The sequence below is a fragment of the Vanessa tameamea genome, chromosome 18 (assembly GCF_037043105.1).
Source record: "Vanessa tameamea isolate UH-Manoa-2023 chromosome 18, ilVanTame1 primary haplotype, whole genome shotgun sequence".
NCBI classification, from domain to species: Eukaryota; Metazoa; Arthropoda; class Insecta; order Lepidoptera; family Nymphalidae; genus Vanessa; species Vanessa tameamea.
In genome coordinates, this window is record NC_087326.1 from 84,989 (window position 1) to 145,936 (window position 60,948).

General features: G+C 34.3%; 1 non-coding gene across 1 annotated transcript; it reads right to left on the minus strand.

Moving 5' to 3' along the window:
- Positions 1-45,477: 45,477 nt before the first annotated feature.
- On the minus strand, positions 45,478-45,549 carry Trnae-uuc (transfer RNA glutamic acid (anticodon UUC)). Its single transcript has one exon. It is a non-coding gene; the product is annotated as a tRNA-Glu (tRNA).
- Positions 45,550-60,948: the final 15,399 nt, after the last annotated feature.

Sequence of the window (60,948 nt, forward strand, 5' to 3'; positions counted from 1 at the left end):
GTTTCAAATGACATACTTTAATTATAATTCTGCGTTGCAGTATGAAGAATAACTGAGCCAGTGTAATAACAAGCACAAGAGACTTAATTAAATGCATGTCCCGGTTAGCTTAGCTATTTGTGTGGGAGTAAGCGTCGCATAATTAGTATGAGGCTTGGCTAATGGTTTTTACAGCGGTAATGTTTGTGGAGACAGCTTACTTGCACTCGAAGTAACCTCAGTGCCTCTTGCGAGCCCGCCTGGGTGGAACCACCCACCCGTTATAAATTCCATCGTCACACGGCAAAACTTTGTATTGTCGGATTCCGCTTTGAAGAATAAGCGAGTCAATATAGTACAGTGCAAATGTATTAAATTCAGACGGGTTATGTGCTAGCCTGCCGTATGAAAACGATAGTTGTTGTACAACTGGCAGGAAATAAGTTTCTTTAGGTGTATATTATATAATAGACACAGTGATATTAATTAGCAACGTTTGACAGTCATTGAATGACAAGAAATAAACACTGTTAGCAAAATCGCGTGTGAAATAAAACATTTACAAAGAATTTAGTTTAAATATAACCTTATACGAAAGGGAGAGACAAGTCGTCTGGATGGCGTAACGTTTTTTCTTACGTGACGATTTCTGCTCTTTCATGCCAATGTAAGCCGCGTCTGAAATACATAACATTCCACTTATATCTCCTATTCTGTTGAACCTAATGTAGCACCTACTTTGCATATAAATGAATTATTTTCTTATAATAAGTATAGATTTGTAAAAAAATCACAGCTACTGAACAAATCGTGACTGCGTCAAGATTGCAAAAATACTATCAGAATTTTTCCACTGAATTGCAATTCCGATTCAATTAAAATCAAAATATTCTCTATTCAGATATGCTCATCAATTTTTAATCGTCACCTTACAGTGTTGAATTAAATCTAAAGCCATCATCGGTCAGGAAAGTGGAACCGGCAAGAAATTCCTAGTCACTCTTTTCACGAGTAAGCGCTACGAATATTTTAGTACTTGTACTCGAAACTCCAAGTGTTTTAACTGCAAACAGTACAAGGATATTTTGATTTGGAATCAGAGATGATAATTGTGTTAGGGCTTTGTGCAAGCCCGTCTGGGTAGGTACCACCCACTCATCAGATATTCTACCGCCAAATAACAGTACTCTGTATTGTTGTGTTCCGGTTGGAAGGGTGAGTGAGCCAGTGTAAACACAGGCACAAGGGACATAACATCTTATTCCCAAGGTTGGTGGCGTATAAGTAATGTAATGAATGGTTAATATTTCTTACAGCGCCTTTGTCTATGGGCGGTGGTGACCACTTACCATCAGGTGGCCCATTTGCTCGTCCGCCAACCAATGCCATAAAAAAAATAAAAAAATGTGCTATGTGTTCGTTTCAGCACTTTGCTTTAACCTGAGTAGTTTTATTGGTATAATATAGCTATTTTATCTCTTTCCTTCACTTAACTAATATTAACTTACTATTAAGCATAGCGTATTAAATCTGTAAACAAATCATCTACGTTTTACAGATTGACAATTGACTCCTACGACCTTTTCTGCTTACAGTAGCAATATATCATACAGATAAAATAAAATTTCATTAAAATAACAGAAACCAAAACGTAAAGTTACAAACGTAATATTTTACACGTATACGTATACGTTCAGGAGAACTCCGACCCGAGCCTCCGCTCCGGCCGTACATTCGCATTAATTTAAACTTCTGTTTGTACCAAGTGTTTGCCGACGACTCGTTCAGCTCCTTCAATTTAAGCGCTTAGCCTAAATTCGCACGGATTTTTCTACCTTTCTAATGTTAGCTATTGCAAACATCAGTAAGTTATTATATTGTACGAGTGTATATTTCAGTTTCGTCGTCTTCGTTCGAGACATGTAAGAGTTGATACTGCCAATTGCCCCCTATTTTTTTTTTGCCAGACTCTGTGCTTGAACCCAGGACAGCACTCATTTTGTCATATTTAGTCCAAGACTATTGTAGTCACGAGCATTAAGATATCTGAGATTGAATTGATGGTTTAAGGAGAAGGTTTACACTTCTAGCAGTATCAGGCTTTATAATATTTGACCTCAAATCATCAGATACTCTGAGTGTCTGCAGTCATATTATAAATGAAAGCGAATATTGTGTCGGCAAGAAGTGGCAGCCGGTGTCACACAAAATAATATTTTATAGAAGTAAGTTTACGCGTTCGTTTCCTTTGTGTGATATCGTTAACGTTGTGACATTTTAACTTAACGTATCTCGGAGCTAAGCACAGTCACTAAGTACGAGGTGGCCCCTCACAGGCCACTCTATTCATTAGCGTAAACAACTTATTTCCCATCTATCAATTTTTTATTATATCATTTATTTATTACGAATTTTATATATCAAGGTCAAGAAGATATATTTTTATGACATAGGTAAGCAGACGGACAAGTGGCCACCCGATGGCAAGTGGTCACCACCGGCCAAAGACAATGCTGTAAGACACATGTACAACTCCTTACATCGCCCATGCTCCCCAATCTTGGGAACTAAGATGTTATGTCTGTTGTCACTCTCGCTCACTCACCCTTCAAACCGGAACACAACAATACTGAGTTCTGCAGTTCGGCGGTAGAACATCGAACGAGTGGGTGGTACCTACCCAGACGGGAAAATCCACCTTTTGTTTTCTTTACAAAATTTCTGTCCCTAGCTTAGAAGAACTCAACGCAAATATAAATGAATATGCTTCATAGTATGAATACATAGTTGTTCACAGTTCAAGGAATTAAAAATAAAATATGACTATAAACCAAACAAGAAATTGCAACATTCGAATGCAGCCAAAGTAAAACATCTTAGCAAAACTGTCTCGTTCCTCATTGTTTCCATAATACAATCAAAATACGTAAAACTTCAATAGTGTACAATTTCGAAATATCTCTTTCGTTGGCGTCTGAGGCGGCCGGGTGTCGGTTCGCGGGAGATCTCAGTAGGTATCGCGCCCGCTAGATATCTCGGTCGACGGCCATTGTGGCCTCGCAGCTGCTTGGAAGGCGTTCCATTATTCAGAGCGACTTGCACGCTGTAGGCTGTAGCATTCTATTTTAATATATTCCTACATTGTAGTGCATTTTAAAAGAGGTTTTATATTTCTTATAAGGTATCGTTATTACTGAAACTTTTCTATTTATATCCCACTTCATTACTAAAACCATATGCTCATGAGTTGAACCGTCTGAATATTACTTTCGATCGAATTGCAGCGACAAAAATAGACATTATAAAAGTTTGTCATCATTGAACTATTATTGATTTGATTTCATATTTGTTTTTTTAATATACGTCATTTTTTGTGTTTTTTTGAAATCGAATCGTGTCAAACCGTTCTAAGAAATTGATAGGCGTCTCTTTATTACCTCACTCCCATAATATGATGGGAAGTTAAATCCTCGACAAGACATGTCGAGAACTCTGCAAAAAACCCGGTATTATTTTACTGTCCCGAACCCGATCTGAATCCTTATAAACTCTTCACCAGATCAACGAGGTATACAAATCAATAGAATATAAGCTTAGTATTAGTTGTATGTGTATGGAAAGGGAATGTATGAAAATTTAAGAGTGGGAATCGAACCGAAACTGCGAGGAGGTAGAAAATCTGCGCAGTCAGCGAGCCCCGCCAACACACGAGCACCGTGCAAACTCGCCAGATATTTCGGTCAACAGCCGCCCACCGTGATTCTCGCTATCGCAGCGTCTAAATCTTTCAGTATTCAAAGCGACTTGTACGTTGTAAACTTTGCATTTATGTATGTACCTTTAGAGAAAATTTAAATGTTACAGTTTCAAGTTTCTCTAGCTCTCAGAATATTAAAAGGATTTTTTTTATTATAATTTTGTACTTGCTCATTTACAACGCAGTCAATCTGCTTAACCTATATATAATAATTAATATATATAGTAAGTATAATTAATATATATATATAAAAAAATAATAATTAAAGGAATTAAATTAATTTAGGGCTAAATTTGTATTTACTATTGAACAGATGTATCAATTAAAATTTACCAATATATGCGACATATCGAGGGAGAAATATTATTGCAAATAATAACTTATGCGCCTGATCGATGTAATAAAATTAGAATAAAAATTTTACTTTTAAATCCTTGTATTGTACTGTGTAATAAAAATGTTAATTTGATGGAAAAAGGGCAACATTTCACATCAACCAGATGATAACTCGATCCGTCCGCTGATAAAAAAACCATCAATCAATCCGACCCTCTGTTGCTCACTTTGAATTTAACATCATATACGTAGCTTTCATGTTAATTTTAATTTATTACAATTTATAGTTTGGTGAAATTAATCACTTTCGTACAAACTCAAAAATAATAATCTAACACTAGTGTTTCTAGTAGCTGGGTCATAACGCTGCGCATCTCGAGGTCGACACCCCAGGTCCAATAAGCCAAAAATACTCAGTAGCCTGAATTGAAGTCCTCCTAGGGTTCGTGCAAGCTTGCGTTTCATTTTCATTGCATTTGCGCACCCCATTCTTTCGCCAAACACTAATACTGTATACTTGTATCGCGGGATTCCGGTTTAAATTGTATTCGGGCAAGGAATACATGGCGCACACGTGGTTTATAACACTTTAGTGTCAATGGGAGATGGTGTAAGGAATGGTGAATATTAATACATTGTTTATATGTAGTGAGTGGCTTCACCGACTCACAGTCTTTTCAAACCAGACCGGAACCGGACCGGACCTTATTGGATTTATTTTGTTATTTGTTAAACCAAATAAAAATATATTTATATTATAATTACCCATTGAGAAATAATTCACGCGATATCTATTATGTCTACGTACCCACCTACTGAGCTGTCGATCAAAATCACATATCTTATAATTTAAAAAAAATAGACATTTTCAAACTCAAATAAAAGCAAAGCATATTCCTCCAGCCTTAGTGTCATAATAAAAACTGTTTAGGCGGACAAGATCTTACAGAAAATGACCAAAAATGTATTTGCCCGCTCTTTCATATTCTGACCAAAAAGGATGACATCCTTTATTAACAAGGAACTGGGTTATAATACTCTAAATACTTTAGGCATCGTCCTGATAGTTATGTATTCTTGGATTATACGTCCCTACGATAGATTCCATGATTTGATTCCGTGAGATGCCTGCACTCCGGATCATAGGAATAAGCGATATACGCTATGTCGCTATTGTGTTCGATCAAGTTGGTCGCGTTACCGACGAAACGCGATCTATTATTATTTTCAGTGTAACGATCGCTATCTTCGATAAGTCTAAAAAAAAATAAAATACGGTTTTTTTATAATAAATAAGATTGTGTATCGATAGGGTTAAAGATTATAAAACAATTATTGTTGCATAACTTATGTATTACTTGTATGATTCAGTGATACTGAGCATGGCGGACATGTCAATAATAATGTTCGATAATAATATTTTTGAGTGTTCTTAAAATATTTATGTTAATGTTTACCCAAATATATATCACTTTTTTTTAAATATCAAACTACTGTTTTTAAGAATAATTTATATTATAATATAATGCATTGTTTTGCACTTAAATATGTTTTTGTTCCAAACAGAAATATTGCTGCAAGAAAACTCAATTATGATTATAAATGCCGATTATGAACCGATCAAACAAACGCATTCAATTGTTTTCCATCTTACAAAGCCAATGAAATAGTGCTCTCGGTAAATGTTTTAAGGCTTTAATTTGTGGCGTTCGGTTTGAGCACTTTAAAAGTGCACAGTCAACTCTATTAATATTCAACACCGAGCCCCGCAATTAGAGTACCAGAGAGGGCGAGGGGAGAGGGATTAGTCGGAGGAAGGAGGTGGAGGTGATCCAAATTGATACTCGTGTGTGAACACAGAATACTGCCAATACTACGGGTACCTTTGATAGTTGTAATTTTAGTCCGCGTTCGTGATGATAGATCGATGCGGTTCGTCCGGTATTATCATTTCCAATAGAAATGTTTACATTACGTAACGCGACGCGCTGAGACCTAATTTAATAATTTCAATATATTTTAAGTTATATTTATGAAAGGATCATACATTATTAAGAAACTTGCTAGTATGCCAATTACATAGAAATAGAGTCACCTAAAAATATTTAATTTAACGACAATTTCATTCGCTCCGAGGTAGAAAATATTTTATTTTACTAAATTCACTTAAGACCTACCAAAAAAGGAGAAATAGTTTTCGCCGCAATTCAACACGAAATGTAAATAGTCCAAACTAAATAACGTAAACGTTTTCCCAACTTAACGTCCCCAGTGCGCCGCAGATGGGCTCCGAGATAGCCAACTAATAGTCCCCCGGCTCTGGGCTAATATTCAGACCGCTCGGCGGCAGGAATTCCAATTTAATCACATACACTGTTGCGATTAATTCGTCTCATGGAAACAAATACACCAACAATACTTATTACTCAGTACAAATCAATTATTTAAATAATTGAATGCTTAAATTGTTTACATAAAATTCGTACTAAGGCCTCAATTTATATATATTTGATAGAACGTTGTCATAACAAAAATTTTATATAACTTTAAGTTTATCGATTTATACTGTTTTAAAGGTTCTCTGCTTGTGAAGGGAAATTATTTTCATGTCAGATACACATATATGACGTGTGTCATACAAAAAAAAATTGGCCGCCACGCGACGCCTGACGTGGAAGAGCACTATTTCGAAATAGTGATTTTTTCCGAGCAAATTTGAGTTTTTTGTAATAAATATGCATTTTAAAACACAGTAACAAATATGGTCGTGTTTGCGATTCTGCGCACATTTTGGATGTTCCCAAACCTCACGACGTTATCTGTTACTCTGTTGGCAGCGCTCGCTTGGATAGCGCCCTAACTTACGATTTTCTCTGGGATTATATCGGCATAAGTCATATGTAGCCTCTGTCCGACTTGAAACTATTAACTATTATTATATGAAAGTTCCATATCAATAACATTCGTTGGTTTTGCGTAAGCCAAAAACAAAAAGAAACAACACTTAACTATATAAAAAAGACTGCCCGTCCAACTCCGTACGGGTAGAATTCGGACAAGGTCCAAAAATCCATTCTTGGTGAGCGTCTACGTAGCGAAAAGAGTAACTAGGCTAAATTACAAATTAGTCGGACCAGTAGTTTCCACATAAATGTTGCTCATATATTTGTCGACGCGGGGTTACAAGGTCGACCGTCAACGTAAGACTATTAATTATTTAAATTAAAAAATTAAAGTATTGACTTATATTATTATTTGTACAAGATTTGAAACTTAGACAATAATTTATCACAACTTAATGGGTGACATTGATTATCTGATAAAGTTTTATTTATAACTTTAAAAAAGATAAGTAGGTAATTGTTTGTTGTCTTTATTAATTTTATTACAATTATTTTTTAAAACTACTGTAATTATTTTTATGAAAGTAATGTTTAAAAACGACTTCTTAATTGTCAGAAATAATAAACGATTACCTTTTGGTTGTACAGACATTTACTTTGATTTGATTTATAGAAGCACTTAACTCGAATATTGTCAATATTGAAGTTTGTATGTAGTTTTAATTGAAGTAACTTAACAAAATATTAAAATAAATTATTTGTAAAAGTCAATATTGTTATTTATATGTTAGCGTTTATTTATATAAACGCCGCAGGTGCCATTACGTGCCTATGACTCGGTAAAAAAGGAACTGTGTGAGCAACATAGCGTTATTATAAGAAACGTGTGATTTGCGAGGAGAAATAATAAAAAATATTGTTGGTACTAATTTGATTCCGTTATCGTCGTTTGTATTTGAAATTTAAATTAATTAGTCTACAGTGCATGTTGCTGTTGATTTGTTTTTGTTTTGTTTTGTATTTGCGATTAAGTGCAATAAGCCTAATGAAACGGAAAATAGGTATGTTGGCGTAGCTGACGTCACCATTAATAACTGACGGGATAAATGATTCTTATGTATGGATTTGTATGAATATCGAAGGCTGTCATCAGTCTATAAGTCTCGGTATTATTCAAGTCATTCGACGTACCGGCGGTATTAATTAGCACCACTATGTTCTTAGACTGGGAGATGATGATGTACAAATCGTTTGGCGAAAAAAAAAAATTACTCCTTTGCAGTGGTATGGCGGCCATTGTGAACTGTCGGAAAAGTATGGCAAGGTGATTTCCGTGAATGGCGACTCGACGATGATTAGCTATGCAACAATTAGCCTGGTACAAATGGTTGAATTGTTTTATTTAAATTAATGTATTCGCGTCGGTATGGCGGGCTGTAAGTCACACCTGAGAAGTATGGCGTTACGCTACCGCCTACTTCTTTTTTTTTTTCGACTATCTGAAAATACAAGCATTTTTGTGGGACAAATCGTTCGATACTCGTTATTTATCCGACGCGTTCGATTAGCGCCCACGCGATTGGGCCGCCGGTGCGAGCGCTATGACCATCATTTTCCTTTTTGCCTTTACGTAATTAGACCCCTGAAGAACCGCCAAACTGGCACAAATGACCTAGTATTTTGTGTCATCATCTCCGGGTCTATCTATATTTCTCGTTACCAAAGTCCTTAAAAGACGTCATGAAACTTGTAGTAAGACGCTCATACCCGTAGCTATACGTTCAAATCTTTGTTGTTTTATTGCATAGCTCCTCGCGCACGAAACTGTTTACACATTAATAGGAGAATTACCACCTTCCATGTTTGCTTTTGATTTGAAGGACTTTAAACTTGTAATTGACACGCCACCGCGACACGCGACACGCGAGCCGACTGCAGTCTGTATCGAGATTGCAAATGTCTGCTTGTTAGCTTTGAATTCATTTCCACAAATTGTTCGTCAGACGCGTTGGAACGTTTCCGAAATCAATTAAGAGGACTACAAGAGCTAAGTGCCCTTGAGAATCGCACGCACACACTTACAAAATCGACAAAAACGGCAAGCCCGTGAACTAAGGGTTAAGCGAGGTAACGAGGTTACGCCCAAATATTCTAATAGATGGCGCCAAACCGAGCGAAGTAAGATCAATCATAAATCTCATAAAAAATAGATAGGACAACAGAATTGTTTTTATTTCTTTCGATGTTAGTTAACAAATTATTATAAAAAAAACTGATTCAATTAAACTTACAATATTTTTATTTATATTTTGTACACAATATAATAGACAGTTAGTTTTAACCTTTTATTTGTATTATTATACCTACCACAATTAGTTCTTATACTAAATATTAAAACATACCAATTTTTAATATTTTATAAAAGTTTGATAATCTATTTATATAATAAAATCGTAAGTGTTCGAAACCTGTAGTATAGTAACCGTGGGGTAACATATAGCGTAGTGTTTGTTCGTTTTATTAATATCGGTTCACAAAGAAAAAAAAAATATTTAATTAAAAAAAAAAAATCTAAATATTTACAAGAAAAAAATGTCGTCAAGTCGATTTGGTTGAATCATTGGTTAACTAGGTTAATCATACTAGGTTTAATTATAAATCTCATAAAAATAGATAGGATATTAGAATTATTTTATTTTTTTTATTTTATTTATTTATTTAATCGATACACCACAGTATTTGAAAAATAGCACTTAAAACAAGAATACAATAAAATGACAGATACAATTTCTAACACTTAATAGGTATATATTATATATTTGTATTGCTTTGGACTGTTATTCGAAAATGATTAAAAAATAAAACTGATTTAATTAAACTTAAAATATTTGGATTTGGTACTACAAAAAAAAAACATTTAGTGTTAATTTTTTTATTAAAATATTTTATTTAATTTCACTTGTATGTATGAATGTATGTACGTATGTCCTGAAATCTTGCAATCAATATTACACCTACTTCCATTGAAGCTATGGAGCGGAAAGTTGGCACACATATTTAGTCTCGATGACAATCCACGATTCATGAATTGCTTCTATTTTCAATCCAATATGGAGGACGTTACTAAAAATTACAATTTTTAAATTACGTACAAATGACACTTCTAAATATTCTAGTTCTCTGGTTCACAACAATTACATTATTTTTTTTACTTTACTTATTTTTTATTATTAAAATTAGTTTATACATAATTTTAATTCCTATTATAAACAAAATCGATAAAATTAAACTCTTACGCAATATAAATAGCTTCCGTGTTATTGTTTTCGACTTTCTTTATTCTGTAAAAAATAAATATATGTTAGTAATTATATTTTAATTTATTATAAACGTATGTATTTAAAAAATATGTATCTAAATATGCCCCATAGTACTTTTAATGAAAAATATCAAATTGCTTCAAGTTCATGGGGATCGAACGCAGTCACTCTCAATTGATTTTTTCCTTACTTTCACCAAATACTCTATCATAATATTTAAAGAACAGCTCGAAAAATCTGATTCTATGCGAACTGATTGCACATTTTTTCTAATAGATGTTTTCAATATTCATAATTTATAAAAAAAAAATATGTTTACTAAAAAAATACTCTTACCTTTTAATATCGTTCATATGTATGTTCGGCGCTTAATTTATATAAACGTTTTTTAGTTTTCCTCACGCGTTTCACTTCATTTCCCATATTTACACAATTAAAATATGACAAATAATATAATAAAAAAACAAATGCCTAATTACTACTACATTATTTTAATTTAATATATTTATCTACAAGAAAGAATAATATTTATTATAAGAAAACATGAAACAATGAATTTACAATTAAAATTACAAAAAAATATCTCGTAACGTAATGATGCTCGTAACGAAAAGATCGACACGTCTATATAGCATCAGGCCTCGGCCGGCAATGTCTGTACACGGCGTTTACGCACACATGCGTACGCATTTTGTTCGAAAATAAGAATATCTGATTTAAAAAAAATCTATTGATTTTATTAAAAAAGTGACGCAGAGGTTAAGTAATATATTGCTTGTAGAATAATCTGACAAAAAACCAGAATTATTGAATGTATATAAGTATAGTTATTCTTTATTAAAAGATTTTTTTAGAGGTAACTTTGTGATTTTTTTCTATCGTACCAAATTAATTACATCATGTTTTCAAAATAACAAATAACTAGCATGTATCCTGAAGATTATCATATATTTTTTTCATTTGGTTTACTGCATTGGATCATATACTTTTTTGCATTATAAAACTTGCATTTAGCTCATGTAGTCCCCTTAACTCCTGCTAATAGATTTTGAACGACGAGATTGACTTTTTTAATTTCACCATATAATAATTATATTTTAGTTATTTGAAACAGCCTGGAGGCGATCATTTCATTCCCAAGGTGTGCAGTCAACTAAAAAGTCATTAGTGTTGTAATATCCTTTAGCACACAAACGCTCTTTAACGATTCTTTTGAATTTTATAATTGAATAATTTTGAACGTTTTCTGGGATCCTGTTGTAAAAATGTATCCATTGCCCCAAAAAAGAGTTACTAACCCTGTGTAATCGGGTACTTGGAGTAACAAGTTTATTCTTGTTCCTAGTGTAAATAGATTGTACGTCACAATTTCTGGGAAAATCAATTATGTTTTTGCATACCTACATAACATTATCAAAAACAAATTGAGAAGCGACTGTCATTATTTTAATTTTTTTAAATTTACCTCTTAACGAATCTTTTGGGCCCAGGTTATAAATTGCACGAATAGCCCTCTTCTGCAGTACAAAAATGGTATTAATGTCAGCTGCATTACCCCAGAGTAGGATGTATCGCATCCGACATAGTTGGTAGTTCGTATTATTATTATTAGCATTATTCAAAACAGATCTTATGGAAGTCATAAGTTGAAGAACTTAGCAGGGCTTTGTTCAAGATTTTTTTAGTTAGGTACAGACGGTCATAACTTTTTCTATCGCTACACAGCAATATTTGGTATTGGGCTTACGCAGTAGCAATGTAGAGAATGGCTATTATATCTTTCAGTCTTTCAATGGACAGTGGTGACCACTTACCATCAGATGTCTTATTTGAGAACAGAAACATAATTCATGGTGCTTTATAATATGATCATTTTATTAATAAAAATGTAACGTACCCCTGTCAAAAAGAATGGATACTATAAAGTTTCAAAATCAAGGTGAATGAGATTAATAAATGAAATCATCTATTTCAATATAGTTGTTCTGAAATCAAAATGAAATAAAACATAAACTCCACTCAGGTGGCCTCCTGAAGACACTTTTCAACCATAATTTCACGAGATTATATAAAAATTTAAAATTCGAAAGTCGATTCTACCGAGAAAAATACTCAGTTACTGTTAGCCATCACTCGTATACACGTGATAATCACATAATTATAATAGATCTATACCTTTGTGAAAATAAATGAATACTGTATTATATTGTAGAGAGAGCTGAATATACCTTATTATAAATATTTACGTCACGGACTTTATATGATGACATTGGTAACTGTGCGATAAACCCGCGGTATTTCACTATAGAATTGAATATCCTGTCCCGGGAAGTGGGTGTTCACGGTTCGTGAATAACCTTTGATGTAAGTTGTAAACTTTGCGTCACAAGTGTATCGTAACTTCTCGTGTTTATACAATGTTTGTCAGCGTTTCTATCAAAATGATCGATTTAATTGTAGATATACATTTAATTGTTTTAAATATATGGTACCGTAGTTATACCTTAATGGGAATATTACATTATAACGCCCCGAAGGAAGTCTCTTGACTCAATATGATATACGAATCCTGAAAAGTTTATTATTGAAGAATGAGTACTTTTTTAATATGTATACCGTAACCCATAAGTACATACTCGTATCATAAGACACAATATTGAGAAAATAATAAAAATATACTAATCGAACAGTACCCGTCTAACTTCCAATCAATCAATTACAACGCTGGAGGCAAAGGGTAAGAGAGATCATTATGGACATGGTGGCGGCATACCACCCAGACCTGCCTCGGAATCCAAAATCCTACTAAGGCCAAAACTGGCACGTAACAGGGTGAAGACGAACAAAATTTGTAATTCTAAAATGTTGATAATGAAATATAAACACGACTTAGTTCAAACCCTTCTAGGAAGGTACAACCACTCATCAGTTATTCTACCGCCAATAAGAAATACTTATAAATATTGTGTTCCTTGTTTGAAGGGTGAGTGAGTCAGTGTAACTGCAGGCACAAGGAACATAACATGATAGCTCCCGAGGTACGTGCCGCATTGGCGACGTACGTAGCAGTTAATATATCTTCCAGCGGCAATATCTGTGCGCGGTAGTTGCCCAGTTTTCAGCCTAATAACTATATAAAAACGTTGAATACCATAACGCTTCAGCTCAAATGGAATTGTTTTTATGCTTAACAATCGAATGCCCTAGAAATACAATATCGCATGCCGCTCTATTTCAGAATTTCTAAGTCCGATAAAATGTGGAACGACTAAGGCACATCAGTAACTTAACACAGAAAATACCTAAATGTGTTATTTATTGGGATAAAGATACTTTACATAAAATAGAACAAATTTATTGCTTACATACCTACATTACATACATAGCCTGTAAATGTCCCACTGCTGGGCTAAAGCCTCCTCCCCCTTCGAAAGGAAGGTATGGAGCATATTCTACCACGCTCCAATGCGGGTTGGTGGAATACACATGTGGCAGAATTTCGTTGAAATTAAACACATGCGGGTTTGCTCACGATGTTTTCCTTCACCGCCGAGCACGAGATGAATTATAAACACAAATTAAGCACATGAAAATTCAGTGGTGCTTGCCTGGGTTTGAACGCGCAATCATCGGTTAAGATGCACGCGTTCTAACCACTAGGCCATCTCGGCTCAATAAATCTATACCTGTGTGAATCTCGGCTCATTTATTGATTACGTTTTCTTATTTTTTGAATCATAAAAGTGGTGACTGTTACTTATCTTTAAAAGATTTATACAACAAAATACGACCGGATAGACTGTCGTAGTTGTGATGTTTAGTTAGTAAGGGCTCAATATAATTGAAGAAGCCCTATGTATTATTTCCATTTCCAAAGTTCAATAACCGAGGTTGTCACGTGGAACAAACGAACGACATCGTTTTTTTTATGTTCGAAATTCAAAACAGATTTAGAAATATCAAAATTTATATTCGAATATGACAATTAAAATTTACTGTTTCTCGTTTTAGTAAACACTTCCAATACACATATTTCAGAACTGAAATAACTTCGGAAGAAATCGTTGCGTTTACCTTTGGGAATGTCAATAATGTACTACAACAGTGTAGTCTTGATACTCGTACAGCGGGACGGTATTTCGTCAAAACAAGGAAAATGAGTGTCACGAATAAGAAGGTTCCTTTGAAACTCTGAATAGACGCGAAAGCCGATGTAACGTAATTTTCGTTGCTCTTCCACTTGAGAATTACCTTTTGTTCAGTACACGGGTGTTCATTAAAGCCGATATTAATATTTTAGCAGTTGTAATTAATTCTATAGATTAAACATATATGTTTCTTAAAATAATTTAATTTGTTTAATAGTAGTAGAGCTGTACCAGAAGGTTCTAGGTTCAACCTTTTGGCCGTGTCAAAAAGAAATCAATGGGATTCGTGTTCAGAAATTCTCAATAATAGCTCGAAGTTTGAAGTTGGCAATAATTAAATAAATATTGGACAACATCACATACATCAGAAGTAACGACAGTACCACAAACACCCAGACCCAAGACAACATAGAAAACTAATGAACATTTTATACATCGATTCGGCCGGTAATCGAACCCGGGACCTCGGAGTGGCGTACCCATGAAAACCGGTGTACACACTACTCGACCACGGAGGTCGTCAAACTAAACTATATTTGAAGGTTGTTACTCTGACATTTGTTTATTTAAAAATAATGCCGTCAAATGTTTTTTCCAAGACACCTGCGATGTAGTAGTACGTAGTAACGCAGGGGAGGGGGTAAGTCGTTCCAATATAATATAATATATTGAAGTAGGCATAATACTACTGAGTTTCATGCCGGTTCCTCTCGGTAGAATCTGCATTCCGAACCGGTGCTCGTAAAAGCCAACTAGTATATAGTATATTTTGATTTTGATGTTATAAGATTAGATCTAATGAATTAACTTCATTGATTACAGATTGAAGTCTCCAATGTATCGACCAAACGACTCACGATTGTACTTCGGAGGATATCGCATCGCACCCGCGTTAGCAATACGTGTCAATTTAATTCCGTTAGTCTTTTATCCTTTTCCTTATTTTCAATTACATTCAAGTGTCTACAAATACTATGAAACAAAGTAGCTTCTGTCTCTGTCTGTATCTCCACTCGTTACAAGCCGCGCTAATTGGATTTTGATTCGGTTTTCACGAATAGAGAGAGCGAGAGACGAGGTGGGTTTGTACAAACGAATGCTAATGTATGTATATATATACTATATCATAAAAATGTACTAAAAAATATGATTTGTATTTTTATCGATTACATATTCGTTAGAAACAATAATAAGTTATTTGAATAGGATTTTTCTTCTGTTCATTGATTGATTATACTTATTGAGATAAATATTTTAGTTATCTTGCTCAATATATTGTAGATTTAAATAGTTGTTTACACTACATCATACAAATCATCATAATACTTTTAGATATCACCGATTCCAAATAATATGGATCCATAAAAATTCAAGGCGGCTAAAACGGAGAGGAACATATTATTGTAACAGTCGGTTGATTGTAACAATAATATGATTACTTTAGCAGTTTAAATTATGTTTGTTTTTAGCTATTATTAAATGTACTTTAAAATGGTTATTATATGAATGCTTCGAATAGAAGAATACTTATAATTCTTTAAAAATATTATATGCCCTTTTTCATTGTTTTCGCACGAGACGGAACTAAGAAAAATAATTTATTTTAGTAAGTAATTATTATATTTTTTTGTATTGTCTTTCGCGATTGTATTTAATTGATAAATTTATTGTATTGAAAAGAGGTACATCCTCTTTTTCTTTGTATCTACATATATTCCCAATTGTAATTGAAGCGGCGGAAAAAGTAACTACTGAGTTTCCTGCCGGTTCTTCTTAGTAGAATATATATTCCACACCGGTAACTTTACATTAAATATAATATATTTTAACGTTGGTTTTAATTAAATATACGTAGCATAACCGAGAATCGTCATTCTCATAAAGTATAGTGCCACTAGCATAATTCTTAATCAAAACTAAATTAAAAACCTAGTATCATAATAAATGTTTCATTTTCCGAGTCGCTTTTCTATAAATTGTTCTCCATCGTTAATAGTTGTTACCTAGCATTTAATGCACGGACAAGGAAAATCTGGTTGAAAATCTAATTGACTGATTTGGTACATATGGCAGACGCTTTAATATTATTTTTAAGTTTATTCAGGACACGTATACATTTCTTACAAAACGATAATCTTAAATGTTATACATAAGAGTTAAATAGTTTACAGCGAGAACTAAAAACTGTAACATTTACTATTATAAAAAATCGTCCATTAGCGATTTAAAGGTAAGCATGTTTAGTATTCCCCGGAAGCGTTACACTTAGCTGTCCCGCTCGTCCCGCGCGTCCCGCTCTTCTGCGGGGAACGTTAAAAGCAATCGTCTGTCGTAAGAATCGCAACATTGCATCTCGAGACGAATCTTAGTACATCGTGTGTATACGAATCTTTTCAAATCCACTTTTTATGTTCGTGCACCCGACAGAGGGAAGGATACGCGGGATCGGACCTAATTAAACTAGTTCCGATTTCGTTTCCTCTTGTGACGCAAAGTAGAAAATTAGAAGGACTACACCATTACACTTAGTTGGTGAAAGTTAAAGCAAAATCATGTGTGCCATTATTGTATTATAGTCCTTTTCGCAGACCAGTTTCCGCAATTTCGTGATCGTAACAAACAAAAACAATTATTGCTTATACAATAGCTATACTGCTCTGCTGTGACGTCGATTTGGGTACCAGCGCGATGCATTGACCAATTGAGTCGAGAAACTATTACCGACGTGAAGCCGCCCCAGCTTCTCGCTCGCTAATTACGACACGTTTTTAATCGCTTACGTGTTCCCATTGCCAACATTCATTCATTATTCCTTCTGATTTTTTACACGCGCACGCTTTCCGTGCTGTGTTTATGTATATTTTGTTTTTGAGAATAAATATGATAATTACTGTTATAGAAATGTGAATAAGTGTTATTTATTGACCATACCGAAATATATATTTATTATCGTTTATTTTATTATTATTTGCCAATGCAATATACCTATAAGGATAATACAATACAAAGACTATGCCTACAAAACATGTACAATACTTACATAGGTTTAGATTGATAATTTCTAGATAAAAACATCTCTGGGTCAAACTTATCAAAAATAAAAAAAAAAAAACTCAGCTAATCATTTCTTAAAATTAAATGATATATGTGCGTAAATAAAATGTTTAAAATTTCTATATTGAACAGAGACATAAAATAAGATAGTGGTCGTATATTTAGTTTAACTGTCCTTATAAGTCGTAGGGGATGGCTCCTTAGTGGACCATTCTCTCGTTTGAGAATACCTCGACTACCGCAACGCCATACAAGGTATTCTAAATGTCCTTTCATATAATTTACCGCGTTCTATGACGCAGTATCACTGCGACAATGGAGTTTAATTTCGTTGTAAATACTTTAGCCCGTTGCCAAATAAAGTCATAAAAGGCGTGATTACCTGTGTCGAGTGTCCGGTACTAAATATTTACTCTATACGGTTGCAAATATTTGCAGTGAGTGAGAATTGTGTTGACTGAACCACTTGGCAAAGTACAAGTACGCCATACTAAAAATAGACAGTGGTCGTTTTACATTGCATTTAAAATTGTTAATTGAATCAGAAGTGACTCTAATAGCCTTCCGAAATGAAGTTAATTTAGATTTAATACGTTGGTGGACTGGCGAATGTGCCACCTGATGATGAAATATAATACCATATAACCATTCCTTACAACAACAAAGGAAACAAATCTTGAGAACTAAAAAGTTACGTACCTTGTGACTGAAATAACATTGGTTTATTGGTCTCATCCTTCGTACATTACTGACCGGAATACGTAATTAGATACTGCTGTTTAACGGTAGACTAAGTCTTGGTGGTACCTTCGCAGGCGAACTTGCGGGAAACCCATCTACCAAGTCGAAATGTCATTTGATTTTATTCACAGATGCGATGCATTTACACATTTTTAAAAGAATAGAAACAGACAGTGTTTTTTATTATAATTAAATAGATCTGATTAATGTTTTTTTTTTAAATAATTTACTTGTTAATAAAGACAAACAGTAAAATTAAATAATGTATAATCTCGCCAAACTGAACTGAATTCAACCTTAGCTACATAACCTATTACGTCAGCCCTTGTAAATATCCTTTAATTATTTTTGAGAAGTCCACCGCTGACCTTCATTAATTCCCCTAAGTATAATCATCCAGCTTGTTGTATATTTAGGTACTACAGACTATTTCTCGTTGTTACATTTCTGGTTACATTATTGGGGTTCGATTCTTTGAATAACTGTTTAATTATTGTTAAGAAATTTACTCTAATGTGGATTTTTCGCGTTAGGTTTGTTTTCTATGTCAATCTTAATCCACTATAAATGGGCATAAATCTCTTCCAACGCGCCATCAACCTTAGGAGCTAAGATGTTATGTATGTTTTGCTTGCAGTTAGACGGGTTCACTCACCAAACAATAGTACTTACTATTGTTTCGTCAGCGTAGAAAAAAATAATAAAAACATATTCCATATTGATGATGGCCTCCAAGCCGCATCCAGCCACGGCTGCCAGTCCCAATGGGGATAAGAGACCCTCGCTGATATTGCCGGATTGGTTCCGACGCGACTTAACTTTCCAAGGAAAAGCCAATAACTTTACTTAGCCCTTGGGGTTGACCCCGGACCTCAAGATCAATAGCCTCAAAACCCCTCCACTTGACCAACGAGGCAATTATATTCCATATTCTCTAATTGAATGTTGAAATTAAAACAGTAGATTTGATTTATTTTTTAGCTCAAGAATCCGAAGAAAAATGATCTTTTGAGCGGCGACTCATTACGATTCTTGGAAAGCTCTCAAACCGTTTGAATCCACTGAGACTGTCTCCGTAATTACCCTCTCAAACCTCGGCTTATTATTTCGACAATTTTAATTTGAACAAAGAAATTAATTAAAGCAATAAGCTTATTGGCCGGAAACATCTGTTACTTTATCAAGAAGTTTTGACAAAAATATTTCAATTATAAAATTAAGTACTCAAAAACCTACTGAGTTTCTGGTTGGTTCTATACAGAACTCTGGATTATTTATTTCGGTTCCTCGGATTTAACTATAATTTATCATTTAAAATTACGATAAAAATGTTTGTTTAACCAATGAATAAAGTATATTTCTTAATTTCATTTTGATTATTCATTTGAGTCAAGATAAATCACGTGAATCGTAACCGAAGATTGCGATGCCGAGAAGCTTATTGAAATAAACTCTAAATATTCTCCTCATAATAAACGTAGACTTTAGCCCAGCTGTGGGCCGGCTATTACAAAAACAAGAACAAGTGTCCACTACTGATCAGGTTATTTTTGTCTTGTCTACTTTATCATTTTTTTTTATTTTTTAAGTAAATGGTCACCACTGCTCATAGACATTCACGCTTTAAGAAATGTTAAGAATTCCTTTCACCACCATTGCGACATCAACCTTGCGGCATCAAGATGTCCCCGTCGTCTCTATAGTTGCTCTGGCTCATTCACCCTTCAAACCGAGTTGCAATGATACTAAATATTTCTGTTTGGCGGTAGAATATAGCGGTCGGTCAAACATTAGATACAAAGTTTTAAAATAAATAATCGGTTAGTGTTTTGGGTTTAACGAAAATAGTTCTGGAATACTTACGCGATTATAATTAAAGTTTGTTACTCCGACAAATTCTGTCGTCGCCGGCGGCTGCGGACTTCTAACGAGCTACACCACCACATCATTTAAACTTTACTTTCAACTTCACAGAAAATGATATGAACTTAATAGGAATTATGTTAAGGAGCAAAATTTAAATACTTTTTAAAGCCGTGAGACAAATCACGTCTCTCGTCTTAACGTCGATAATCAATCGGTTTCGATAGCTGTTACCTGCGCAAGTTAACGAACTTTAAGTAAGCAATAACAACTGAGAGTTCGTTCAGAAATAAAAACAGACAGTAGTGTCGGCCTCCAAAAATTACTAAATAATATTGCTACTAACTGTTTTATCGCCAGTAACGAAACCTTCGCTGCCGGTAAAGTAACTACTAATTCTGGAAATAGGACGGAATTTTAACTCGGAAACATATCGGTCGATAAAAATTCCGCAACAGCGTACGTGTTAATCAAACAAGTGGCGCCGCCAAAATGAATCATATTCTCCGCTATGTTTTTAGGTCACTATATAAATTCAAATTAAATTAATAACATTTTATAACCTGTGCGTACAAAATGGCACTTAGTAAATTTCATAAAATTTAATTGTCTGTGGTGACTTAATATATCAACGTAAAATAGTAAATACTGTTAGATTATAATCTACATCGTTAGATTGTAAACCCTCGAAATTCTAACGTAAACGGTGACTCAACTCGCAACAAAACTAAATTTCTTAATAAAAACTCTGTTAGAGTTTTTGCGATATTAATGCGATTAATTGTAGCAGTATTTTACGGTTCACAATAATTCGACAGTTTGCAATCTCACGAGATATATAGGTTTGTACAATTTTAACGGTAATAAATATAAATAATAATAATAAAATTACAATTACGTGCCTATAGTAGTGACTGGTCTGACACTTCCCTCCCAAGAGAGTCGCAATAGCAATCCAATAGGGAAATACTGTTAGCAGTCTTATTACAGTTGTGCGCAAATATTATCTGTACAGTCATTTATTTTTCATTTCTTATCCCAAAGTCAATCTAAGCTAAAATTTTTAACCAGCTTATTATTTTATTCTAAAATCATGACGCATGTTACATTTTAGATTTTGAGATAATTTAAATATTTGAAGGTTATACCTTATTTCAATATACTGATAAAACTATTATAAAAAATATTTTCATGGCGCCATATTTAAGTTTATATTTCAGGGTCAAGTGGGAGTTAGACTCGCGTTGAGCTGTTTCCATACGACTCCGTCCCGTTTGAGAATAAGAGACTGCTATTACATTTTTATTTATTTGTTTAAAAACTTTATTGACCAAATTATTGTAGTTGGTACAAAGGGTGGACTTCGTGTTTGAAGGTAATCTATACCAGTCAACATTTAGACTAATCAAAGTTACACACATAGCAATGATCCTGCGGCTATTAAATTACACGTAATATAAACGCAATAAAAATATTAAGAAATTAATGTGAAAATAAAAAGGAAGAAATAAACATAATTTAAACGTGAGCCGCGATTATGTGTTTCCGATGCCTGTACGAAGCTTAGGCTCAGTCTAACAGCTCGAACAGCGAAATAGTTGGAAAGACAACCGGAGTCGTTTATTTTTAAGAAATTGTCAATAATATTGTCAAATATATATTAATAAATGTTGATTACAGTAGTGCAATACTATTTAGTAAAGAGCTAATACTATGCTTTAAGTAAAAACAATTAAATTGTCTTCCACACAAAGTTCAACAAGGAATTCGGATTCGTTTATGTTAATATTTTCATGTGATGCCTCGGAGCGGAGGGTAGGAGGGAGGCGGGAAGATCGACTCTTTTGCGATGCCACTATTTTGAATTGGAGAGCTTGTTAAGAGATAAAGTTCCTTTGTAACGACCAACTGCGTAGCGGCGGTCTGTGGATGTGACGGTTTTCCACTTTATATAAATGTTTGTTTTAAAGACTGAATCAAAAAGCGCTTTTAAATTTAGATAATATTGAAAGGCTTTCTTCTGAAACTGTTATACGTTGACTGCATTGATTCAGTGCCTGGATTTTTATCTTCGAGTTATTGAAACCAGCTAATAGCTCGCAATAAAGCTGTTATCATGATTCAAACATAGGGAATGTAATTTTAATATAAATAAATAAATACGGTCATAAAACTGCAACACAAGAAAAAAAAATTAAATTGTGGAGTGAGGAGAAGAGCGTCGTAAAGTGGACACTCTGATAATTTATCATTATCAGAAAAACGTGTTTATTAAAAAACAAATCAGGCGTTGGAAACGACTGGCGGCAACAAACATCGTCAGCCCGTTTAGTCCAACTGTAAGAAGAAATCAATTAAATATCATTTCCAAATTAAAATAATTTGATTCTATAGTTTAGAAGTTTATATTACTGAGTTAATAGCTTCTGAAAGTTAAAACTCGATTATTATTATGAGTTTGTTAGACAACAACAGTTTCAGTTAAACACCAGCGAGGCAACTCAAAGGCGTGCTTCAATAAAGCGCGGATGGTGGAACGGAGTTTCGAGTATTCAATATCTCTTCAAACTAAACAGAGACTGCGTTACATTTGAAGGAACACTCTAAAATTGTAAGCTAGCTGTGTTTCAGCCCAACTGCAAAAAATGGGTTATTGCCAAACTAACCTTTATTTTTAACAACTGGATTTTTTACCTCAACACTTTATACTTTGAATATGATTATGATATCCGATTTCAGCCACAAAGGCCATTCTCGAGAGTTACTAGCCAACTACGCAGAATTTAATACTATAGTGCAACGCGTACGCAAACACAAGTGTATTCTCTATTTCATATTCCGATATAACGGTAACCGACACGACAGATAGGATAGAACCAACAGCTTGCAGTGCCTGACTCCGGACTGGTTAAGTTAAGAAATCTCAATAGTTTTTACATGTTTAGACCCTTAATTTAAACTTAGCATCTCACTTGACCTCAGCATTTACAACGTACGAAATTATTAGGCAATCTAGAGTTTAATACAAAGACATTAAGAGTAGTGAACGTGAAAAGGAAAATGTTTCACCAAATACATTAGAGGGCTTACTTCGAGTTTATCACGAGCGTTACAATGCTATCGCCTTTTTCTGTTCTATTAAAATCTATACAGAGACAATATTTTGAAACGAACGTTTGATTGCTTTGTAGTCGGAGATTTTTTTCCTTATAAGCCTCGACAACGTAACCGGTTGGGAGAAGGAGTACTGAGCCTTAAGCCAGAATTAATGAGAATATTTTATTAACTCTTTTAAAAGTACAGAGTACAGAAACACACATGAATAAGGTAGTTTTGGATATATTAGTACGTAATGACATTTTGATATCTTCAGATTATATACGAGTAAGTACGAAGGAATAAGGATAAACTCAAAGCCATTTCCTCAATTTCCCTTTATGAACTTGTTTTGCTCTCTAACGATACCTTTAATATTTTACTGGAATGATTATTTATAAGCTCCTGTCCTCGCCTGTCTACTTACAGCTTATCTCGAGAAGAATAACTTTATTTATTAGCCGCTTCGTAATGATTTATTTAAATAAGCAATTCATTTCATTTATAAAATAATTTTAATTTTTACCCTGTTTATACTGATGTGTAAGCTTGTATTAAATTATTTAAGAGAAAAGTAATAAGTATCAATTAGTAATAATCAATAACATGTTGTATGTTATCATAAAATGTATCTGTTGGTATTGTCAAAACAATCACACAATTACCCTTTTTCACGTCCCCGCAGTCGGTTCACAATACGTTTTCCGCCACACAGGAGTATTTGTTATATCGGACATGCGATAGTGTAGTCCGCTACAAGGCGTGACGAGGGTAGCCTTTAGACCTTTGTATTCTGTGGTCGTAATGCAATTTCAGTTGCCCCTCGTTGAACTGAACAAAGTATGCGAATACGTGTATTAAACCCTTTGCGGGTTCGTTTCGTGTGGTGCGTTGCGGGTTTTATATTTTGTATTATATAATTATAGTAAGTGGAGGTTATTTGTACCGTGAATGGTAAAGTTTGATGAAAACGGCGATTCTACGCGTTCACTATTTTCCATGCCTACCAGTATTACTTCTTATACCCACATGCGTTCTGGTATACGGATCAAGAGCCGGCGCCATTGACATGTATTCTACGATTGACAAGAACATTCATGTAACTTGACTTATACCCAATGTTATTCTGCAAATATTTTATTGCAGTCCTCAGCTTTCTCTTTGCATAATATTGTTGTTGAAAATATAATTGGATTCTAATATTACTGCTTGCTTTTGAGACTCGCTGGACTGATTGTTAATGATGATTAGTTTATGATCGTATTCAAGTTTTAATTAGTGACTTGGTGGTAGGACCGCCATATAGCAACACTAAGTATTGTCGTGTTTCGGTTTGGAGGTGAGTGAGCCGGTGTAACTACAGGCAGTGACATATCATCTTACTTTAAAAGTTTTGTAACGCGATTGGAATCTACCACCTTCACACCTTCACTACAGTTCACCTACTTGTATGACATTGACAAAAAGTATAATATAATACTTATTTATGGTTTTAAATAAATACATTAATTTTATTTTATCAATATCCGTAGAAGTCATCTGAGATCGGGGTAGAGAAATAGATATGAAAAAAAAATAAACGGACTGAGTCCGGTAACGACTGGTCAAAATATAATCTCTTATATTCAAAAATAATAAAAAATAAAACGAAGCACAACAATGAGAAATCCCACCACACCACGAGATTAAAGCAGCGCTACGTAAATTGAATATCAACAGCCGGGTAAATTTATTTATTATTAATTTGAAAGAGAATCTGCATCGTCCGTCAGGTATTGCAGAATTTATATGTGGAACGGAACGCACGCCCGGCGACGAGTCAAGTGAGCGCTGGATCGCATTCGGCGCCATTTCCCCGACTTGTTTAAATTTGCCGTTTTGACATCCGCAGATTACACTCGCGCTGTTTTGCCTTCATTTTTTATATATATTACACCGGCTTTTGACCCACATACACATGGAAAAATACGGAGCACGAATTAACATTTTATTCTTTACAATATGGAGCTCCATAGAGCAACATATTAATATATTCTATTTTTTTTGTACAATCCGGGTAGGCATATGTGGTGGTGGAGTCCAAACGCGAAGACGGCCAGTACAGCAGCGAGAAAGAACTGCACTAGTCGTCCTCGTAATGCCGGCCCGCAAGATGCCTCTTCACGCCTCGTTTGAAAGCAATTTGAATTGTTAATAAGGCAGCGTAACCACGGGTACACGAGACATAACGTCTTTGTTCCCAGTATGATGAAACGTTAGCGATGTACTTCTCCATACGACGCCGATGTGTATTGACAATATTTACTATCAGGTGGCCCGTTTGACCGTCAGCCTTTTAAATAATAAAGGTAATATTATAAAGAAAGACTCAATGATTTCAGTGATGATGCCTTCAGGGAAAGGTTCATAAGAAACGGAAATGACAACATTTATTTCAATACCTGCCTAAACTTCGGTTAAATACACAAATGTTATAATATAAAATAATATTTAATTATTCATAACAATTTTTATGTTTTTTTTTAAACACGAATATATATTGTGTATAAAAAAAATTTGAGCAAAAAAGCAAAAAAAAACTTTAAATAACTCGAATCGAAAAATTTTAATGAAAAACTGCTGGAACGCGATGACGTGTGCTATTTTTTTATTCGCTTTCACCGCACCTGGGGCGGAGGCGGCGCGCGCTCACCTCAGTCACCTCACAATGATGTACTCATTATATTTGACACGTATCCAATACGCTTTTGGTTTACTTTTAGCGTACAACTCGTAAAAAACATTATATTGTAAATCGCTTTGAGCGAATGAAAGCACTTCTCAAGAACAAATTTTCAGGTGTAAAAGAAAAAGTTTCAATGCGTTTGTGCGGCGCTCGTATTTCGTTTCCTGCTACACGATATACTCGTAGTCATAAAATGTTATGTGGAATTCTCGTATAGAACTTTCTAGAGAACAATCGTCATAACTTGAACATCGAACTTTAAATTACACCTATTTTTAAAACGTGTTGTAGAAATATTAAACTATTTATATTTTATTAATTGGGTGAGAACAAAATGTATGTAAATAGACTAAGCTGGCTAGCTTACTAACCGGCCGAATCTTTGCTTACCTTAGTTGCTATTTTTTTCTATGGCTCACATTATATTAAAAAAATAAAATGATGACAAAGCAAGTCATCAACTATAATTACGAACGTGGATGCAGCACCGTTACTCGGGGTACTCCACGGTTCAAATTCAGTCAATCTTCTACTACATGTTGATATTTTAACGGTGTAATTCTATTTCCGACTCAAAGTCAATAAATCTCTCAAGGTTAATCCGGCAAGGTATTCGTTTCAATAATAACATTCCACAAGTACTCACAACTTTGCCTTTAGGCATAGTACTCGACACGATATTTATATAGATGACTAGCTGTGCCCGCGACTTCGTTCGCGTAGTTGTCGGAAACACTATCATGATTATCGTTTGATTGCTCACGTTGGTTTTTGTTATTATAATCGTCAATAAGATTTAATAATATGTTTTACAGTACTTCAGCGTAGATTATATTTTTAGTTTTATTTTCTTGTGGTAGAAGAACATACTGATTTTGCCCGCAACCCGATCTTGACAACGCGACATAGGTATAGTTGGCCGTGTGAAAAGCAGTCTTGACGTAAATCGATTCCTACGTGTTTAAATGTTTGGCCCTGTGATTTATTAATGGTTACGGCAAAAGATAACTTAATGGGAAATTGAATTCTTTTAAAATTAAAAGGTAAATCATTTGGAATCATTGGGATGCGAGGTATAAGCACTGTTTGACCAACTGCCGGACCAGTCAAAACTGTTGCAACGATCACGTTATTGCGAAGGAATTTTACTTGAAGGCGGGTCCCGTTACATAAATTTGGTGGTTTAAGATTTCTGAGTAAAATTATCGCAGCACCTATTTTTAACTTCAGGGAATGTGGTGGAAGGCCGCTCGGGTTTAAAGAATTGAGAAACTCTTGTGGGTAATGGACAGCATCTTCTTGATCCATTACATTATCAATAGATGTGTAGGTAGTTATATCGCCTGGAAGTTTGGTTAAAATTAGGTCGTTAATTTCGTCAACGCTACTATTTCTCGCCGCCAATATTGCCCTTTGACACATCCATTGGTAATCTTTATTTTCTATTTCGACGATATTAAACTTTTGATATTAAATCCTCTATGCTAGTCACTTTTTCTCCTAAATCGCGATCAATTTCAATTTTATTTTCAGAATGAGGTACTTTTCCATCTCCTATTAAAAGTAACTTTGAAGGAAAATTTGTACTTCCTCCCCCCAAATGTGCTCTCATATTCGTAGATAGTTTTAAGGTATGGACAAATTTCCATAACGGTGAACTTTTAAGGCAAGACCTTACAATGTCTGCTCTAGTTCCTCTTAAAATTACCGGTAAAGTTTGTCTAAATAAATTACCAACATCTGTGTTTTTATTGCTTATTGTTATACGGTCAATTATGACAACCCTTTTCTTAAACATAAAAGAAATATTGTACAATAGTGTACGATTGCGAATATTTTTTTTGTTAACAATTCGATGCAGGTGTATCGACATCTGGATGTAAGACAAAAGAAAAAGTCAATTGTAAATAAATAAATCACAAACAAAATTCATACTCTGCCAAAACAAACAAAACGTTCAACAGGAAATGTAATAGTAAATCTGAATGACTTTTCTTTGTCTTGGATTAGGAGAAAAGTTCATGAATTGTAATACCTGACGGTAGACACGTTTGCTTAAACACTCAATTTTGATTCCAATTTTCTGTCATTATATAGGACCACTATGTACGTATAGGGTTTAAAAAAAAATAAAGAAGAAGTGTATTTATCGATAGACCAGATTTACAAATTTGGAGTATATCATATATTTACAAACCTACCTTGGCTGACACCGCCTCCAAAAATAACAATAATTTTAACTATAATATATTATCGTAATAACTTTGCTGACTTTTAAATAGTCTAAATATTTTTAATTTCATTTTACATAGTATAAATCTAAAAAATATTGTGATCATTGTTTGTTATTCATAGGTTTGTGTTAAGTTAGATTTAAAGTGGGTAGGTACATACTTATCTCCTTGCGTGGAAACACAGAACGTACCTACATATTGGTAAGTAGACTTACTTACCAATATGTAGAGTTACTTGATTATTAAGTTGTAGAATAATAAGCAATTATTTTTTACTTTTTAGAGCATATTATTTTTTTTCTCTTTTGAAGTCGGTTTTTTTTTGTCAAAATTTTTGTTTCTAAAAGATTCGGCCGAGTATCGCTAACGTGCTCCTTAGAATTGTTCCGTTCCCTTCCGTACCGTTACTTTGTCATGGATCCTATGCTCAGAACCTTACCAAACTTTCACCATAGTACCCTTGAAGTATATCCTTTATAATAAAAAAAGAATCATTAAAATTGGTTGGCACAATTCTGAGTTATTCACCTATTTATCGCGCACATACATAATGCACATTTAAGACTTATATCGTTTTCATAAGGATACCATCATCGTAACAGGATAAAATTAAAATGGGGCCCCACGGGAAGCACTACCTTTCAAACAAAAAAAAATTATCAAAATCCAGTGAAAAGTTAGGAGGTAACAGACATATAAAAAAAAAAATACAGACGAATTGATAACCTCCTCCTTTTTGAAGTCGGTTGAAAACAAACAATATTAACTTAAACGTAATAAGATAAACAAACCGAACAATAAGAAGTTTAGATTGTTTCTCCTTTGGTGTTATTATTTCATAAGGTGATTATAGTACAACCGTGTTGAATATGCTTGAACGTAATAGAAATTACTTGAAATATTGAACTACTAATTTATTTGTGTAGTCATTTTAAACGATATTCACCTATTTGCTTATTTGCATAATTTATTTTCTCAGTGATGATTAATCTGCATCGGTGAAAGTATCGCTCGCCATTTTGAACTTTTTTACGTGTGTAATGTAATTTTTATACCTTATTTATACCGTGAAACGTTTGAATTGTTTACTTGCAAAGTACGAAGGAATGTTCATTGAAATTTTATCTTATATCGTAAGTTAAAACTACAGCAGATTATGATTTAAATGTAACCGATTTTAAACGATAAAAAATAATGAGCAAATAAGCTGATAACAAAACCTAATTTTGATAAATAATTTAACTATTAAGAATGTTAATTTTTTTAAGTCGTTATGTGCATTGCTACTTCGCAGAACTACACCCGCGGGTGAGAGTGGCGAGCGCGGCGGCGGGGCTGACCCGCCTCCCCCTCAGCCGCCGCCGCGCCCCGCCTGCTAGCACACTCTTAACAAATAGACATATAGTGTCACGGACTTTTTTTTTATTATTAAAAGAGGAATATATCTGTCATACACATTTTTTGAGTAACTTAAAACGTTTATGCTGCGCACGCATCGAAAGTCCATAAATGTGAATAATTTTCCCCGTTTTTGCAACATTTCTCACTGTCGCTGCGCTCCTATTGGTCGCAGCGTAATGTTATATAGCCTAAAGCCTTCCTCTATAATTGGACTATTCAACAAAAAAAGAATTTTTCAAATCGGACCAGTAGTTCCTGAGATTAGCGCGTTTAAACAAACAAACAAACAAACTCTTCCGCTTTATATATTAGTATAGATAAGAGGAAGCGGAGTTAGTCATTGTTGATTTTAAGCTCAGATTATAAAGTAAAAAGGAGATGGAGCGTGCGGAACATTATAGTTGAGCAACAAAAGCGAATACAACTGTTAATACATCAAGTTGCTAAATTGTCAAGATTCAGAAGATACAGCCTGTGTGTGACCAAGGCGACTCATTGAATGGCCTCTATATTAATAGTTCTCTGATGTATGAATATGTAATATGAATAGTCGTTTAAAAATTAGAAGGAAGGAATTTACTCCCAAGACAATCATTATCTTTTAAGTATACTCGAGAAGTTTTGTTAAATATCGCACAGAACAGAAGATAAAGTGTATTCTGAAGAAGTCGAATAAGAATTTGAGTTAAGAGCGAAATCGCAGTCTCCCTTCGCAAATAAAACATTTGTTTCTGTTCTTTAAATTACCGCACGAAGCCGTAGTTAACATAAATCAATGATATTATATTCTAAAAAGAATGCCGTTAATATAACGACGCTCGGCGAATGATATTTCTAAATCAAGTTTATGAAGTCACTTTATTAACTCGATAGCGACCATCGAAGCCATTAAAGATCCAATCTCTTCCCCACTTGTCTGTTGGACTGAATATTACACAACGTTATTGTTTGTGATATCGTATCTCATATGAAATGTTCATGAGATATTCCTATCTCATCGGTTCCGAACGAACAGATAACTTACGCTATTAATATGTTTACATGATGGCCAATAGGATATTCTGAAGTTACGTTATATGTTCTCACTTGATACGTCATAATGATCGTAATGGTTTGTACGTATGTGTGTAACAGATTTTGATGAGATGTGACTCTGAATTTAATGGTAATATTTCAGGCTTCATCGTCTTATAATCGTGTTAGGATGTCAAGTTTACCCGCAGATATATTTTTATATTATAACTGATGTTGACTGGTATATCGTTAGAATATTTCCCAAATAGAATAAGTATTTATATTGTACTAAGAACTTTAACCAAGAGTATTAGTGCGTTCTTCTATACTTCGAAGCAGAAATTACGGATACTTTCAAACGTACTGTTTTTAGTATATGTAGTTTGAGGTTCCGAATTAGAAACAGGGTTGGGCCTAAAAAATATTTCATTTACCGTCGTGTAATTCCTTAGATAAAAAGTCAGGTGATCTAACCTAATTCGTTGTGTTTGTTGCGTCGAAAATCGAAGTAACAGCGGTTAGATGATTTCAATATTACAACATCACAAAAGCGTTCAAGCTTCAGACAGTGCCGCGTAAGCAAATAAGCAAGATAAACTGCAATCGTTTCGACGTACTTTGTTAAAAATATACATGAATACTTATTCGATCTGTATGTATGTCTCACCGTAACGCGGTCGGCGCGTGGCAGGTAATTATAACGTGCGGTATCGCTGCCCCGCTATCACGACTTCACGTGAATACGTTACACGTATTTCGTAAATGTATATATTTATGTATATATTTTACTCATTAATGAAATGCAAGGATTTACATAACAAGCGCCCACAGCCCGAGGTCAGCGACTTGACGCAGAAACTGAAATATGACTACCATTATCATTGTTAATACATTTTTTAATTCTTATTTTTGTTTTTTTTTTTCTTTTCTTGTTTTGATATGGAATATAACCGCACTCATCGTCTCTTATGTGTTAAATAATACTTTGGGTCCGTCACTCGCGCGCTTCAAGTTTCAAGTTCCATCACAGAATATTCTCTCGGAAAATTGTATCGTTACATATCTCATAATTTTATTTTTTTTGCTTATATTATTTTATGATGATAATCCGAGTCCGAGTGGATCTTGCTATCATATTAATTAACTAAAATAAAGAAACACTTTTTAATCTAATTCAACAAGACTGAATCAACTTAAGCTTCCTCTGTTTCTAATAGCGCTTGACACTTAAAGCACACCTAAAACGCGATTCGTTAGCTCGCGGTCGCAGCCCTACAAGCTCGCCACTAGACCAACGAGGATTACACTAATAACATTGATTTAACGAGCATATATAATATCTGCTACGACGAAGATGGGAGCGCACTAATAAATTTGCTTAAAGTTCTTACTACAATAGACGCAAAGGCCATAATTATAAATCACTCGATTTTAGGTAGTAGAGGTTAGATCCAGGCCATAATCCTCGTCGATGGAGTGTAAACCGCATTAGGACCGGTGGATAGGTTTAAATCGCGGTCACTTGTGAATAGCCGTGGATTTTCAAGTGCCCATTATAGTGTAGGCTTTAAACCTGAATGTAGAATGTATTCAGTCGACTGCGACGATAGCTGAGCCTGATAATGTTTATGTGTCACATACAAAGTGTTTTAAATAATAATACTAGAAAACTATTGCATATATGTGTGTGCCGGAGGAAACAGAGTACGCGAACCGGGGAAAGCGTTTTTACACTATTTTACAGTTTTTACTTTATTTTACAGTTTAAGCAGCGTTCTGTTTTTGATTTTGATTTCGAGAGTAACGAAATAGTATTTAAATTAAGTTTTGCTCCAAATTACAATTCTTAAAAGGTTTTTTACTCACAAAATGAGTATTCAATTATTATTTGCGTATACTTTGTTTTATTTCCTCCTGGAAAACCGAAGCCGGAGTTCAGTTAATCGGTTATCGTACTATTATTATGAGAAGGTAAATTTGGTTTTTGCATGTTCACGCAACGACCAAATCCAATTGGTATGAATCTTACATATTATTTTAGTGCATAGTTCCAGGAATTCATGGGCTGTTAATTTGTATTTATATTATATCAATGGAATGAATATTGTCGTTGTATTATTGGGTCGCAGTTTGAAAGGTGAGTTGAATGAAACATATACAAGTTGATAGTCGGGGGCGCAGTGAAGGTGTAAGAAGTGATCTATATATCTTACCCAAGAGAGTCCTCTACTTTGCCAATATTTATTGGCGCTGGGCCACTGCCTAACGGGGGTTAAAATAATAAAAACAATATTGTGTGTCTATAATATATTCATTTTATATTTAAATCTATAACAAAGATAAAATTTTATCATCATAACGTAAAATTTATAATATACTTTTTTCAAGAAGCCTCTTTGAGGCGATTTTTAAACGTCATAACAACATATGTAGAACGGTTAACTTATTTTCGCAGAGTCATCGCCCGTAACCCATATGTGTTAACTTTTTTTTGATTTTTCTTTATGTGGGAGAGATTTTGGGACTTACAAGGTTTGTACGACCTTGATTGATACGTTGGGCGTAAAATCCAACGATGAATGCTATCCAAAGAATTTAGGCAATAACTGTAACAAATAAATGTACAGACATACCTAGGTTTGCGACTGCTACCGATGATGACAAATTAATTCAAATCAAATTCCTTCAAAATGAAAATATACTTTACTCAAGTAGGCTTACACAAGCACTTTAGAATCGTCATCTTACAAGCTTAAGTGAAGCTTAATACAACGTTTGGAATGTAGATTCCACCAAGAAAACCGGCAAAAAAACTCAGTAGTTACTCTTTTTGTTCAATACAGAAGCATTACACTTACTTTTATTATATTGACAAATTAAACAATACCACCGGACAGACATACAAAGCACAGCTTAAACCAATTGGTCTAATAAGTTGAATTTTTGCACAGAAATTCCACGTGGAATGTAGATGAGCACTAACAGGGAATTTCTTAAAAGCAATCTGCTAAGGGGGATTAAATTTTCTAAGAAAATTCGTCATTTCTGATTTAAGAAATATGAAAATCGGTATTTAGGCTTATGTTAATGAGTTAAAGACGAATGCTAAAGTTTTGTTAAAAATTCATCCCCTTGGAGGGTGAACTGAAGTTTAAATTTTGGAAAGTACCTAAGTAATATGCAAATGATAAATATAATGAATTACCATTTAACAAATTTAAAAATGTTGTTCGTCCAAAATTAATCAATAAATCTTATTATTCATTAAAAATACTTTTTGTAAAAGTATTTGTATTTAGGCTCGAGTTCAAACACAGAACTGATTAAACAAAAAATATAATACTAGCAGAATTTTTGTTGCTTCGTTCTTGCCGATTCTTGCTATTGGCGATTCAATTGTTTATTGTAAAGTTTACTTTAATAAATTGATTTGATTAGATGATTTAGTATCGGCTTCTGTTTATGCTTATGAGTAAAAGTTAGCCGTTAAAGCGTTTCTAAAAATATATCACACGAGAATGTGAAATTGGAGATGAAAGTAAGTTCATATCAAAGTAAGGCTTCCGTTTATGAGTACGATGCGGTGTTTTCCGACGGGGTATCCCGACGAGTACACAGCTACTATAAATATAAAGCAAAACTCCAATTATGTAAATTTTACTATTCAAGCCACACATAGCCCCGTAGCAATAAAGTATTAATATACAGATTACAGATACACATAGTATAGAAGCTCCGACCAGCTGACAGATTGAACAAATGTTGTGAATTCATATTAGAGCTCGTCCTCGGTATGAAGGGCCCTCGGAAAATTTTCTTTTAACATGTTATTTTCCTTTCATACATTCATTATTTTCATATTTTTTCCTCGTGTCTTCCGGGAAATTGTATTTATTAAATGTCTTTACATAAGCCATAAATAATACGTAACTCATAATTTTATATTAGTCAGATCCTTTAACGCAAACTTCAGTAAGAATATAAATGTTATGTTTTATAGTTTATATTGTAGAATCGAGAAAGGTCAGTGAATTAAACTGAGAGATTTAAACCGAAGGCAAATGCATGTAACTCTGAATTTTCATAATCTACTTTGTTTTTTGATGTGTTTATGATGCTGACGACGATGTTTTTCTGAACGTTCTGCTACTTGCACAAGTATGCGTTCTAACTCCGGTGCACTCTCATAATCCGATGGGACAAAAAGAGTTCAAACGCAAGACCAACGATTTTACGTACGCTTACGGTACGCTCTCCGAGACACGGGAGTGTGCAGTTCCATCTTGGAAGATGAAACTGTCTGGGCTGTTATCGAGAATTTTTCAACAGAAAAACCCAATAACTTTTCATCAACTCGATCTGGGGTTTGAACCCAAGACCTCGGGATCTGCGACTCTATGAAGCGGTCAGCATTTTTAGATAAAATTGGTAGCAAATTGGCCACTTGATGGGAATTGGTTACCAGTGCCATTAGTTTTTACCGCCGTAAGAAATATTAACCAATCCCGTCCTTACATCGCCAATGCACCACCCATCGAGGGAAATAAGATGCCATTCCCCTTATTACGAGTAAATAAGTTACTAATGAATAAGGAATAACTACAACAGTTCCCCTTAATTTGAGATAGATGGGACAATGTTATATTTTTTAATTTGAAAACATGTGTTTACTTCAACGTTGCAAATAAATGATCCTGATACCATCATCATTACCCCGTTCTCGTACACTGCTGGACACGGGACTCTCCAATGGTAGCCACTGAATTCGATCCTCAGTCTACGCAGCTGGATTCCCAACCTACGCTCGTCTCTATTCCGAATAACAACCTCACACTATATAAGCTAATAATTAATAAAAACTTCTTTAAAAGTAACAATATTATATTAAGTTTAATTATTATTTGGATTACGAAACACATCGTGTAACGCCCCGATCGCCGCCTGTATAAATAGTCAATTAGCTAGAGAATAGATCAAGCTAGAATGCTCTGTAATCCGCTAGCCGTGTACACTAAGCACGGTCTCTATCTAAACAGAATTAGTATGCAATGTTAGTTTAACGCGAGCTTTCTAGTAATAATTGATTCAAAGAGAGCAAAAGACAGAGTAAATGATCAGTGTTAAGTCCGAATATAATTTATTCAAGGAAGCTCTTACGAACGGATGGATCTTTATTCTACGATGTAAATTGAAACTTATAGTTATCACTGGTTCGGAAAATGGATCGGAAATGGATCCTACCGAGCAGAACCGACAAGAAACTCGACAGTAGCGGAACGAGCCCACTCAACGACGTTACAGCGTCTATTTATTTATCGATTAATACGCTTTGTTTATCAATATATATTTTATGTGATTTAAATTTCTAGATATAAATATATTCGCAACTAAAAGTCAGGGTCGAGGGATTCTAGGAAGATCGTGTATGGGAGATTTATTATCTTTAGTGCAGTTTTTGTTCCTTTTTTTTCACTCAATAAAACTAGCCTATGATTAAGTAGGTATTAGTATCTGCGTTGAAGATTTCAACGCATCTTCTTTCATTTCATTCGTTTAAAATATGTTCCCTACATATTGCAACAAAACGCATCACCTTATGACATTTTTCGATCTTGTTCTGAGCTGAGTTTCAAGTTTGTTCGCCGAGAATAGCTTTCGAGATACTACTAAACAAAAGCCTTTTAAGAGTAAAGACTCAAATTAAATAATAGTTTCTCATTTTCACGGTTTCTTTAAGACGCTGAGTTTGACTTTAAAAGCTTTTAGTTGACTCGTGCAAACTCATCCCGCGCGATCTCTCGAGATGTCTCCCGATAGTTGTTCGCGAGCGAAAATATCCGGGTAAAGGTCAGACCGACACGAGTACTTCCCTTCCTTCCTTGCATATTACATTTTCGAAAATACGATAAATGTCCACTTTTTGAAATTTTTGAATAACGTCGTTATTTTTATATCTTAAAATTAATACATTTAAGCCTTATATTACTTTTTTTAATAAATTTCGAATATTACTCAATACAAGATTATACATACATATATGTATGCTAGTAGATTGGCAAATGGGACATTTAATGGTGAGTCCTCATCCCCTTTGACACATAGCGCCAGTATGGCATGAGAAGTATTAATCATTCGTATAACCAATCAGGTTTAGCGGTATAATATATTATGCGTGACACAAAGCCAACCATCAAATAGTTGATTTCACATGATAAATTCAATACTATGTTATTAACATAGCTAACTTACTTAACCGATGGTTAAGTGTAACTACCGAGTTACTTGTCGGTATTTCTGCGTTAAATATATTCAGTTTATTTACGTTATTAACGGATATGTATAAGATTATAAATTATTCCAATAATCATCGAATTGGAGGTTTCCTGCCTGCCGGGCGTCCCGTGATGCTTATGATATTCAAACATTAATTAGCGTAATTTGACCACTGAATCGCTTTGCTGTAAAATTGTCGCCTTCGGAATATTTAACAACGCTCAAAATAAAAAATGTTGCAAGCTTAATCAAGTCATATTTCGTTAACATCTCGCCGCTTTGTGGTGAATTTTAGCAATTATAAAAAGTTCCGTAATGAGCGTCTAGTGGTTTCGCTAAAAGCGAGGTTCTACAATAATAAAATCAGCGCCTGAGGGTCCTCCGCGCCGACCTCTCGCCTCAAGTGAGGTTATTGATAAACTGGTTTTTGGCTCAGATATGAAACAATAAAATCATATTTATGATCACAGCAATTTACGTAAAATAATTCTTTTAAAAATTTAAAATTCTTTAAACTATTTTTATGTAAAAGCCAATAAATGTCACACTAAGTGGGTGGCTTGGAGCTGAATCCAACACGCTTCTTCAGTGCGGGGTAGCGGTTATATATGTAACAAAGTATAAAACTACAGATTCATTTTTACTTATGATGTTTTTACTAACCGATACCATGTATAATAAAATACACAAATAAAGTACAACTCAAGATATTATTTTAAAACCCACGTGTTCTATAAACTACATTATCTCGACTCATTTATCCTGTACAAAAACACCATAAATTTTATTATGACCATAAATTCATTTCGCATCAATGGCACAATCTAACGATAAAACAAAATAACTTGGATTCAAACTATTTGAGACGATCAGTTAGAGAGCCACGAATGACATCCGGCCGAACAAACGACCATTTACCGACGGCCATTAGTCAACTCCAGCGCTCCGTCGGCGCGGACTTTATTCCCTGTGGTATGAGTAGAATTGTCGTAACATCCAAATGCAAAACAAGGACAAAATAAAAAACTTCTAAAGTTAAAGTTCATCCGACTTTTTAGACAAGCGAAAAATATTTATTGTTGGTTATTATTATTAAACGCTTCCAACCGATTAAACTGATCCTTGTGACAGAACAAACTATTTTAAAACATTATATTCGATTTTTGTCTTTAACGTAGAATTTATTTATTTATATAAAAGTAATTTGAAATACCGTAGCAAATATTTCTAAAATTTATTTATTAGCTCTAGAACAATAAGAATTTAATATCAGTCTATTCGTTTAGTATTAACGGGCGTTTTAAATTATAATGTCACCGTCCAGTAAGCGACGGCTTGGAATTTTTATTCTTCACTGTAATAAGAGAGAAGTTTTACGAAATTTTCGCATCCAAGTTATTGTGATAATCACGATAAAATTCTCTCGAACGACCCACTCATGTACTTTCGTAAAAACAACTTGCGTTGAGTCGGGGCGGCCGGGATATAATTACCCTCTAAATTCTTGTTTGCGAAGGAATTTATTTTCATTACACTTTTTTCACCTTTTCCTCTTGATATTTAGCGTTTTGTCGCTGAAACTTTGTATTTGAAAAATGTTCTTAAGTAATTATTTTATTCTTTCTCTTTAAATTTGATACAATATTGATCTGTAAGTCTATAAAATAACTTTGATAGTTAAATTGTAGGCAACTATGGTATATACAATATGATACGGGGTTAGGAGCACGTGAATATCAACCAGTAATTGTGGGTTCAAAGCCGGGTAAGTACCGATAAAAGTTTACATGTTTTTTTTGTATTTACAATTCATCTCGTGCTTGGCAGTGAAGAGAAACACCTGCATTGTTGTGTTAGAAGAAAATTGGCTATGTTGTACCAAATTGTTTTAGAACAGCTATGCCCCGAGATTAGGACATGAATTTCAAACTATTACTTAAAGTCTTACAAGACATAAATGACTGCATTTTTACTTCATAAAAAACGATATTTTAGTTACATAAAGAGTATATTTTATCACATGCAATGCAATGTCTCGATTTACTGTAAATATTTACACTGTAAAACAAAGATACTGAGCACTTTGAGACCAACTACATATCAAATTATTTTACAAGTTCTAACAGCTATTATTTTATCATACAATAAGAATACAAGAAAGGTATTCCTAGTATTATTAGTATATTATAATATGTTTTAAACAGCATTAAATTAATTTAAATGAAACTGCTATCCACTTTACTTATTCGAATACCTAAGCATCGTCAACATATACATATTTCAACCTTATGTATGATGCATAGTTCAATTAGTGACGGAATGTGGAATTAACCCATATGCTCGCCTCAAGGTCGGGTCGACCTACGTACACACAGCCATTAAACTTACCTCACTCTTGAGAAACAATGGCCTCTAATCGGAATGCTTACACAATTTTAATAAACCTATTATTTATTCATACAGTAATTAAAGACGATACGTGTTATTTCTAAAAGTATGCATTATTATTTATTATCATATACTCTTATAAATAATTATTTATAATTCTATAATTTTTGAAATTTCCACTTCTCTTTTAATCTTCTGAATATTGGGTCTCTTGTGAATGTATTTCTTATTTATCGCTGCTGTTATAAATGTGAACAATTCCCTTCAATGCTAATATTCGGGAGCATTAATATGCCACGTCCCTGCTTCCTGGAATTATACCGGCTCGTTCATTCTTCCAACCGGAACACAGCAATCAAAGTCCTGATTTTTAGTGTTTTATTAATTTATATGAGGGTGGTAGACAGCCTGCTTCACACAGACGAGCTACCGAAAAGGCCTAAAAAGTAAATCGTTATTGAATGAAGGTTCGTAGCTTCGTAGCCACGAGTGCTACAAAGCTACGTAGCTTTGTAGCATGTTGCGTGCTACATAATTTCTATAATTTATTGTTTCAATTTGAATCACAACAATGGCGATGTCGTTCTGACCGATTTCGGTCACGGCAGCCAAGCTCATAATCCGATGAGACGCGACTATATATAGTGACACGACCAGAAAGAGTTCAGGCGCAGGACCAACAGTATTACGTGCTTTACGAGGCACGAGAATATATACACTTCTAACTTCCAGACCGGGCTATTACTGACTTTTTTCTGACAGAAAACTCCCTGAACTTTATATCGACCCGACCTGGAGTTTAGCCACTAGACCAACGACGAGGTCGAGAGTCACTACAATGAAAACGATATGTTTAATTTAAGTAAACACTTACAAGGAGTTTGAGCCCTCGTCTTAGATGATAAATGTGTATAATATATAACTCTCTTTACTCACGATGGCGCCGACGTCTCCGCGTTAAATTATCGGCGTGCACATAAAGAACCTAATTTGATTTTTTGCTGTCTTTATTCTTACTCATCTCACGCATAACAAGACATCTTGCGAGCACGAGCGTCACTCACACTAATGCACGCCTATAATTTAACGCGGAGGCTCGTCTTCGTGACATCAACTCGGGAACAGTTCTATACGTTTATTAGTAAAAGTACTTACAAAATAGCCAAAAGCTCTACTTCTCTATTGAGAATGTTTCGAGCTCATTTCACGCTACTGCACCGAGGGGCCGCGGGGTTAGTAATGACTTGTAGCAACATTTATATTTATTTCTTTCTCGTCTGACGGCCCTGATTCTCAAAAGTCGTCATGATTATTAATTACTCGGGCAGTAACTTTAATCATTTATAAATTGGCTAGAGTTTCCATTTGTAGGAATTAATTAATTTTCGGAACTATACCATCTGCGGTCGGGTTTCATCGAACCATTAGATTTTATTTTAATCAGAATTTAATTCAATCACTTTAAAGTACGTAACATGAAACTTATCTTTATTTAACAGAAAAGTCTGGAGAATGTTCACTCTTCTAATTTAAACTTTTTCTTGTATAAATTTTAACTGTTTTGAATTTTTAAAGGTCTTAAGCCAAGCAACCAGAGTACATTTCAAGTTTTTGGACGTAGAGGTAAAGATAAACTTACTAATAACAATTTAAAATTAACATTTTTGCCAAAAAAAAATAATAGTTATACTTAATTTAACTAGGACCGAGTTTAATGATTAAGGTTAGTCGACCCATGAAGTGAGAACCGACTGTGACATCACTTAAAGTTCGCGTGTGTCATTAACTTTATCTGGATCAAACAGCGCGACAGCTTTTTAATAACGTGTCGATTATATACTCACGCCATAGTACAATATAATGTTTTAGTATCAGAATTGATAAATTTATTTGTGACGTGCATTTGTAATGTTTACAAATATCTAAATAAAAGATAGTAATTTTAATTTATAAATTCACAATCTCTGGACTCGAACCTGTAATCATCGGCTAAGACGTGCTAGCCACTGGGCCATCTCAGCTCAGTTCCGATATTTTTTTATTTATCATAATGATGTAGATCACTTTGACTGAATGTTCTTCTCGATGGGATCTATGCATATTCCGAAACTATGGTAATTTTACATTCAATACTATCCTAGAGAGAGAGACTGTCTCGTTGGTCTAATGGCTAAATATAACGTCGCAGATCTCGAGGTCCTGGGGTTAAACCCCAGGTTGGGCAGATAAAAATTTTTTCGATTTTAATCGACAAATTCTCAGTAACATCCCAGAGACTGGCAGTTCGAAGTTGTGGACTTCGTGACCGCAACTGTGACTCGGAGACCGCGTAAGGCCGTTGGTCCTGCGCCTGAACTCTTTCCGGTCGAGTCGGATTTGCGTTCCATCGGATTATGAGACGAAGGAAATAACTTTGGACTCCCCTGATGAAATCAGTCGGGACGACCTTATTAGTATCGCAGAACACGTCGTTGCAATACTGCTTATTCGATATATTTTAAACAAATAACTTGATTCTTCGTTTAATCGTACCTAAAATAGTTTCACTTAATTTTTTTTTTAAATTCGATATAATTAGACCCGATCCCGTATTTCAGATTCGAAAATAATTCAAAAGAGAACACGATAACTACTTTATAGAACGGTTTTTTGGTAAACAAATTAAAAAGCCGTGTTAAAAAAAAACTTTAATTAAGTATTTAAATAGGTAAATAAAGTATTATATATAGGTTAGGTGTTTGTAAAGTATTGCGAACAAAACCCAGAAGTTGGCTCTCGAACAGGCGCCCCGACACGTGTGCTCGCCTCACTAGTTGTATAGCTGAGGGCCTCGTGGCTATTACAAATAACATAGCTATTTTGAAATATAATGCTAACACAGGAATATAAATTAAAACCGTACTCTACTTTGAGCTGGAAAGCGTGAATCTTAAACTATATTATGAACATCGGAGCGGTAAATATTCCACAAAAAAAAGTTTAAATACTTATCAACCACTGGTAAAACAACTCTTTTGTTTATATTGACAGTAATTGTCCTATATTTACAAATAACACCAAAACAAAAGTCACTCATCCCACGCTGCACTAAATGAAGCGACTGAATGAAGGGCGCGGTGCCGCTTGGACGTAAGGTTACTTTGAATGCCTGTGAGGCGACACATTGCGCGTACTGAAGGTCATGTCCTTCTTTTGTAACTAAATAAGTATGTGTGAGAATACGTACCGGTGATTACGTAATTACATTAGTTAACTGGTGGTTCTGTCTGAAGAATAGTTTGTTTCTTGTTTGTAATGAATTTTATGTACTAATACTTAACAAATATTGTTTTGCCTGACCATAATAACAAAAAATGTTTAATTTGTTCAAATTACTCATCTAAACGAGTTATTTAATTCTAGTTAAATTTTATTACTAAAAGTCTTTCACGTCGTGTATGAATTATGAATTCTTAAGACTAACTTTGTTGTTCAGCGCTTGAAGCGAAGAGCTGAAGAGTTATACTCATACCTTTAATTGAATTAGGCAGACAAGTGTTTATTTGCAGCAGCTAGATTCAGTATAAGATGTCAAGGGACTTTTCTAGACTTAAAAATGCTACCAAGTTATAATTATTTAGTATTTATTCTTTTAATTTAAATCATAAGTACTTTATTTTAACTCCTACAACGAACGTATGCTTAAAATTACAATGTTATATATGAATATTATATAGTTATAAGGATTATAAGCCCTGGACTGGCAATGTAATTTTTTGCTCCACACCATATATTTTCGAATTGATTGAGGCCCGGGTGACAGAATTTAAAGTCAACGACTATGCATCCTCGGAAGTCTGAAGAATTTATATTTTATATATCTCTATTCTTTAATTTAGTAATGAAAGCCAGTTATTCATTTCTAATTTCCTAGATTTAGATGAAGGTCTATATTTTATTTAACTAGAGCTATGGTCAGCTGCATTATCCGGGAATACTACTGTATACTATCTTCAGCTAATTTTTAAAGTTGTTTTTAATAAAAACTTAGAACACAAAAATAAATAGAGCTTTTTTTCCGATAACTCAATATCCACGACAACTCGTATTACAGCTAGCCATGTACACAAAGCCGTGGTTGAATCTAGAGTTCTTGACTAACGCTTGGGTTGAGCTTCCCGCAGCCCGAGCGTTCCCCTCGCCAAAACTAGTGGGGCGTGTCTTCGTACATTGAACCGACCACAAAGATAATTTACATAGACGCGACACATTCAAATAAAGAGTAATAAATACAAAATTCGTATTTATTACTCTACAAAATTATATAGATGAGTAATAAATAATTATTACTAATAAACTTTTCCGATTTTACTGTATATTAATCATTTAAAAATCTCAATTTTATAGCTCAAAGTAAGATCGTACTAAGTGTTCTCATTGAAGACGTCCTTGTAAGTTTAATGACAGCCTCCCGCGCCGCGGCTCCCTCGATAAAAGAGAAGACATCAAAGAAAAGAGCTATGCTGTATATTTTATCAGCGCGTCACGTTACGCGGACGCACGCGGTTGATTGATAAGATTTATTAGCGGACATTCGCGCAACGATATTTATCACAGAGCCTCATGTCACCTCGTGATGTATTGTACAAAGTGGGTGTCGCGCTTAGTTAGCGCGTATGTTTATTTAAACGAGATAACGTGTTAACATTTCGTCATTTATTTATATTTATATTCTGCCATGTATCATGCAAAACTTAAGTTGATGGTTAGAAAACGTATATAAACATGCATAGCTTAGAAGATAAAAATAAAAAGGAATGTATTCCATTGGAAGTATTTGTACCGTTTAAAGTGACAAATCTCCAAGAGGATATTCCTTTGAGTAAAATGTTGCATGAACAGTATTATTGGCAATCATGTCTCTGGTTTAAGATTCGAGTGACAATTCATCATCGTCACCTTCATTGTAAGAAGATAATGAAATTGTATCGACATAGAAATTCGTAATTTCCAGTAACAAAAAAAAACGCAATTTTTTTTTTGTTTATTCTACAAAATAACCTAACTACATATACTGCACAATATGTTGAACATTACTTTAAATATAGCTTAGTATGCTTATTACAGTATAACTGCTTATTATATTTATTACTGTATCAATGCGACGTCGTCGGAGAGATAATTGTCGTGCGGGGCGCTCTTCCAGTAAGATTTATTAACACAGTACGGACGTATCGCTCGTCTCGGAAGCTATTTTATTATAATAATTGTACATACATGAAGGTATTAAATCTCAACTCAATTAAAAATTACATATGGTATACTCTTCCTTCCACTCACACATACTAAAAATAAGAGCATGGGTACTGCATGTAAAGGTCGCACTGTTGGGCAAAAACAATTCCTCCTTTTAAGAAGGTTACGTTGCTCATATGTTGGGTGGACAAACATCATCCTCCTGCCCTTATCCCAATTTTACTCGGGGTCGGCGCAGCATGTCTTCCTCTTCCATACTTCTCTGTCGGACGTCATCTCACAAGTAACAGTCTTTCTAACCATATCGTCTTTCACACAATCCATCCATCGTTTCTTGGGTCGTCCCCTACCTCTATATCCATCCACATCCATTCTCAAAACCTTTCTCACAACATGGTCCCCATTCCTCCGCATAACATGCCCATACCATTACAGCCGGTTTCCAGTGACCAACACGTAGCATAATTGCATCTGATAGATGAAACTTTCTGCACAATGTTTTCCATGAGCGCGATGCACGAGATGAACTATAAAAAAAATAACAACATATGAAAATTCAGTAATGGTTCCCGGATTTAAAACAGCTTGAAACTGAACTTGAAACTGAACTTGAAACTTTTAAATGTGAGTAGATGACATTTTTTAATTTGGTTATTTCTAAAAGAACATATTATTGTTTCATAATAATTAAACTAATAAAAGGAAACCATTTAACTCCTGCCATAAAAATATAGCAAACACGCCCGCCCGCCCGCTCATTCGGATTTTTAATACATAAATTAGCGGGTGACCGCTGGGTTGCGAGTAAATTAAAACTTTTGTTCTAACTTATAGGAAGAAAAGTTTTATTTATGACGTCAAACGGTTTGTTCATTGATCGTTTGGTTAATTTCAAGACAGTGATAACTAACACTACTGACTTAAACCATAATCTTTGGTATTTTTATAATTGTTTAATCTCTACCCCTTTTACATATTTTAAATATTTGATTAACTATTTCATTGACTTTAAATAGAGAAAGATTATTGTTACCCGCATTAGAAAATGAGTTCAAACAAAAAATAAATATTTCCCGTACCGGGAATCGAACCCGAGCCTCCTGGGTGAAAGCCAGGTATCCTAGCCACTAGACCATACGGGATTATGTTTGATTAATAAAAAGGCAAATATTATTGTTTTTAGTATTCAATGTAAATCAAATGAGTGAGTGACGCTCGTGCTTACAAATATAATGTAATTTGTTTTTGTTAAGTTCATTTTATTAAAAAAATAATTCATTTAACGAGAGCGCCTTCGCGAGCGAATATATATACTCAGATGGTAAATAAATAATATTTGTTTACATTTCGCATGGATATTCGAAATTTAAGTATAAACTCAAATTATTATTATTTGTTATTTTCAAGGTAAACAACAAACACAATGTTAACGAACTATTGGCTTTATTGCTGTTTTTTTTTCAGTAGAATCTACGTGAATAGCTATTTAGTGTTACATTTTTTGCTTTGTTCAAAATGATTTGATAGCCTTCGTGATTCAAAACTATAAGTATGTAATAAGTCATTATACACTCTGTAAACCTAAAAGTGACTTTTATTTAAACATATTTAAATACGCTTCAAAATCTCTTTTAAAATCGCATTTTACAGGCATACATTAAATTTAAATAAATATATATTATATTTCATATAAGTGTATTATATGTTGTATTTAAAATAACGGTTATCGAATTAATTTACATCCCTTTATTTAATGGATTCTATTATATTTTATCCCATTGTGTAAAGCTGGCTTCATCCATTCGTGATCCCAAAGGTGAGGATGAATGAGCCGTTAGGTATCCCATAATGAACCATATATGAATCCCATAATTGGCAGCGATAGCGATGGCAGAAATGGTTCTTCCAAAAAGAAAATATTTATAATTATCTAAATTTGAATAAGATTGATTTAACAAAAGACAATAATTTGAATTGTTCGCCATGTAGGTTGTAGAGGTATACCTGGAAAAGCTTTTGGGAAATTTTGATTTTAAGGTTTCTCAACGCAGCTCTGATTCTGTTTTATTGGGTAAAAATCCCATATAACTCCCACCAGAGGTGGAGTATATTTCGTAATGTTTCCACAGCGTGAAAAAAAAATTGAATGCGAGTCGTTAATCTTACCTGAATATGGCGGGCTCAAAACGAGGCGCACTACTGAGTTTTCATGTACGTAATTTGTTTATATTTGATCGTGCTCGATGGCAAAGAAAAACATCGTGACCTGCGTGAGCCGGCTGTACTTCTGCCACAAGTATATTCTCCTATCCACATTAAAGCAGTGTGATGAAATCAGGTCCACAATCTTCTACTTAAAGAAAAAGCCTTAGCCCAGCACTGAACCTAGGTTACTTTTACTTTTTTATAGAATTTTAGATGCATAGTTCATTTTCTTACTAAAAACTCCTATCGTTTTATGCATGTACTTGACTGCGCAAGCAAAATATATCAGACAAAATTTGGGCTTAATGCTTTAAATCACACGAGAGTAGAGCTGATGAGAGACACGATACAATTTTGTTATTTTTCTATAAAAAAATATGGATTGATTTAATTTATTTGTAAATTCTGAGTTTGAATATGAAATATGGGTCGGCTTTTCCGAACGCGCTAATGAACAGCGCCGAATCAATGAAAAAAAAGAGTAATTAAAATTGGTATACATTTTTTTTAACAGATAATTAATCTTAAAACGTGGAAATTCGGCACGCGCACGAGCTGATTCGATCAGTACTTAGTTTTACAACCATCGCTCGTCACAAGGTAGTAGTGTCGACTATCTAAAACAGTGACACCATGTATATATAACGGTTATCTAACAGAAGCTATAATATTATCTGCTTGTGCTGAGAGCGGAGTTGGTATTAATTCATTGTGTATTTCTTTATAATCTAATGGTGCATTTAAAAAAAAAAACATAACGTTTTTTTTGTGAATAATATAGAACAAAAAAAATCTGCAATCTGCGAACATGTATTTACCAACCAAGATACGGAACAGAAAATGATGATTGTCTGTTGAAAGGGCTTTACGTACAATTTTTGCGTATTTTGCTTTAGAGTGAGCACGAGTACGATTCAAGGTATTTTTGCTACCTGAGAGAGGGAGAGGGAGCACTGTTTGTTGTTTTTTCTTTTGCACGAGATTTTGAATTACCATTTCACGCAGATTTGGTATGAAAAATAGTTATTTGTAAATTTGGTAAATAGTTATTTCATTAAATATTTTATCATATAAAAATGCTATGGGAGTGATTTCGAATAATTCAGACTTCCCATTTACCAGACTAAAAATATTTTCATCAAATTTATATTGATTCAAATAGTTATTTCTATAAACAAAAACTACGATATAAATATTTAACTTTCAAGCAATTTCGAATGAGATTAGTTTGGAGTCAATGTCGTTATTTTTATTCATATTGAAAATATAATATCGTTCAGACGCAATATCATCGAACCAACGACTTGCAGACAGTGAACATTTAGACCATTCTATTTAACATGCTGACGCCCGACGTATCGGGAGGATTGAAATAAAGTTGCTTTCCACCGTTCGTATAACTTTAATGAATTAGATCACCTTAACAAATTTTGTAATACGATATATACTGACCCTTAGGCCTTTTTTTATTACTCATTTAACCGCTCTAAATCTTACTACACGTTTGTTTAACATTTTCACATTTTTGGCCCTTAATTAAGGAAAATCCATCCATCTGTATCGAATTGTAACACACACTTATAAATATGTATGTAATGCCGCGATGCGGTTTTATTTGCCTCACCTTCGAGTACAAGAAACGAGCTTTTCATTAACCAGTAACATCCACCCACCAACTTAACGTTCAATCAAATTATCGTTAATTTATTTGTAATTCTCCTAAGTTACGTCGAATTATATAACTTAGACATGTATTATGTTATCTTATGTTCAACACATAATTTTAAAGCGTTTGATTGATTGCGGAACCCTACAAATGTTTTTCATAATAATAAACTTTTATGAAATATTTCATACCGCTCATACACCGCTGGATATAATTTAGTCGGAGGTGGAAAGAAATACCACACGCGCACGCCGCCTGCAGCCCGCGCCGCGCCCGCGCCGCGCCCGCGCCGCGCCCTCGCCCGCACACCTCTTGTCCGATATATTTCCCGCGGGACGCACATCTGACGCGTCCTCACTCATATCGCTGGAAAGTCGACTTTAATATTACTATACACATGTATATGAACATTTAGAAGCATGATGATAAAAATGTGAAAATATTTTCAGCAAGCTCTTTGAATTTTTATATTATAAGTCAAATATTGGAGTCAAGGCGATAATAAGCCAAATATTATTATATATTTCAGATTAACTTCATTTTCTTTAATATTTCTCGAATCTATTTAATGAATCAATCTATTCAATGAATATCCTCATTTTTTAAGTATTCTACTGAACAGCAAAAAGCGCAGTAAAATGACCAGGTGTGATCGATCGGCAGTGTTTCCACATCGAGGACGTTTCACTTCATATGGACCTTTACCAGGAGGTAACTGTATCACACAAACATCGAGGTTACTTTTTATCAGTGGTATAAAAACGTAATCCGCTTCCCAAAGTTTTGGGGTGCAACGGGTCATTTGTCGCGAGCGCTTCGATCCAAGCGAAAGCTGACGCAGGCGAGGTTATATGAACATAATAAAAGTGACAATATTTACGGCACGACCGAGCCATGATTTAAGCAGTATGTGTCACCGTTGGGTCGTGATACGGAATAAAAATAACATTAATAATATTTGATGCGTGGCTGGCGTGTGCTTTTGTGTTGCAAATTTGTTGCTCAGGGACGCAGGCTATATGTATTTACGTATATACAAGTGTACAGGTAAAAACATAACCTCCGCCCTGAAATTAGGCAATTTGGTTTGCTCGTTGCGAAAACCGGCAGCTCTTGTCATTATACTTTCTTTCGCATTTACGGTATCATATTTATAATATTATTTTTGTTGTGTACGAACCAACTTCAAAAATTAGAAATATTCTAGATTTGTCTATGCAGTCATTTTTTTTTAATGAGTTTTAGTAATCGTTTTGCCCAGACCCGAGCGATACCTTCACGACTTTGGCTAAAGAGCACTGATGTTTTGCCGAACCACATCGTTTTTTAATTAAAATGAAATAAATTGATAAAAATTTGCAATACAAGACGCAGTGTGCTTGCATCTCAGGCTTCGTCGCGAAGGCTATCAATCAGAAGGAGGGACATGTCAGCTGTGAGGCAATATAGTACGTGCTGTGAGGACGACTACGACACTCTCGCACACAGACAAGCAAAACGACAATTATAGAAATGTGTTTATTGTCCCATACTGTAACAGGCAATCGCCTGGCGCGCGTCACAATGACTCCTAAATTATTTTTATATACAATTATCTGTTACGACAATCGAATACTCAATTATCGATAATAGGAGGTATCCCATTATACCTTGATCGTAAAAATGTTCAAGCTTATCAACCATAGATGTGCGATACAAGTTTCCGATTCAATCGGGTGAATAGAAAGAAAAAAATGCTTCTCACGTAAATCTCACTACATTATAATTGAAGTTAGAAATATATTTTTAATTTACTTATGTAAACATTTCTTATATTATAGTTTCAGGAATATTTTTTAGACACGTGGTGTGATTTCAATTTTTTTTTTGTCTCAATATCGCCCGCTGAATTGGGATCTTGATCATGATTAGTATTCGTACAATTTACCTCCATAATTTGCTCGTGAATAAAAGACAGTATTTATAATATAGTAGTATAGTATGGAGTATATAGAATTTTGAAAATGGAAAATGGGGGTGTTTGGAAAATCGTTATTTTTTCAAGTTATTCTAGAAATATGGAATTCTGTATTTAGATTTCAGCTTATGATTAATGTTTCGTAATCGTTATTCTTGAATTAAGTTATATGGTAATCGATCTGTAATGAAATCTCACATCCCTGGACTCAAAATGAGGTATTCCTCAAATCTTATAGTTGCTACATCGCAGACATTTTTTTATTACCAGAATTACACAGCTTGTGTGCCACGACTGAGGTAACATGAGTATATGGGCAACGCAGATTACCAAAAAACGTCATCTATTACTTGAGTTTCTGATTATTATAGTTTCCGATAGGATATGCCTTGCTTCCAAACAAATAAATTCATATCTCAAAACTTTAACTAATATGTATATTAATAAATTCTAAAAATATTTTTTCTTTGTTTGACTGAAATCAAGTGTATTTGCTTTTCAGTTTAATTAAAAATTACAGAATACTATAAAAGAAGCCTCGAGAACTTTAGAAACTTAAAGCGTTCAATATTAAAGTTAGTCGGTGTTGAATTTAATATGCGCTTTATATAAAAACTAGGAATGAGTTATTATTAAAATAGAAAAAACACTTCAATAAAGTTATTATTAAATAAACATTCCAAGACGCAGATCCCCTCAACTGTGTACATAAATCACGGTACGTAGACTTGATACGGTGTCAAAAGATAACATGCACACGTCGGAAACGATTCTCTTAAGAAAGAGACTTAGAGTTTATTCCACCACGCCGCTCCACGTGGTCTTGTGAATATCGAATAAAAATGTTGCATTTATTGAAATACAATTTGAAATCGATACTGAACATCTGTTCGTAAGTTGAAAACGCAAAAAATAACACATAGAAACACATTCGCACTACTTTAGTAAACTATATGCTTGGCGGTCGAACACATGATGAGAGGGTCTTAACTACCCGAACGAACGAACTCGCAGAGTCCTACTACCAAGTTTAAAGATAAGTTCGCTTAATGTGTTGAGGGGTAATTGTCGTTATTTTGTCCCAAATAATTTCATAAAGGCGTTACATCTGTATAACATTTCACCTACACCTTAAGTTGTGTTTTTATAAATGCGCATTAGGAATATTTCACCCACTTTACATATTATTATAGTTGATAAAGGCGTGTCAATATTGTGTCGACAAACTTTGTCTTTGTTGAAAATCACCATGAAGATGACAGTTTTTGAATCGCACCTTCCTTCCAACGGTGACTTCGGGGTACTAAATAACAGTATTAATTTGTCGTAGGCGCGGGCTCGGTAAATGTAACATAATTATAGAAACCGCGGTGATGGCGCATGGCAGCGCGCGGCAGTGCTCCCGCCAAGTTCGCAACTCTGTTATAAGTTAGACACAGAGTATCGGTACTTCCTTAACTATTACTTAAAGTAAAAAATTGCTTTGTCCGGGTTTTTATTAACCATTTCAATATTTTACAAATATTATGTTTGTAACTAAATGTTGTAATTGTGTTAAATTACATGTTTGAAGGGTGAGTGAGCCAGTGTAAATACAGGCACAAGGGAACATACCATCTCAGTTCCGAAGGTTGGTGGCACATTGGTGTAGTAAGGGATGTTAATTATTTCTCACAGCTTGTTTTCATGCTCAAAATCAAAATCAGAATCAAAGTGTGCTTTATAGTATAGTAGGCTTTTACGAGCACTTTTAAATTTTAATTTTGCCACTGTATTAAACGTAAAGCTACCACCGGTTCGGAATGTAGATTCTACCGAGAAGAACCGGCAGAAAGACGCAGTAGTTACTATTTTCCAACATTTAAAATAGAAACTTAATTATATATTAAACCTAGACACCCGCCCCGGCTTCGCACGGGTGCAGTGCTGATACTAAATATATAATACTAGAGTATGACCTTATATACATCGATCACGGTTTTGTCAGTCATTAGACAATACAAACCGCTGTGTCCCTGCGTGCGTAAATCTGTAATATCTTCGAAAATATTTACTTAAATTACATGCTGTAAATGCCATATTGATCTATAATAAATGCACAATGTATTTAAGGTACTTAATTGGATAAGGAGCAATGCTGAATTGCTTAAAATCGCTTCGAAAATTAGCCATTTCTCGTAAAAAGTAAAGAATAAAAATAGTTCTTACATATAAACAAACATATAATCGTGACCTTTTTTGAAAAACTTTTAAGGGGTACAATACTGTAGTACAACATTTTTATCTATCTCGTAGGGTTCAGCCAGCGATTGCAACGTAAGCGCAAAAAATGTGTTTATTTATGACATCTCTCTAGAAACCTCTAAAATTATCAGTTTTTCTCTACTATTTTGTGCATGTATTATATATATAAACCTTCCTCATGAATCAATCTATCTATTAAAGAAATCCGCATTATTATCTGTTGTGTAATTTTAAAGATCTAACCATACATATGACCAGACAGCGGGAAGCGCCTATGTTTTATATTATGTAATGATGATGTGCTAGCAGCATCAGTTATGGTATGTAATACTTACGTGTTTTATTACTCCGGCTCACTCACTAAAACCATCAAACCTCACATAGATTGGTACACCATCCTATAAATCACTGATAAACAGAAGGGTCTGCAAAAACCCAACCTCGTTATAGAAGAAAGAACAAAGTGTACCAAAACAAACTACGAAGCGATTAAGAGTTTATTCATTTAACTAAAGAGGAAATAACTTAACTACTTCGGAACACTACCGCCTATTTTAATAAAGTTAAAGATTTTATTAGTAGTTTTTCAATTCAAATATAACTTGCTGGGGAAGGGTTCATTAACTTCGCCGGCATATTTACGAGTTATTCGAAACTTATATTTGTTAGGTTTTCAGCTAAACTTTGCAGAGACCAAGTTTAAAGTAAGCCTGGCCTTCTTGGAGCACTCGTTACAGTGAGAGCCCGCGGGCGGTCTTCGAGAGGAATACTGAGTGAGCAAAAAGTGGTTTCTATTATTATGCGTGTCTCTAATTGACTCTGAATGTGAAAATATTTTCTTTTGTATCACTAGTTGAAGTAGAACAGAATTGCATCATCTATAATTAAATATTACTAAGGCGTGATTTAGCGAAAATATTTCTCTTTTAATTTAAAAGTAATGTCAATAAAAACTGCTTGCCTGGGTTTAAGTTTGCAACCAAATATTGTGTGTGTGCGAGTATGTATGTATGTGAATACCACTTACACAAGTGAGAGATAAATCTAAAAATTTTAACGCTACATGCGATGACAGCGAGCCGCTGCGGAAAAGCTGAAGCGAACAAACGATCCAAATATTGTGTCTTATTGGAAATATTTTTTTCGTCCCATTTGCTGTTGAAATACTTGGACCTTGGAGTAGTAGTGCAAAAAGCTTAATTAAAAGTATAACACCTCACCTTATTGCCTCCACTGGTGACAGGAGGGCTGGTTCATTTTTACCCAGTGGATCGGAATTGCGATTCAAAGGGGAAATGCTGCTAGCATTCTTGCCACCATCACGTGGTCAAGATTTATACAGTCACTACTTGTAATTTTAAATATTTGTATTTATTTAAGGACTTATATGTATATATATATATATTTTAGAGTTAAAGTAAGCATTATATTAATTGGTATAGTAACTTATCTCGGGCTCACCAAAATTTACATAATTAAATTTAATTATTGAAATATATTTATTAAATTCAAAATATTGCTACGAAAGAACATTTCAAAACGGCCCTGAAAGTAATTTATTCTCTCTGTCAAATATATCTGCATCTACAATAAACTTTTTAATAAGCTTTAAATAAGCTGATACTCTTCAATTAAAATAAATAAAACACAAATAGAATAACATTTGACTTTCAATATCTTCAATTTGTAAGCCAACAATTTTGGATTCCAATCAAAATGTAAACGTAAACTTAGTGTTTGAAGAGCCCCGTGACAAGATCGCGATACATGTTCCGCGGCGCCAGCGCAAGCAAACAAGTGGGTGATAAAAAACAACAGACCGGCAGGCAATACCGAGCACTGCACACTGATATTGCCGGGAGCACAGACGAGAGACTTATCAGTAGGCACAGAGTGTTACATTTAGAATAATAAACTTTGTTTCTACTTGGGGTGACGCAGCCGCTATCCATACTATATTTGTGTTACAGAAAAGGGCTATTCTCGCAATCTATAACCTAGGAGCTAAAGAATCATTAAGGTATTAATTTAAAGAAATTAAGATATTAACTGTTGCTTCTCAATATATGTTCTGTAATTTTTTGTATGTACGGAAAAATATTAATTATTTTATGAGAAAATGTGATACTCATAGCATTGGTACAAGGAACAAACACAATCTTGTTACTCCTGTTACTCGACTGCATAGAGTCAGTAACTCTTTTGTGGGGCAACGTATATGGTTCAACAACAGGATCCCAGAAAGCGTTCAAATTTGTGAGTTTTTGATTGATAGCACACCTTGGGAATGAAACGATCGCCTTCTGGCTATTTCTATTCATATTCAATGTATGTAAATAATTAAATTGACAAAAAAAGGTGAGCTGAGTTTCTTTCGCCGGTTCTTCTCCGGTGGTAGTGTTTAATTTGACTATCAATAAGTAATTGTTAATCAATATTGAATAAAGGAATTTGAGTTTGAGTTTGACATGAATTGATATCTCCGTCACCTTTCTACCTTTGGAAAACCAGAAGCCGTGAGAGCCCACGCTCCTACGTTACCTATTCGTCGTTATCGCCAAAGGACGGTACCCACACAAAGTAGGGTAGTACCGTACAAACAAACTTTGAATAGACGACCTTAATACAGAAACATTTTCTTTACTTTTAAAGATGAAATTAATTCTTAGACCGCAGTCATTCTGAATGTTCTTCGGAGTCGGGTGATCTTGCTCAATACCTGATAATTTGCATATTTACTAAAGCTATGCGACACAATTACCTGAAGTCTGCCGCGAATCTCAAGTCCCAGTGGCGATATCCTGAGGCGTTGTTTACATTCCATTACCGAGGTATCGTCCCGCCCGCGTCCCGCCCCTCCCGCCTCGGTCCCGCTTCACGTCCCCACTGTAATTACAGCTACAGCACGGCCACTACCTATCGCATAAGTTCCCCGGTATTCACAAGGGGCACTTAATTAGGTACATTTAATTGCCGAATATTGCGACGATAATTACTGTGACATATTATCAATGTTCATTTGTCTGACTCCATTTCAAATGTAACTTATTGATGTATTTGTGATTAACGATGAGTTACACATAGTTGTATGTAAATACGTCAACTCACATCAAACTAAGTTGCCCGGAGTTATTCGTAAACGAGCTGCTGTTCCCTTCATTTATTTTTAAATATGTGACATCTATAGACGTGCTTTGTGGGCTCACTCGTATGCTGTGACGACAAACGGCATGAAAGTAGTCGTATTGCCGCCGTGAATCCCCGTCACAGCCGCTCCCTTATTTAGTTGTTTTCTTAAATATATATTGTTATTATTTATGTAGTAATAATATAAATTACTTTGTTTCTAAGTAAATATAATCGAAGGGTGGCAGTGCCATCAAATATACTAGGAACTTAATATAAACGGAAGGTTTATAGTTTTTTTTTCTGTAATATTTTAAAGTTTAGTGTTGTAACTGTTGTCTGAATAAAAACAATTTAATGAGCGTCCCCAGGTAGGCATAGAGACCACTGATTTTTAAGTGAATCCAAAAGCATGAAACAAAAAGTCGCAGTATGATTCATAAAAATGTCAAGAATAAAACCGGTATAATTTTAAATAAGATAATTTTATGATTGTGTTTAAAATCGGAAATACTCTTATTTCTCGTCCCCAGTCAAGTGGGAGCGGCTTATCTTTTATCAAACGGAATAATAATGAGAACCGCTTGTAACTCGGGATACAAACACCGGACATGAAATAGCGACAAGCGAGTCGGCTAAAGGACATTCCTTAATAATATTTTCCTCATTATTCCAGAGGTCTTTAAAAGCTTTTAATTTATTTCGTTGTCTAAAGTCGATTATCCACTAAGTAATATTTTATAAATATTATGAAAAACGTGGCCGACACGCGACGCCTGACATATTTATTTATATCTGAGTATGCAATTAAAGTTTTTACGTCTACCCAATCATAGTGTTTTGTAACAGTCTAGGTTTCTGGCAGCATTATTACAAAAAAAAACAATCGAAGGGTATAATGCACACTACTACTACTGAAAAATATTTTGTCAAACTATATAATAAATCCATTTCACGAAAAGATTTACTGACACAAATATAAACTCTCGTTACTGTATTAAAAAGCGGCGATGCTGCACTGCTTTGCAGCGCGTCATACGCGAGCTCGCAAATAGATTTTCAGCGTGACACGAACAAAGGCGCGTGACGTATACTCAGTCTTTGACAAATAAGCAAGTCGGAATACGAGTATCATGGACTTTGTAGCAGCTTGCTGCGATAATGCGACCGAGAAATTGTCTTGTGGTGATATTTTTAACTCGCCGCTGTTTTTGAAAACAAACAGTTGTCTGTTTGTGTACTAATCATATTATGCATGGCTCCAAAATTTGTAAGTATGTGTAATTATAATAATATGTATACCATTTATTGATTTTGCTTTTGCAACAAGTTGGAACAAATGAAATTAGAAATTAATTAATTGTACAATTGCACGAATTATGAAGCATAATTTATTAATTCTATTGCTGCTAATGTAGGTATCGTACTGCCACACTTTATACCTGTTGGTAGGATTGGTTGCTCGGTTGCGGTTGGCGACTTCCTTATTGGGTATATAGTTTACTAGCTGTTACCCGCGGCTTTGCCCGCGTAGAATATGATTATATTTACAAATTAACTTAAAATGTTACGTTAATGTAATACCTCTTTATATTACCACATTAGTGTGTATTTCAGCCCTTAGGGTAGAATATCCACAAACGCTAAAATGCGAATCAACTCATTTTTAATCAATAGCCCAACAATAAAATTTCATGCTTCTAACTTCAAAATGACGGACTTCCAGACTAACCTGTATACGAAATGTCAAACTCTATTTCTCCCCTTAGTTTCATGTTTTTAACTTAAAAAATTCCATACGAACGTTCAACCCCTATTTCACCCATTTATGGGTAGAATATCCAAAATTCCCTCCTATGTGGGTGTCATGATATGTTATTTTATAAGTGTACAACCTAAAATATAAGTTTTATGCTTCTAGTTCTAAAAATTCTAAACATGACAATACTTTCAACAACTTACAACCTTTCATCCCCCTTTTTAAACCTTTACAGCACTTTTTTCCAAATAGAAAGTAACCTATGTCCTTTCTCAGGCTCATGACTATTTGTGTACCAAATTTCATTTAAATCGGTCCCGTAGTTTTGGCGTGAAAGCGCGACAGACAACAGACAGAGTTACTTTCGCATTGATAATATTATAATATATAATACATAACATTATAAATAATATAAATAATAAATATAAATATAGTATGGAAGTATGGATTGTTATTTCCCACGCCAGAGAGCGATAATAACCGCGTCCGAGCGCTGCTGAATTCAAAGTGCTACAGGGAGAACCGCGGCCTCCGACGCGCCTATAGCACGCTCCCGCCGCCCCGGCCGGCCGGTACCACCGCAAACGCTGCGTTCCGCAATTTTTAAAACTGTAATATCTTCGAAAATATTCATTTAAATCATATGCCGTAAAGGGCCATATAGATCAATATTAAATCAACAATGTATTTAAGGTACATAATTGGATAAGGATTAATGCTATATTGCTTAAATTCGCTACGAAAATAATCCATTATTTCTCGTAAAAAGTAACGATAAAAAAATGTTTATTGTGGGTTATCTTTAAGAGATAGATATATACCATCGTGGACTTTTTTGTAGACATTTTTGAGGTGTACAATTCTGTAGTACATTATTTTGATCTATCTAGTAGGGTTCAGCCAGCGTTTACAATGTAAGCGCAAAAAATGTGTAAATTTACGACATCACATTAGAAACTTTTAAAATTATCAGTGTTACTTAACTGTATTATCTATGTATTATATACAAAAACCTTCCTCTCGAATCACTCTATCTATTAAAAACCGCATCAAAATCCGTTGCGAAGTTTTAAAGATTTAAGCATACAAAGGGACATAGGGACAGAGAAAGCGACTTTGTTTTATACTATGTAAAGATACGGTTATTGAGTTATTCAAATTTTGTTTTTTTTTTTGTTTCTGTGTTTTTCTTGTTCATATATTTCGTGATACCATTTATAACGCGTTTTTTTGCTCTTGAATAAAATATTAAGTATCAAAAACTCTATCGGTCCGTGTACTTGTTATAATTTAATTTAATGAGTAATTGTACTGTTTATTTCTTAACTAGCGACCCGTTCCGGCCTCGCACGAGTGCAATATTATATATAGACTATTTAGTATCAGCATTGCATCCATGCAAAGCCGGGGTGGGTCGCTAGTATTGATTAAAATACGACTGAAAACAGACTTGTCGATCGTCATTGAGTATTCCCTATCTTTAATTGTTTCGGAACACAACACGCGCGACAGAATATACACAAGGCGACGCGCCCGCACCACGTGAAAAAGATTATATTGATCGATTTCGTTAGAATATTTGTTCGCGTTGCAGCTAAAGCGTTTTATTCTGTTTTTGACTTTTCTATGGAGTTTGATATCCGATGAATAATATTTTTCATACAAGTCCTTTCAAACTTGTGTAGAGTTCGCGGTAAATGTACAGAGCTGAAGTAGCGTAAGAAAATAAATAGGTACCTATCTCACTGAATTTACAAATAACGGCTGTCGGCTACTATATCTCAATATTTAACTTACAAATACTTATAAAATGACATATTTTGAGGTTACTTCTTAATATGATAATGTTTCTTTATCGTCGAACATGTAAACACCTTTTCTTTTAAAGTTTGTTAAAAAATATAAAGCATAAAGACGAAATAAAAAGTTACAAAATGTTGAAATATGGTAAATACATTTAACGTAATTCACTTAAGCACACTTGTATTAGAGCTGGAGGACGAGGAAATGGGCGTCCGACGTCCGGTCGTTACATGTTGCACGTAGCATTGCGGAAATTCACGTTTCTGTCCCGAGAATATATTGACACACTAGTAGAGCTATTCTGTAAGAACAAACTCGAGGCACAGAACACGATCGAAACGATGAATTGTCAAAGTGTGTACCCGACACTGTGACAGTTATAACACGCGCAGGAAAACAGCTTGTTAACGTATGTCGGCTATCGACATTTCACGAGTGAGTACGAAATTAGTTTTTACAGAACAGCACGGCTGCTTTTATTTGTACTAGTGATCACGATATTGATCGAAAATCGACCCGAATTATATTGCTAACAAAAATGAGATCCGACATCATTTTATTTTATTTCATCATACATTTGATTTCTGGTGGGATACGAAATTCGACAACAGATTGGAGATGATGTATCGCATCACAAGCTACGAAGCTAACAATATACATATTTTTATACTTATAATTTTATTTCTATGTAATAATTTTTAAGTTATTTAAAAAATACAGAATATATGAAAAAGGGCTTAGCTGGACTAGAACATTCTCTTATTCATTTCACTATAACATAAAAATATCCCAAGGAATAGTCAAAAATGCGTTTGCATTGGCATATAATTTTGATAAGTTGACAGCATGAACGGAAACAATAACTACGAAATGATACTTTACATACCTATACAATCATACAAATCACATACGCCCGTCGTCGTCCAGAGGCACGCTCCGAGTAAGTCCAACTAAATAATGCATTTCGTACATATCGTGCGAGAACAGGCGAGCGTATATGGCGCTCACCCGTCGCACTTTTACAACATCATACAATAAGTGTGTTTATCATTGGTAGAAAAACCTAATTTAATCTCTTCAGTATTTTTATTATTTTTTATAAATATATATCTTATTGGTTAATTCAATTTAATTTTTTTGTATATATACTAATACATTTTTAAATAAATTAATTCCCATCAGACAAGCAAGCAAGTGTTATTTTATTACCAAAAAGAAATACAAGTAAACTACGGACCAGTACCCCTACATATATAAATATTAAATTTCTTCATTCCCTCACCATATAAATATTTACTTTGCCAAATCTCTAATACTCCGTATGCCCAACATGTTTAGAAAGAGTTACCAAGTTTTGCCTTCGCATATTAGTATTTTGATTACCGGGAACATACACTGTATCACAATGAGCTTGTTTGATCGGTTAGAGATATTAATTATCAGTCACGAAACTCGTTAATGTGTACATCAATATACGTATGTACATAGTAAATTACAAAACCATCGTATGCTGAGCGTCGCGGTCGCGGCCTATTGCGATTAAATCCTGTTGTTTTAATTGATTAATTATTCTTTATACTACAATAATAACGAGAATTGTTACCGTGAGTAATTGAAAATATGCGCAAATAATCTTAGTATAATTTGATCATCGCGCTTCGATTGCGGCCGTTATTTGTTAGTTGCGCTCCCGTTAATATAAGAGATTCGTCTTTTTTATGGCATTGTTTGGCGGACGAGCGTATGGGTCACCTGATGGTTAGTGGTCACCACCGCCCATA